The 72,089-nt window shown below is 37.1% G+C and overlaps 2 protein-coding genes across 2 annotated transcripts in view; one reads left to right on the plus strand and one right to left on the minus strand.

The window, feature by feature from the left end:
- The first annotated feature begins 17,741 nt into the window (after window positions 1-17,741).
- Window positions 17,742-39,560, plus strand: LOC117343447 (ADP-ribosylation factor-like protein 5B). Its single transcript, XM_033905799.1, has 6 exons — window positions 17,742-17,959; window positions 19,796-19,856; window positions 26,389-26,536; window positions 27,539-27,622; window positions 31,760-31,911; window positions 35,115-39,560. The coding sequence occupies exons 1-6, from the start codon at window positions 17,914-17,916 to the stop codon at window positions 35,161-35,163; spliced, it is 540 nt and encodes a 179-aa protein (XP_033761690.1). The 5' UTR covers window positions 17,742-17,913; the 3' UTR covers window positions 35,164-39,560.
- An 11,336-nt stretch (window positions 39,561-50,896) lies between these two features.
- Window positions 50,897-72,089, minus strand: part of LOC117343427 — a 24,891-nt gene continuing 3,698 nt past the window's right edge. The window contains exon 3 of the mRNA XM_033905769.1: window positions 50,897-52,413. Coding sequence (XP_033761660.1) covers window positions 51,591-52,413 — 823 coding nt within the window. The 3' untranslated portion in view covers window positions 50,897-51,590. The remainder of the gene's footprint in view (window positions 52,414-72,089) is intronic.

Below are 72,089 nucleotides of genomic sequence, written 5' to 3' on the forward strand. Positions count from 1 at the left end.
ACACAAAAAAATCGTTCCATCCGAAACATTCCTTTAAGGGCATCATTAAATCGCAGATAATTCGTTTCCATAGAATCTGTACTCGAGAGTCGGACTTAAACAATGCCGTAAACATCTTATTCAGGGCTCTCAGAAACCGAAACTATTCATATAGATTTCTACGTAAAATCAAAGGGGAAACTTTAAAAGAAATAGCCCCTAAAAATGGTTATATAGCGGAAGCCTGTAACAGTAAACGTTGTGAAACATGCCCCTTTCTCCAAGTCACCGTCTGCTTCTATAGTTCAAAAACAACAGAAGTATTTAACATGAAACAAGACCTAAACTGTAACTCTAAAAACGTAATTTATCTTATCACTTGTAGGAAATGTGATTCGCAATACGTAGGGCAAACGTCTTTGTCGTTAAGAGATAGATTCACAAGACACCGTTTTGATATAAGACACGAAAAAGATAAACCAGTTGCGAGACACTTTAACCAAAACGGACATAGTTTAGAGCACGTAAACATAACACCGATATAACAGGTACCAGATTCTAGTTTTCTAAATGAGAGAGAAGGTTTTTGGATTGATAAACTCCAGACTTTAACCCCACACGGCATAAACGAACAATCTGTTCCAAACCAGATCCTACCTTTTGTAATAACGTATAACACAACAGCCACAGTAGTAGGGAGAAAGGTAAGAGAACATTACAATAAACTACAGTCAGAATTTCCTGAAATCTATAAAAACAGACTAGTTACAGCGTACCGCAAAAACAAAAACCTACAAGATCTATTAGTTCGCAGCAGACTTAAGACTAACATGTAAACTCTTCGGCCAGTGCACAGGGATTAAACCCTAATCCCGAACCATAACCTTAAACCTAACCCTAACCCTTACCCTAACCCTAACCCTATTTAAATATGCTGCAGTCTCAGAACAAGACGACTTTCAAATTATATGATGTGTATTGATAATTCATGATGGATCAACGTCTCAATAACTATTTTGTATTATCATTTGTTGTTTGACATGTACTAATCATTAATTTCCTTTTCAGCTTTTTAGTGCTTTTTTGTGTGTTTTTTTAGTGCTTTTTTAAAATTTTTAGTGCTTTTTAGGGGTAAAACATATTTTTCAGTTCCATTTTTTATGTGAATATCATTTTTGTCCTGATTTTCGGTCATTTTTCTCAAAAAACAATTTTTTGACCCCCAATTTTTTGCTCTCCAATTATCACTATCTTTTCCAATTTCCCACAGTAGTCTGAACCTCCAATTTTTATCAAGATGGCGTACGGAAGTAAGCGATGGCAAAAGCCAAAAAACAGAAATTCTAATCCGAACGGCAAATACATTCGGCTTTTTTTCCAACTGATTCAGGCCATTCACCACATTTCGGTTATAGAGGTTCAGGCTAAGGGTGGTCCCCCAACCAGAGGGTTTCAGAGACAGGTAGCAAATCTTTCCAAATTCCTTAAACCCGCTCAAGCTAACCGCTCCATTTTAGAGCGCCTCCAAAACGTCCACATGTCTTGGGCTAAATTCACAGCCCAAGCCTTGCTGGAGCATTACCGTGCCAGAATTTCGGAACTTTTAGGTACAATTAGGGCCCACAACTTTAGTAGGAATATGGTCAATTCTTTTTCGGACTCTTCTTTGGATTGGGCAAGAAAAAACTTTAAAAATAAACTTCGAGAAGACACGGTCTCGACATTCAAAAACATGCTGCCAAGCCTTTGTGCTATACCTGTCACTGACTCTCGACTCACCCGCATCTCGGCCCCTGCTAACTCATCCCCCACTTCTCCCTCATCCTTTTCTTCTCCTCCTCCTCCCCCTTCTTCCCACTCTAACCCTAACCAGACTAACACCTTCCAAACTCCTAACCGCCGCCGCACCCGGGCTTCCTCTCGCCTAACTAACAACCCTAACATCACCACTGGTAACCGCTTTTCCTCCCTTTCACCTCCCCCACCCCGAGTACGCCTAAGCGTAAACGGGACTCTTCTTCTCCTTCACCTGCTAACACGCCCCGCAAGTCTCGCAGGGCTCTCAACGTAAAACCTCTTCAAACCCCTAACAAAACCCGCACTCCTAACCCTCCTAGGTCACCTCCCAGCTATGCGGAGGCGGCCACTAAACCACCCTCCATTAATCGCCATCCTAACACCCCTAACAAATCGGAATGGCAACTCCCGCCAATTAACAAACCGATTCTGGTGATAGGAGCCTCTAACCGCTCCCGGGTAACGTCTCTCCCTGATCCTACCGTCCAAATTGAATCCTACCCAGGTGCGAAGATTAGGCACATTGTAAACATAGTAAAGAATTATGCGCACTCTGGTCTTCCAACCCATGTAATTGTAAACATTGGAATTAATGATAGGTCGGCCCAAAACATGATTGATGTGTTTCGGGACCTATCCGTCCTTCGTGACGTATTGAAAAAGTCGATTCCCTTAGCACGATACTATTTCACAATCGTGCCCATTTCGGAAAAACTGGCCAAAACAAAACCTAGGGAATCTGACAATCTTTCGGCATTTAATAGGCACCTTTTGGACATTCAAAACAAGGCCACGGTTACTTTGGACAGTAGGATCGCTGGGGGGCACCGATTCAACTCAGACGGCATTCATTGGACCGAGGCCACGGCCAATGAACTTGTCCGCTCTTGGGTATCTCAGGTAAAAAATGCCAAGGTTTTTTTTGCCTAGATCCTAAAGGGTTGAACCAGGATCGCCCCTCAGATAACCCAACTAACACCATAAACCTAAGCTCTAGGACTTTAAACCCAGATGAAATCCAGCTTCTCGATAGAGGTCTGAAATTTATACCGACGCCTAGAAATATTTCGAGCAATGATTTTATTGATTCGGCCAAAGACCTCGGCAGAAAACTCAAAATTACACATTTTTTCAATGGCAAATCCAAATCAGCTGAAAGTAAGAAATTTGTCGACAAAAGCCAATGGAATCCCCCAGAAAGTGCGATTCCTTCAAACATTCAAAATTCGGTAAAAGACATCTTTAAAGATCTTTCCAAAATTACAGTCAGTAAAGAACAGCCCAATTTGAATTTGGCAGAAAAGAAAGCAATAACATCTTTGAAAAATGACCAGTCGATAGTTATTAAGAAAGCCGACAAAGGCTCAGCAACAGTAATTTTGGATAGGGCAGACTACATCTGGGAAGTAGAAAGACAACTCAATAACCCTAAACACTATAGACAACTGGACTCGCCGATCTATCCTAAAACTAGTGCAGAACTTAGCAACATCATTCATAGGCTAGGTAGAAGTAAGCACCTGACACCTAAACAAGTAACCTATCTTAACCCTAAAGAAAACCCTAAACCTAGACATGTGTATATACTACCGAAAATACACAAAGCACCAGGACAATGGTCAGATCCATATAAAATACCACCAGGGAGACCAATAATATCAGATGTTGAGAGTGAGTCGTACAGAATAGCAGAATACATTGATCATTTTTTAGCCCCTTTGTCAATGAAACATCCAGCCTATCTGAAAGATACCAATGATTTCATTAACAAGATCACGAACTTGACCATACCTAAGGACAGTCTACTCGTTAGTTTAGATGTTGATAGCATGTATACCAATATAGACAACCGTGATGGACTGAGAGCGGTAGGAAAGATTTTTCAAAACAACCCGGACCCAGAAAGACCCGATTTAGAAATACTAGAAATGTTAAAATCAGGTTTAGAAAGGAAGTTTATGTTAGATTTCTGGACGATATCTTCATGATTTGGACACATTCAAGGAGCGATTTTGATGACTTTTTCGATACTCTCAACAACCATCATCCATGCATAAAACTTAAGGCAACCATTAGCAATGATTCGATAGATTTCTTAGATACGACTGTGTTTAAAGGCCCAAAATTCGATCAAACAGGAAAACTAGACATTAAAGTGTTCTTCAAACCAACAGATTCTCACCAACTTCTTCACAAAAAGTCGTTCCATCCGAAACATTCCTTTAAGGGCATCATTAAATCGCAGATAATTCGTTTCCATAGAATCTGTACTCGAAAGTCGGACTTTAACAATGCCGTAAACATCTTATTCAGGGCTCTCAGAAACCGAAACTATTCATATAGATTTCTACGTAAAATCAAAGGGGAAACTTTAAAAGAAATAGCGCCTAAAAATGGTTATATAGCGGAAGCCTGTAACAGTAAACGTTGTGAAACATGCCCCTTTCTCCAAGTCACCGTCTGCTTCTATAGTTCAAAAACAACAGAAGTATTTAACATGAAACAAGACCTAAACTGTAACTCTAAAAACGTAATTTATCTTATCACTTGTAGGAAATGTGATTCGCAATACGTAGGGCAAACGTCTTTGTCGTTAAGAGATAGATTCACAAGACACCGTTTTGATATAAGACACGAAAAAGATAAACCAGTTGCGAGACACTTTAACCAAAACGGACATAGTTTAGAGCACGTAAACATAACACCGATATAACAGGTACCAGATTCTAGTTTTCTAAATGAGAGAGAAGGTTTTTGGATTGATAAACTCCAGACTTTAACCCCACACGGCATAAACGAACAATCTGTTCCAAACCAGATCCTACCTTTTGTAATAACGTATAACACAACAGCCACAGTAGTAGGGAGAAAGGTAAGAGAACATTACAATAAACTACAGTCAGAATTTCCTGAAATCTATAAAAACAGACTAGTTACAGCGTACCGCAAAAACAAAAACCTACAAGATCTATTAGTTCGCAGCAGACTTAAGACTAACATGTAAACTCTTCGGCCAGTGCACAGGGATTAAACCCTAATCCCGAACCCTAACCCTAAACCTAACCCTAACCCTTACCCTAACCCTAACCCTATTTAAATATGCTGCAGTCTCAGAACAAGACGACTTTCAAATTATATGATGTGTATTGATAATTCCTGATGGATCAACGTCTCAATAACTATTTTGTATTCAATACTGAAGTTGGGTAGCTCGTAAATAGAACAATGAAGGGGTTCCGTTATACCAAGTCACGTGACTATTGTGTAATTTGGGATACAAAAAATAACATGTGAAACATAGTATATATGATTTTTGATGATATTTCATGATAGCAATTCGCATTATTACTGAAATCTGAATCCATGAGATATTTGGGTTGGCCAATGTATAATGATTCAATACACACTGATCACGTGACAATATTTGAATATGCCGCAGTCACAGAATAAGATGACTTTCAGATTATATGATTCATAATGGATCAACGTCTCAATAACTATTTCGTGTTCAATACTGAAGTAGGGTAGCTCGTAAATAGATCAATGAAGGAGGGGTCGTTATGCCAAGTCACGTAACTTGTGTAATTGGAGATTCAAAAATAGCATATCAATACTTTATAAGCCAATAATGGATGTACAGACCATTACATGAAGATTACATAACGATATATAAATACATGGGTAAAACAACAGGCTGAGCCTAAAAAAAACAATAGTTCAGCTAGTTAAAAAAAACCCCAAATAGTTCAGCTAGTTACTGTTCCCTGATCAATATGAATAGTTATATTTTGTAATAATGGTTCATTAAGATAATTATATTGATATTTGAAAGGAATCAAATGAAAACTTTCAAGAATAGAAGGATTTGTACTATACAGCATTACAAAACAGATGACATTACAGAACAGAACAGAACAGAAAAGATTACAGAACAGACCAGATTACAGAACAGAACAGATTACAGAACAGAAGAGAACAGATTACAGAACAGAACAGAACAGAACAGATAACAGAACAGAACAGAACAGATTACAGAACAGAACAGAACAGAACAGAATCTCAGTTGATCAATACACAATAATCACATGACAAGATTTGAGTAGTTTACCCATACAGGTAATAAGTGTGACTGATCTATATAGTTTAATCAGATAGGTAATTAGTTTGACTGGTCTATAGTTTACCCAGACAGGTAATAAGTGTGACTTGTCTATATAGTTTACTCAGACAGGTAATACGTGTGACTTGTCTATATAGTTTACTCAGACAGGTAATAAGTGTGACTGGTCTATAGTTTACCCAGACAGGTAATAAGTGTTACTGATATATATAGTTTACCGGGCAAGGTAATAAGTGTGACTGGTCTATATAGTTTACCCAGACAGGTAATAAGTGTGACTGGTCTATGTAGATTACCCATACACGTAATAAATGTGACTGGTCTTTAGTTTACTCAGATAGGTAAAAAATGTGACTGATCTATATAGTTTAATCAGATAGGTAATTAGTTTGACTGGTTTATAGTTTACCCAGACAGGTAATAAGTGTTACTGATCTATATAGTTTAAAGGGCCAGGGAAATAAGTGTGACTGGTCTATATAGTTTACCTAGACAGGTAATAAATGCGACTGGTCTATAGTTTACCCAGACAGGTACTACATGTGACTGGTCTATGTAGTTTACCCAGACAGGTAATAAGTGTGACTGATCTTTAGTTTACTCAGACATGTAAAAACATGTGACTGGTCTATATAGTTTAACCGGACAGGTAATAAGTGTGACTGGTCTATATAGTTTACCCAGTCAGGTAATAAGTGTGACTGGTCTATAGTTTTCCCAGACAGGTAATAAATGTGACTGATCTATATAGTTTAATCAGATAGGTAATTAGTTTGACTGGTTTATAGTTTACCCAGACAGGTAATAAGTGTGACTGGTCTATATAGTTTACCCAGACAGGTAATAATATAAGTGTGACTGGTCTATATAGTTTACCCAGACAGGTAATAATATAAGTGTGACTGGTCTATAGTTTACCCAGACAGGTACTACATGTGACTGGTCTATGTAGTTTACCCAGACAGGTAATAAGTGTGACTGATCTTTAGTTTACTCAGACATGTAAAAACATGTGACTGGTCTATATAGTTTACCCAGACAGGTAATAAGTGTGACCGGTCTCTAGTTTACCCAGACAGGTAGTAAGTGTGACTGGTCTATAGTTTACCTAAACAGGTAATAAATGTGACTGATCTATATAGTTTAATCAGATAGGTAATTAGTTTGACTGGTCTATAGTTTACCCGGATAGGTAATAAGTGTGACTGGTCTATATAGTTTAGCCAGACAGGTAATAAGTGTGACTGGTTTATATAGTTTACCCAGACAGGTAATAAGTGTGACTGGTCTATAGTTTACCCAGACAGGTAATAAATGTGACTGGTCTATATAGTTAACCCAGACAGGTAATAAATATGACTGGTCGATATCGTTTACCCAGAAAGGTAATAAGTGTGACTGGTGTATAGTTTACACAGACAGGTAATAAGTGTGACTGGTCTATATAGTTTACCCAGAAGGTAATACATTTGACTGGTCTATAGTTTACCCAGACAGGTAATAAGTGTGACTGGTCTATATAGTTTACCCAGACAGGTAATAAATGTGACTGGTCTATATAGTTTACCCAGACAGGTAATAAGTGAGACTGATCTATATAGTTTACTCAGACAGGTAATACGTGTGACTTGTCTATATAGTTTACTCAGACAGGTAATAAGTGTGACTGGTCGATACTTTACCCAGACAGGTAATAAGTGTTACTGATATATATAGTTTACCGGGATAGGTAATAAGTGTGACTGGTCTATATAGTTTACCAAGACAGGTAATAAGTGTGACTGGTCTATAGTTTACCCAGACAGGTAATAAGTGTGACTGGTCTTTGGTTTACTCAGATAGGTAAAAAAATGTGACTTGTCTGTATAGTTTACACAGACAGGTAATAAGTGTGACTGATCTATATAGTTTAATCAGATAGTTAATTAGTTTGACTGGTTTATAGTTTACCCAGACAGGTAATAAATGCGACTGGTCTATAGTTTACCCAGACAGGTACTACATGTGACTGGTCTATGTAGTTTACCCAGACAGGTAATAATGATAGTTTACTCAGACAGGTAATAAGTGTGACTGATCTTTAGTTTACTCAGACATGTAAAAACATGTGACTGGTCTATATAGTTTACCCAGACAGGTAATAAGTGTGACCGGTCTCTAGTTTACCCAGACAGGTAGTAAGTGTGACTGGTCTATAGTTTACCTAAACAGGTAATAAATGTGACTGATCTATATAGTTTAATCAGATAGGTAATTAGTTTGACTGGTCTATAGTTTACCCAGATAGGTAATAAGTGTGACTGGTCTATATAGTTTAGCCAGACAGGTTATAAGTGTGACTGGTCTATATAGTTTGCCCAGACAGGTAATAAGTGTGACTGGTCTATAGTTTACCCAGACAGGTAATAAATGTGACTGGTCTATATAGTTAACCCAGACAGGTAATAAATATGACTGGTCTATATCGTTTACTCAGAAAGGTAATAAGTGTGACTTGTGTATAGTTTACACAGACAGGTAATAAGTGTGACTGGTCTATATAGTTTACCCAGACAGGTAATAAATGTGACTGGTCTATATAGTTTACCCAGACAGGTAATAAGTGAGACTGATCTATATAGTTTACTCAGACAGGTAATACGTGTGACTTGTCTATATAGTTTACTCAGACAGGTAATAAGTGTGACTGGTCGATAGTTTACCCAGACAGGTAATAAGTGTTACTGATATATATAGTTTACCGGGATAGGTAATAAGTATGACTGGTCTATATAGTTTAGCAAGACAGGTAATAAGTGTGACTGGTCTATAGTTTACCCAGACAGGTAATAAGTGTGACTGGTCTTTAGTTTACTCAGATAGGTAAAAAAATGTGACTTGTCTGTATAGTTTACACAGACAGGTAATAAGTGTGACTGATCTATATAGTTTAATCAGATAGGTAATTAGTTTGACTGGTTTATAGTTTACCCAGACAGGTAATAAGTGTTACTGATCTATATAGTTTAAAGGGCCAGGGAAATAAGTGTGACTGGTCTATATAGTTTACCTAGACAGGTAATAAATGCGACTGGTCTATAGTTTACCCAGACAGGTACTACATGTGACTGGTCTATGTACTTTACCCAGACAGGTAATAAGTGTGACTGATCTTTAGTTTACTCAGACATGTAAAAACATGTGACTGGTCTATATAGTTTAACCGAACAGGTAATAAGTGTGACTGGTCTATATAGTTTACCCAGTCAGGTAATAAGTGTGACTGGTCTATAGTTTACCCAGACAGGTAATAAATGTGACTGATCTATATAGTTTAATCAGATAGGTAATTAGTTTGACTGGTTTATAGTTTACCCAGACAGGTAATAAGTGTGACTGGTCTATATAGTTTACCCAGACAGGTAATAAGTGTGACTGGTCTATGTAGTTTACCCAGACAGGTAATAAGTGTGACTGATCTTTAGTTTATTCATACATGTAAAAACATGTGACTGGTCTATATAGTTTACCCAGACATGTAATAAGTGTGACTGGTCTAGTTTACCCAGACGTGTATTAAGTGTGACTGATCTTTAGTTTACTCAGACATGTAAAAACATGTGTCTGGTCTATATAGTTTAACCGGACAGGTAATAAGTGTGACTGGTCTATATAGTTTACCCAGACAGGTAATAAGTGTGACTGGTCTGTAGTTTACCCAGACAGGTAATAAGTGTGACTGGTCTGTATAGTTTACCCAGACAGGTAATAAGTGTGACTGGTCTATATAGGTAACCCAGACAGGTAATAAGTGTGACTGGTCCATGTAGTTTACCCAGACAGGTAATAAATGTGACTGATCTGTATAGTTTACCCAGACAGGTAATAAATATGACTGGTCTATATAGTTTACTCAGACAGGTAATACGTGTGACTTGTCTATATAGTTTACTCAGACAGGTAATAAGTGTGACTGGTCGATAGTTTACCCAGACAGGTAATAAGTGTTACTGATATATATAGTTTACCGGGATAGGTAATAAGTATGACTGGTCTATATAGTTTACCAAGACAGGTAATAAGTGTGACTGGTCTATAGTTTACCCAGACAGGTAATAAGTGTGACTGGTCTTTAGTTTACTCAGATAGGTAAAAAAATGTGACTTGTCTGTATAGTTTACACAGACAGGTAATAAGTGTGACTGATCTATATAGTTTAATCAGATAGGTAATTAGTTTGACTGGTTTATAGTTTACCCAGACAGGTAATAAGTGTTACTGATCTATATAGTTTAAAGGGCCAGGGAAATAAGTGTGACTGGTCTATATAGTTTACCTAGACAGGTAATAAATGCGACTGGTCTATAGTTTACCCAGACAGGTACTACATGTGACTGGTCTATGTAGTTTACCCAGACAGGTAATAAGTGTGACTGATCTTTAGTTTACTCAGACATGTAAAAACATGTGACTGGTCTATATAGTTTAACCTAACAGGTAATAAGTGTGACTGGTCTATATAGTTTACCCAGTCAGGTAATAAGTGTGACTGGTCTATAGTTTACCCAGACAGGTAATAAATGTGACTGATCTATATAGTTTAATCAGATAGGTAATTAGTTTGACTGGTTTATAGTTTACCCAGACAGGTAATAAGTGTGACTGGTCTATATAGTTTACCCAGACAGGTAATAAGTGTGACTGGTCTATGTAGTTTACCCAGACAGGTAATAAGTGTGACTGATCTTTAGTTTATTCATACATGTAAAAACATGTGACTGGTCTATATAGTTTACCCAGACAGGTAATAAGTGTGACTGGTCTAGTTTACCCAGACAGGTATTAAGTGTGACTGATCTTTAGTTTACTCAGACATGTAAAAACATGTGTCTGGTCTATATAGTTTAACCGGACAGGTAATAAGTGTGACTGGTCTATATAGTTTACCCAGACAGGTAATAAGTGTGACTGGTCTGTAGTTTACCCAGACAGGTAATAAGTGTGACTGGTCTGTATAGTTTACCCAGACAGGTAATAAGTGTGACTGGTCTATATAGGTAACCCAGACAGGTAATAAGTGTGACTGGTCCATGTAGTTTACCCAGACAGGTAATAAATGTGACTGATCTGTATAGTTTACCCAGACAGGTAATAAATATGACTGGTCTATATAGTTTACCCAGACAGGTAATAAGTGTGACTGGTCTATATAGTTTACCCAGACAGGTAATAAGTGTGACTGGTCTATATCGGTAACCCAGACAGGTAATAAGTGTGACTGGTCTATATAGTTTACCCAGACAGGTAATAAGTGTGACTGGTCTAGTTTACCCAGACAGGTATTAAGTGGGACTGGTCTATAGTTTACCCAGACAGGTAATAAATATGGCTGGTCTATATAGTTTACCCAGACAGGTAATAAGTGTGACTGATCTATATAGTTTAATCAGATAGGTAATTAGTTTGACTGGTCTATAGTTTACCCAGACAGGTAATAAGTGTGACTTGTCTATATAGTTTTCTCAGACAGGTAATACGTGTGACTTGTCTATATAGTTTACTCAGACAGGTAATAAGTGTTACTGATATATATAGTTTACCGGGCTAGGTAATTAGTGTGACTGGTCTATATAGTTTACCAAGACAGGTAATAAGTGTGACTGGTCTATAGTTTACCCAGACAGGTAATAAGTGTGACTGGTCTTTAGTTTACTCAGATAGGTCAAAAATGTGACTTGTCTGTATAGTTTACACAGACAGGTAATAAGTGTGACTGATCTATATAGTTTAATCAGATAGGTAATTAGTTTGTCTGGTCTATAGTTTACCCAGACAGGTAATAAGTGTTACTGATCTATATAGTTTAAAGGGCAAGGGAAATAAGTGTGACTGGTCTATATAGTTTACCCAGACAGGTAATAAATGTGACTGGTCTATACAGTTTACCCATACAGGTAATAAGTGTGACTGGTCTTTAGTTTACTCAGATAGGTAAAAAATATGACTTGTCTATATAGTTTACACAGACAGGTAATAAGTGTGACTGTTCTATATAGTTTAATCAGATAGGTAATTAGTTTGACTGGTTTATAGTTTACCTAGACAGGTAATAAATGCGACTGGTTTATATTTTACCCAGACAGGTACTACATGTGACTGGTCTATGTAGTTTACCCAGACAGGTAATAAGTGTGACTGATCTTTAGTTTACTCAGACATGTAAAAACATGTGACTGGTCTATATAGTTTAACCGGACAGGTAATAAGTGTGACTGGTCTATATAGTTTAGCCAGACAGGTAATAAGTGTGACTGGTCTATATAGTTTACCCAGACAGGTAATAAGTGTGACTGGTCTATATAGTTTAGCCAGACAGGTAATAAGTGTGACTGGTCTATATAGTTTACCCAGACAGGTAATAAGTGTGACTGGTCTGTAGTTTACCCAGACAGGTAATAAGTGTGACTGGTCTATAGTTTACCCAGACAGGTTATAAGTGTGACTGGTCTATAGTTTACCCAGACAGGTAATAAGTATGACTGGTCTGTATAGTTTACCCAGACAGGTAATAAATATGACTGGTCTATATAGTTTACCCAGACAGGTAATTAGTGTGACTGGTCTATATAGTTTACCAAGACAGGTAATAAGTGTGACTGGTCTATAGTTTACCCAGACAGGTAATAAGTGTGACTGGTCTTTAGTTTACTCAGATAGGTAAAAAATGTGACTTGTCTGTATAGTTTACACAGACAGGTAATAAGTGTGACTGATCTATATAGTTTAATCAGATAGGTAATTAGTTTGTCTGGTCTATAGTTTACCCAGACAGGTAATAAGTGTTACTGATCTATATAGTTTAAAGGGCCAGGGAAATAAGTGTGACTGGTCTATATAATTTACCCAGACAGGTAATAAGTGTGACTGGTCTATACAGTTTACCCATACAGGTAATAAGTGTGACTGGTCTTTAGTTTACTCAGATAGGTAAAAAATATGACTTGTCTATATAGTTTACACAGACAGGTAATAAGTGTGACTGTTCTATATAGTTTAATCAGATAGGTAATTAGTTTGACTGGTTTATAGTTTACCTAGACAGGTAATAAATGCGACTGGTTTATATTTTACCCAGACAGGTACTACATGTGACTGGTCTATGTAGTTTACCCAGACAGGTAATAAGTGTGACTGATCTTTAGTTTACTCAGACATGTAAAAACATGTGACTGGTCTATATAGTTTAACCGGACAGGTAATAAGTGTGACTGGTCTATATAGTTTACCCAGACAGGTAATAAGTGTGACTGGTCTGTAGTTTACCCAGACAGGTAATAAGTGTGACTGGTCTATAGTTTACCCAGACAGGTTATAAGTGTGACTGGTCTATAGTTTACCCAGACAGGTTATAAGTATGACTGGTCTGTATAGTTTACCCAGACAGGTAATAAATATGACTGGTGTATAGTTTACCCAGACAGGTAATAAGTGTGACTGGTCTATATAGTTTACCCAGACAGGTTATAAGTGTGACTGGTCTATATAGTTTACCCAGACAGGTAATAAGTGTGACTGGTCTATATAGGTAACCCAGACAGGTAATAAGTGTGACTGGTCTATGTAGTTTACCCAGACAGGTAATAAGTGTGACTGATCTTTAGTTTACTCAGACATGTAAAAACATGTGACTGGTCTGTATAGTTTACCCAGACAGGTAATAAGTGTGACTGGTCTGTAGTTTACCCAGACAGGTAATAAGTAGGACTGGTCTATAGTTTACCCAGACAGGTAATAAATATGGCTGGTCTATATAGTTTACCCTGACAGGTAATAAGTGTGACTGATCTATATAGTTTAATCAGATAGGTAATTAGTTTGACTGGTCTATAGTTTACCCAGACAGGTAATAAGTGTGACTGGTCTATATTTTACACAGACAGGTAATAAGTGAGACTGATCTATATAGTTTAATCAGATAAGTAATTAGTTTGACTGGTCTATAGTTTACCCAGACAGGTAATAAGTGTGACTGGTCTATATAGTTTACTCAGACAGGTAATAAGTGTGACTTGTCTTTATAGTTTAGTTAGACAGGTAATAAGTGTGACTGGTCTATAGTTTACCCAGACAGGTAATAATTGTGACTGGTCTATGTAGTTTACCAACACAGGTAATAATTGTGACTGGTCTATGTAGTTTACCCATACAGGTAATAAGTGTGACTGGTCTATATAGTTTACCCAGACAGGTAATAAGTGTGACTGGTCTTTAGTTTACTCAGATAGGTCAAAAATGTGACTTGTCTATATAGATTACACAGACAGGTAATAAGTGTGACTGATCTATATAGTTTAATCAGATATGTAATTAGTTTGACTGGTTTATAGTTTACCCAGACAGGTAATAAGTGTTACTGATCTATATAGTTTACCGGGCCAGGTAATAAATGTGACTGGTCTATATAGTTTACCCAGACAGGTAATAAGTGTGACTGGTCTATAGTTTACCTAGACAGGCAATAAATGTGACTGGTCTATATAGTTTAATCAGATAGGTAATTAGTTTGACAGGTCTATAGTTTACCCAGACAGGTAATAAGTGTTACTGATCTATATAGTTTACCGGGCCAGGTAATAAGTGTGACTGGTGTATAGTTTACCCAGACAGGTAATAAATATGACTGGTCTATATAGTTTACCCAGACAGGTAATAAGTGTGACTGGTGTATAGTTTACCCAGACAGGTAATAGGTGTGACTGGTCTATAGTTTACCCAGACAGGCAATAAATGTGACTGGTCTATATAGTTTAATCAGATAGGTAATAAGTGAGACTGGTCTATAGTTTACCCAAACAGGTAATAAGTGGGACTGGTCTATAGTTTACCCAGACAGGTAATAAATATGGCTGGTCTATATAGTTTACACAGACAGGTAATAAGTGTGACTGATCTATATAGTTTAATCAGATAGGTAACTAGTTTGACTGGTCTATAGTTTACCCAGACAGGTTATAAGTGTGACTGGTCTATATTTTACACAGACAGGTAATAAGAGAGACTGATCTATATAGTTTAATCAGATAAGTAATTAGTTTGACTGGTCTATAGTTTACCCAGACAGGTAATAAGTGTGACTGGTCTGTAGTTTACCCAGACAGGTAATAAGTGGGACTGGTCTATAGTTTACCCAGACAGGTAATAAATATGGCTGGTCTATATAGTTTACCCAGACAGGTGATAAATGTGACTGGTGTATAGTTTACCCAGATAGGTAATAAATGTGACTGGTCTATAGTTTGCCCAGACAGGTAATTAATATGACTGGCGTATAGTTTACCCAGACAGTTAATAATTGTGACTTGTCTATATTTTACCGAGACAGGTAATAAGTGTGACTGGTGTATAGTTTACCCAGACTGGTAATAAGTGTGACTGGTCTATAGTTTACCCAGACAGGTAATAAGTGTGACTGGTCTATATAGTTTACCCAGACAGGTAATAAGTGTGACTGGTCTTTAGTTTACCCAGACAGGTAATAAATGTGACTGGTGTATATTTTACCCAGACAGGTAATAAGTGTGACTGATCTATATAGTTTACCCAGACAGGTAAAAACATGTGACTGGTCTAAATAGTTTACCCAGACAGGTAATAAGTGTGACTGGTCTATATAGTTTACCCAGACAGGTAAAAACATGTGACTGGTCTAAATAGTTTACCCAGACAGGTAATAAATGTGACTGGTCTATAGTTTACCCAGACAGGTGATAAATGTGACTGGTCTATAGTTTGCCCAGACAGGTAATAAGTGTGACTGGTCTATATTTTACCCAGATAGGTAATAAGTGTGACTGGTCTATATTTTACCGAGACAGGTAATAAGTGTGACTGGTCTATATAGTTTACCCAGACAGGTGATAAATGTGACTGGTATATAGTTTACCCAGACAGGTGATAAATGTGACTGGTATATAGTTTACCCAGATAGGTAATAAATGTGACTGGTTTATAGTTTACCCAGACAGGTAAAAACATGTGACTGGTCTAAATAGTTTACCCAGACAGGTAATAAATGTGACTGGTCTATAGTTTACCCAGACAGGTGATAAATGTGACTGGTCTATAGTTTGCCCAGACAGGTAATAAGTGTGACTGGTCTATATTTTACCCAGATAGGTAATAAGTGTGACTGGTCTATATTTTACCGAGACAGGTAATAAGTGTGACTGGTCTATATAGTTTACCCAGACAGGTGATAAATGTGACTGGTATATAGTTTACCCAGACAGGTGATAAATGTGACTGGTATATAGTTTACCCAGATAGGTAATAAATGTGACTGGTTTATAGTTTGCCCAGACAGGTAATAAATGTGACTGGTCTATAGTTTACCCAGACAGGTGATAAATGTGACTGGTCTATAGTTTGCCCAGACAGGTAATAAGTGTGACTGGTCTATAGTTTGCCCAGACAGGTAATAAGTGTGACTGGTCTATATAGTTTGCCCAGACAGGTAATAAGTGTGACTGGTCTATAGTTTGCCCAGACAGGTAATAAGTGTGACTGGTGTATAGACCAATCACACTTACTAGCTGTCTGAGTAAACTAAAGACCAGTCACACTTCGGTCTGGTCGCTACATTTTCTCCTCTCCTGTTACAATGGAAAACTGTAATGTAATAATTTAAACAGCTCAAAATTACCTTTACAACTGTCTACAACACTTGTGTCTTTGCAAGTTAGATTACCGACATCTCGATCTCCACCCATTCTCCAATTTAAAATAAAAAGATAACAAGCATTCTGTAAGTAATGCTTAACCAATACATGTCCCCTACCGGTGCCTTCAAGTTAAAACTTTAGCCAAATTTCAATAAAAAAGATTAGCCAAAACTGAAACATTTTCATTTGATGAAAATAAGTTCATTCCAAACAATGTGTAAATTCAACTCCATTGTGTTGATATAACACTGTTTCCTGCCCCTAAAAGTTATTCGTGTATTCTGTTGGTATGTCTACTGTACAGAGTAAAAGAATCTAAAGTGAATTTAAAGTGAAATGTGTAATAACAGCCTTGGATTGAAATATAAACATAATTCTGCATAGCACAGCATAGTAGTACACTGATTTTGATTCCAAAAGAATCCGATATCTGTGAAACCGCATCGAATATCCTAATACCATTATTAAATGAAAGGAGAGCCATTACAAAATTTTAACCTCAAGAATACAGAGAAAACATTTAAGTCCATAATATGGGGAAATTTAAAAAAAAAAATGAAATTTTTTTTTCAGGTTTAACCGTACAAAATTAATGCCACACATCCAATGCCATGCATCAGCGTTCTAATACCATTATTTAGTAAATGGTGTGCCATTATAAAACTTTAACCAAAACTTTAACCGGACGGCCGGATGGACGCAGGCGAAACCTATAGTTCCCCCGGTTAAATCAGTTTCAACCTCCTCAAAACAATCTACCGTAGAATAATTTGAATTGACGGGCGGTATATGAATTATACTAAACAATACATTATCATCATTGTTGCGAATGGAGCTATTCATTTAAATCCATAGAGTATGGTTAGAGTCTTTTTTTTTTAGATGAGATACATTATGTGCATATTTTACATATTCATTTTTAAAATATACAACAATGCCACCATATCTAGTAACCGATAGTGACATTCTATGTTAACATAATGCAGTGTAGACTTCGATGTCTACCGAATCTCCATTTTCAGTCTTGGACTCTCTGGTACAAATTATATCACTGTGTCCAAATCTGGTACGGGTCTGGGTGCAACGTACGCTTTCACCGGTACCGGATATGAAGATTGTCTTCCTATGTACATGCGCAAGACAGCATATCCGGTGTCTCGTGTCAACAGATTGCTTGAGTCACCAGAGACAGTTATCTATGAAATTGTAGTGATTTTTGTGTTTCTTTGTCAATATTTTGACATGATGTTATGTAGATATCATACCTAAGGCTTCATATCTTACACTGTATACATTTATCGCATTTTATTTTGAAATATGGGCCTACTGTTCTCAAGACTCTGGAATCTTTTCACAAACGAAGGTAAGCAGAAACTTTCAATGAAAGGGTAAAATGTCGGTATGTACCTCGGTGTTATATATCACCTGACAATGGCTTGAGGGGATTAGATTTATGAAAGAAATAACTTACTGTTAACATGTGGCAGATTTTATCAATATTCAGAGAAGTTAATGAATGCCAGCGGTGTTAAATCTGTTACCGAATTTAGACGGTAGCTCACTAGCTGTCATTTTCATTAGTAACGCTAATAAAACAGCGGAACCCATAAACAGTTAACCGGTAGACATTAAAGCAATAAATACCTGTCCATTTCAAAGTGAAACATTAAGACAGGACGCCTCCTCCAACAAACACATAATAATTACTTCGGTACCAAAGACTTTGTTTATACTGAGATCAGTTTTGAGTCTATCATATTCTGACATGTATTACTTATCAAATCTGACCATACGGATCAATGTTTACACAACGATTTTACCTGAAGAAATCTTTAAGTTTTTATAATATAATTTAACTAGAATTTTTGGCACAATCACTTGGTTGAATGTACTCCAATTACAATGTTAGAGGTTTTACACGCATCATAGATACTCCCCTCCCCGACACTCTCTAGAGTCAGACCTAATTTTAGGGAGTCATAAAACATACTCTCAATTGACTACTGGATGCTCTGGTAAGTGCAGTCATGCAAACAAGTAGAACGAATAGTCATACCCTGCCTACACTGCTCTCCGCCAGGGTATGAATTAAAGTCTCTCCCATTCACATCAGGCAGCATATTCCTCCGACATCCAAAACACCATTTGGTTCTCCAGCAATGGTGTAAAATAGAATATAGAAAAGACACTTGCTAAAGCTTGTGTCTATTCCTGATTTGAAGATGAGCTAACTCAAGTTAGATAAACATTTAAGACAATTAATAATCACTTGTTGGAAACCTCTATATATCACTCCCATATGTAGACTGCCCCAATTTCACTGGTTGATATATGTATACATTTGTTGTGTTGATTCTGTTTTTTCAATTCAAAGTTAATGATGCAGGCCTGTTGGTATTAATTTCAGATAACTTTCGCATTATAGCAAAAAATATTTCATAAACTTTTTTTTTGTTTTACGACAATTTTAGAACAAGTTATGTCAACTTATATCAATCACTCTTCTTTTGGCCCAGACAGAAGTAGGGGCTGCGGTGGCCGATTGGTTAAGGTGTACCAACACTTTATCACTAGCCCTCCACCACTTGGTTACGAGTTGCCAGGTACTGACCGTAGGCCGGTGGTTTTTCTCTGGGTACTCAGGCTTTCCTCCACCTCCAAAACCTGGCACATCCTTAAATGACCCTGGCTGTTAATAGGACATTAAACAAAAACAAACCAAACCAGACAGAAGTGTGAGTCTTTACAGGGCTCAAAGTGGCGCCTACTTAGTGGCCATATCCATGGCGCCTTAAATTCACCATTGGCGACCAGTTATTGACCTATACAGCACCTGCATGGCCACTGAAAATAAACTGTAAATTTGCAATTTGGTTTATCTTTCAAAGGTTAGAGTCAATGCTCAAATGACATTCACAATTGAAAAAGTTGCAGAAAAATGTTATACTAATCTAAAGAATTCAAAGATTTTTTTTAGATTTAAGACAACTAGTCCATGCGACTAACTTTTCCAATTGGCACCTAGATTTTATGACTTGGTAGCCAAATAGGGTGCCTGGTAAAAATATCCACTTTGAGCCCTACTTTAAACAATGTCGGGAAACCAGCTCAGAGTACCATGGGGAAAACCCACTTGTATTGAATTTATTGTTCAAGTAAATGTTGCATGTAATTAGATTTTTCATCTGTTGGTTTTCAGAACACAAAGTGATTATTGTGGGCCTAGATAATGCAGGAAAGACGACTATCTTATATCAATTGTGAGTATCCTTAATAACAAAGTATTCTATAATCTGTATGATAAACATATTTATCATACATCATTATGCATTTATTCACCTGAGTATCCCACATATTTGTATAAAAATTTTTTTCAAAAATTGAAATCCAACACATATCCTTGTGGAGGCTCAACAGATCCATGCCATACATGCAGATGCTACTGAGGCAAACACAACGCAACTCACTCTCATTTTATATCCTTGCCATTTTGGATGTCATTTTCTACAGCTGTGGATTGGGATTAAATTTCACCAGCAGGAATCATTCAGGTCTGAAAAAAATGTCCCAATTCAAGAAGTCGTTAGTTGATGTCACATACTATAAATTAAATGTGTTATATACTTACAGACCTCAGATATTTTAATTATAACAGCATATATATAGGTGATGAAATTTCACCCTTTAAATTTGGTAAACATTTGATTTCACATCGGACATGAAAATTAAGGACTTTTGGTTCAGTCAAGGTATAATCTAATCCAATGTATATATTATTGTTACAAATGGAAAAGTGTAACTTTTCTTGAAATTGTGTATAGCATGCTATTTTAATACTTTGCCCCATTTGGAAATTAAGAATTCAAAGATGGACCTTGCCATATGTTCAAATTAGGAAAACAGCTGTGGACTATAGTTGAATTGGTCAATCCCTGATTTGCAGACCTGGTCTAACAAATATACACTTAGCTAGGCCATCTTAATCAGTGTATACATAATCTATATGGTATTGCATGTGTCTATAATCTATATATATATGGTTTATTATAATCTATATATTATCTTTGTGTTATGTATAATCTATATATCCACAATGTATATGCAGGGCATGATTTGACCTTTGACTTTTAGCAATTTCAAAAGTCATATCACTATTTCCAATAAATCTGGAGGGTCAAAATATATGTCAAATAGACAGCAGGTCCCTTCAAATCAAAGAGTCAAGTCTTAATTTGGGGAGTCAAAAACACTCATAAGAGTCAACTACTGGATGCCCTCTATATATGGTATATATATATTTATACATTGTCGGGGCCTAAATTTGCAATCAGCTGTCTCGTGCATGGTGTATTTTGCAATGTAAAAAACTGAATTAACGCTAAAATATGTGGCATATATTAAATCACAGACGCATTCAAATGATCACGCATACAATCTAATAACCAACACGTGCTTGTTGATCAAATTTAAGTCTTGACATTTTTTTCTGGACCGGTCGTCGCAAGCTTTCAATATAGTTTACCGGGAAAAAATCTTACATTACGTTTTTAATTTGACATGTTCGAACTATCTGAAATAGTGTCAGTTATAAACAACCAGAGTTCGAACTATTGGTAGCTAAAGAAATATTGTTTTTCTTGAAAATAATGTGTGTTCGAACTATCCGCATGTTCGAACTAGCCGGAGTTTTACCGTATATAGTTTCCATTGTATGATACATGTATACACCATATTCTATTAAATTTATAATTGATATGAAATATAATCTATATAATGTTTATATATAATCTATAATCCATATTGTATACATAATCTATATGAAATATATAATTTATATCTAATGTATGTATATCGATATAGGGTTTATAATAAGAATTAAGTGTTAAATTTGTATTTGGTGGTTATAAATAATTTATTATATTACTAGACTATTGTTTTTATGGAGGCGTTTACGCCTGCCATATTGCGATCACCTACGAGTTGTGACGTCACAATCTCTTCACTTTTTGTTTTCGTTATATTTCCTTTCACCGTTCATTTTGCAGTTTCTTTCGGTTCATATATGATGTAGTTGAACTATATATGCATTTATGAAAACTATCAAGACTACAAATAAAGTGCTATTACATGAAAAAAGGTATATTCAGTATAAATTTCTCTTCGGCGGAAGTACGGAATTTGAGACTTCAGGTGGTAATTTCTGTAACTAGGGGTAATAATTCGCTTAGTTCCAAGTATGAGGCACGTCATTGTAGTCCGTCATTCAAAGTAGATGTCACAGAAATGTATTAACTATGCTGATAATATTGTGAACATTTCAGGAACTATTTTGAATAAACAATAAGAATAATGTCTTGTAAATATCTACACATGATCGATTTTTGCATATTTATATTGGAAATACTGTTGGAAGGGAGATAACTGCGAGATTCTAAAGATGGCATAACAACCAAGCGCAAACAAATTCCCGTTTTTCATAATCCTCTCCGGGGTTTTGACTAACAACATTTCCTTTGTTTACAACTTGGTAGTTTTTCACGAGATTTTATGAGATTTGGTCCGATATTTAGCGATCACCTGCTCCGTCTGTTTTCGTGAACGTGCTATGGACCGAAGTGTTATCCACTCCAAACCTGCATTTATCGACTATAGTTGCCTGATTTTTATGAAGTGAGCGAGCACTCTGTCAAAATGGCACCTGTTGGAGTGCTATGGACCGAAGTGTTATCCACTCCAAACCTGCATTTATCGACTATAGTTGCCTGATTTCTATGTAGTGAGCGAGCACACGGTCGAAATCGGCACCTGTTGGATACGGGCTTCACATGAAGCATCAAAGTGTGATGTTTGTTGCTAGAAATTAATATCTATATATCAACATGAATTAAAGGCAAGTTACTTACAAAGTTTAAATCTGTTTGTTGACCCACTGAAATAAGTGTTTGCCCTGATATACAAGTCGCTGTTTAGGACGAAACTGTTTAGGCCTACGATAAGTTATTCAAGCCTGGCCAGACCACAGAATCACAATATCTACTGTGATAACTGATCGAAGTTCATGTGTTTCAAATCCATGAATCAGTACGTGATGGCGTGATGGAATTTGATCGTTTAATTTTTAAAACTAAGAAAACTGGCACACCTGTCGTGGTGGTCATTTGTACTGTACCTTAACTCCCCAAAAGAGACTATATAGAATCAGAGACCTATTTATATATAAGTCTCTGATAGAATCAGATTCGCACTCGGAATATATATGAAAATACAAAATGATTATTGAACCAGCTTGTTTTATTTATATAATATTCAGCTATTCAACCTTTTCAAATGTTTTCATGTAATATGCACAAAGCTGTGAAATGCTTGTATTACATAGGCTATTAAAACAATACAAAGTAATTGTAGATTTACCATAGTAATACAACTTTTTGTTGTTTTCATGTTATATGATTAATATATCTGTTGGCAATCAATATCAAATCCATATAATATAAGACTTTCTCAAATATCAATAGTCATGTTGGATTTTTATGTCGCGAACATTACAAATCCCTTAAAATAATCACCAATCTCCTTCTTGGTCTCCAGAAAGTGTGAAAAAAAATGAAATTCTTTTTGTCAATAATTTTATTTGTTATGAATTAATTTATAACCATTTGGGTATTTTCAAATATTGACCTTCAAATCTGTTAAAACTATATATACAAGCAACAATCTGCGGGATGTCAAATATGGAAGTCTGTTTCAGGATAAATTACCAAAAATGCTTAAGTGCTGTTTCTTATCACTGATCACATATCATAGGATTTTTGACTATTATGTGTTATTGCTACTTAATTAAGTGTGTATTTCTTTGCACTTATGTGCAACAGACATCGCGAGAGTTTAATTCACATACATATATTATTGACTCCTGCGAAAAGAAGCTAAGCGAGTTGTTAACCGACGAGAGGCATCCTATTAAATCTCATATTGATTATTCATATTGTTCATTATCATATTTCATTGTTTCGGCCTGGTGATGAAAAAAAGATCATGACGGTTCGTATGAACATTGTGTTTCATTGTCTTGGAGATATCAACTGATATTAACAATGTCAGCGGCGCCTAGACTGAAAAGATATAGCATTGTTAACAATTGACAAATATATTTTAGTCAACTCTACAAAAAACATCTGAATTTATGAAAGAAACTAACTCCTTTAAATGTTTGTTTCAAAATTAAGTACACCATTATATATATATATCGTACAAAAACGTCAAACTTCTAATATTATCGATATGAAACATACATTTATGCTGACTGCCTGATAATATAATTATGATACAGTATGTACAGAATTTACAATCCTTTGACATTCAGCTCATAATATACACCATCATAATTATAATTTGATCTGTCGTCGTGCGTCAGTCTTCTTCTCAAGACCCAGATATCGCAGAATGGTGTACAAAAGGTTCTAAGCTGTTTTATCAAAATTGTTAATTTCATATGGCACCTGTGTGTCACATTGCCCTTGGGAAGGGGATAAATTTTACTAGTTTATAATTGAAACTCACCCCACATATTTTACCTTTTCTCAATGACATATTATCAGAGAATGTCAAGGTCAGCGACTTGTTATGGGATCTTAAGAAGGTCAAAAATATAAATATCAAAGTGAGCATTTTTTTTCATTTCATATGAAAGAACATAGTCCACTGAAACAGAATGTGCATATTTTATTGTCATCATATGAAAAATGACAGAGATATATGGCACTTGGAAAAGAAAAATGTAAAGCTATTTTTTCCAGCCAAAATTAAAAAATAATCCAAAATTGCAGATAAAAGGTTTATGCTCTTTTATCTATATACACATGAAGGCTTGATGTTTGGCACATAGTAACATGTATAGTTATGCTTATCTTTGACCTTGACCTTCATCGAGGTCACAGGGGTCAAATGATGAATTCTTTCAAAATTATTAATTTGGGTCACATTTTAAAGAACCTGCTTTTTTTAAAGGTATGTGCAATGTATCAAGGTCAAATAATCAAAATGACGCAGATATGGCACTTTGAAAAAGAGATTCCTGCCAAAATTCAGAAATCACCCAAAACTACACATACACATGAAAGCTGGATTTTTGGCATACAGATACATGAAGCATGTGTGACTGGCTACAAATAGTTTGTTTATCTTTGACCTTGACCTTCATTCATATTTTAAAGAACCTGCTCTTATGAAGGTGTGTGCAAAGTTTCAAGGGCAAATTATCAAAATTGATGCAGATATGGCCCTTTGAAGAATGTTTTCCTGCCAAAATTCAAAATTAGCCATAAATTGCAATTCAATTGTTAGCTCACCTGGTCCAAAGGAACTGCTGATGGGAATTGAACACAATTTGACTGGTAGGATCATTATGGGGTGGGGACTAGAAATTATACAAATGGTTGGTCTGACCCCCCGGGGGCTGAGGGGCGGGTCAAAAAGGGTCAATTTGGCTTAATTGATATAAACGACTTCTTCTCTGGAACTAAGCGTTGGATATCGCTCATATTTATCTGGTAGCATCCCTGTGGGGTAGGGATTCAAAATTGTACAAATTGATTGGGTTGATCTCTCGGGGGCCAGATAATGGGGCCAAAAGGGATCAATTTGGCTTAATTGATATAAACGACTCCTTCTCTGAAACTAAGCAATGTATAACACTCATATTTGACTGGTAGCAGCCTTATGGGGTAGGGATACAAATTTGTACAAATGGTGGGGCTTACGTATACCCCCTAGGGGCCTGAGGGGGCAGGGCCAAAAGGGGTCAGTTTTGCTATCTGGAACTAAGCAATGGATATCTCTCATAGATTTCTGGTAGCATCGTTATGGGGTAGGGATTCAAAATTGTACAAATGGTACCGGTGGGGCTGACGGGCGGGGCCAAAAGGGGTCAATTTGGCTAAATTGATATAAACAATTAATTGTCTGGAAGAAGGCGATGGATTTCTATCATGTTTGATTATTGGCATCCTTTTGGGTTAGGCATTCAAAATTGTAAAAATGGTAAAGCTTTTCCCACCATTGAAGACTGATTCCTTTTGTGTTATAGGCCCCGGGGTTCTTTCTCCGCCCCAAGGGACTTATAGTTTCTTTAAACACAATCATATTGAATTGGTATGAAATATGAAAGTTTTCTTCAATATTTAGATGGAATTAATACCTAATTTTGAAATAATTGTCCTTAAAAAAATGATGTCTTTGTTGAATAAAAAAGTAATAATTTTTAAAAGTAATCAATCTATATTTTGATATTATTCTAAGATCAAAATAGAAAGGAATAAGCAGTTTTTTTACAAGATATTGAAAGACATTGCACACTTTCAACAAAAAAGTAGCAGACACTCCTGTATTTTCAATACATCTCGTGTATTGTTATAGCGTATTTAAATGTGTATCATATCATTTCGACCTTTCTAATACCCAGGCCTATTAGGTATAAGTCCGTTTTAAACACACAAATGCAAATTTTGAACTACTTAAGTATAAAAGTTGGTTTAAAGTATGAATGTTAACGACATGTACCTAAGTTTAACTACTTAAGTAGAAGTTGTTTTGAAACTTGAAGAGAGTTAAAACCATGTACATCAGAACAGTCTAAACCATTACATTCATCAGGACTGTGAAAACCATTTTGTCCAGTTGGTTTGACACACTTAAGTGGAAATGTTTCATCATGTTGATATAAGTTTAATTTCTTTTCTTGCTTTATTTCAAATATCACCTTTTACATTCAGTACTTTGATTTTTTATGTACAGTTTAATGAACGAGGTTGTACACACATCTCCTACCATTGGCAGCAATGTGGAGGAAGTGGTATGGAAGAATATCCACTTCCTCATGTGGGACATTGGTGGGCAGGAAACCCTCCGATCTTCGTGGAACACATACTATACTAATGCCCAGGTCTGTATTAATTAATATTTGCATTGGATGTATTTTTAATGCAACTTAATGCCAAGGAGGGAAAATGATTCTGGTGACTCAAGTTTCAATGTTTACAAATTTAATGTAATTAATTATTAAAAAAAATAATAATGAAATATTGTACTAATTTATAGCCTTAATTCTCATGATCATAATCAGTAAAATATTGTACAAACTTTTAGCCTAATCTTTAAAATCAGTACAGCTTTCTTCCTCTATGTACACAGAATACATATTCTTAAGGATTAATAATAATTGTAGAAGTATTTTCATCACATCAGGCATGATAATGGAAGTATGCAGCAGTAACGATACATTTGTATATATAGTATATTGTATCAATATTCTGTCAAACTGGTAAATATAATTAATGGATTCAAGAACTGCTAATATTGAGGTTTGTCAATTGATCGTGAATGGTGTCTTATTTTGTCATACAGTAATTTATTGTGTTGTATCTGACTAAATAAATTTTGAAATAATAAAACATTTATTGTCATTTTGCTAAATTGAATCAACACATCTTAGTAGTGGTTACTCATTACATAATCGAGGACCCGTGGATGCTTTATTAGCAGCCTATAATATATAGCATTCAAGCATATCACTAACTCAGACTGTACAAGCGGTAACATGGACTCGTTGTAATATCATCTCAGTACAAGTTCTTTGAAAGTTTGGCATTACTTTGGTCTCAAAAAATTAAAGACGGTCTTTTCCTGATGTAACAGACAGATGTAAAAGTCCATAGATTTTGTATAAAACTTTCTTGTGTAACTTAAGAAAAGTTTTCACAAAATGTACCATCAAGTAACAAAATTCAGTTATAATCGATAATTGATCGAAAGAGGTCATCAGTTGTTCCAATGAGTTTACATGTATTTTTTATCAAAACATATTTTGGTACCGGTGAAAACATTGTTTGAGAATCAATGCATTTGCTGTCATTTTTAATGATTTGAATCTTTCTTTGTTATACAGTTTGTAATACTGGTGATTGACAGTACAGATAGAGAAAGGTTGTCAATTACCAAGGAAGAACTCTACAAAATGCTCAATCATGATGTAAGTTACCTTAATTATTTCACAACACCTAATGATGATGTTATATTTTATAAATATACCACACTTCATCATGATATACAGTACACATTATAATTACAAAACACTTTATCATGATGTATTAAGGTACATATTGTAATGACAAAACACTTAGTCATGATGTATTAGTTACATATTATAATTACACAACACTTAGTCATGATGTCAGTTACATATTATAATTACAAAACACTTAGTCATGATGTAAGTTACATATTATAATTACAAAACACTTAGTTATGATGTAAGTTACATATTATAATTACAAAACACTTTAGTCATAATGTAAGTTACATATTATAATTATAAAACACTTAGTCATGATGTAGTTACATATTATAATTACAAAACACTTAGTCATGATGTAGTTACATATTATAATTACAAAACACTTAGTCATGATGTAAGTTACATATTATAATTACAAAACACTTAGTCATGATGTAAGATACATATTATAATTACAAAACACTTAGTTATGATGTAAGTTACATATTATAATTACAAAACACTTTATCATAATGTAAGTTACATATTATAATTATAAAACACTTAGTCATGATGTAGTTACATATTATAATTACAAAACACTTAGTCATGATGTAGTTACATATTATAATTATAATACACTTAGTCATGATGTAAGTTACATATTATAATTACAAAACACTTAGTCATGATATAAGTTACATATTATGATTATAAAACACTAAGTCATGATGTAAGTTACATATTATAATTACACAACACTTTATCATGATGTAAGTTACATATTATAATTACAAAACACTTAGTCATGATGTAAGTTACATATTATAATTACAAAACACTTAGTCATGATGTAAGTTACATATTATAATTACAAAACACTTAGTTATGATGTAAGTTACATATTATAATTACAAAACACTTTATCATGATGTAAGTTACATATTATAATTAAAAAATACCTAGTTATGATGTAAATTACATATTATAATGACAAAACACTTTATCATAATATATTAAGTTACATATTATAATTACAAAACACTTAGTCATGATGTAAGTTACATATTATCATTATAAAACACTTAGTCATGATGTAAGTTACATATTATAATTACAAAACACTTAGTCATGATGTAAGTTACATATTATAATTACAAAACACTTAGTTATGATGTAAGTTACATATTATAATTACAAAACACTTTATCATGATGTAAGTTACATATTATAATTAAAAAATACCTAGTTATGATGTAAATTACATATTATAATGACAAAACACTTTATCATAATATATTAAGTTACATATTATAATTACAAAACACTTAGTCATGATGTAGTTACATATTATAATTATAATACACTTGGTCATGATGTAAGTTACATATTATAATTACAAAACACTTAGTCATGATGTAGTTACATATTATAATTACAAAACACTTAGTTATGATGTAAGTTACATATTATAATTACAAAACACTTTATCATAATATATTAAGTTACATATTATAATTACAAAACACTTAGTCATGATGTAGTTACATATTATAATTATAATACACTTGGTCATGATGTAAGTTACATATTATAATTACAAAACACTTAGTCATGATGTAGTTACATATTATAATTACAAAACACTTAGTCATGATGTAGTTACATATTATAATTACAAAACACTTAGTCATGATGTAGTTACATATTATAATTACAAAACACTTAGTTATGATGTAAGTTACATATTATAATTACAAAACACTTTATCATAATATATTAAGTTACATATTATAATTACAAAACACTTAGTCATGATGTAGTTACATATTATAATTACAAAACACTTAGTCATGATGTAAGTTACATATTATAATTATAAAACACTTAGTCATGATGTAAGTTACATATTATAACGACAAAACACTTAGTCATGATGTAAGTTACATATTATAATTACAAAACACTTAGTCATGATGTAGTTACATATTATAATTATAATACACTTAGTCATGATGTAAGTTTGTATGTTGCATATTGTAATTACACAACACTTTATCATGAAGTAATGTACATATTATAGTTCTGCGAACTGACAGAATGCAGAAATATCAGGTCACTAGGTATTTTTATGACCTCATTATTGTAATCTTGGAAATCTTGGAATCTAATGAACCACAATGGAGCAAAACTCTTCTCTGCTTTTGCATTTAAAAAATTCTAATACCAAGTGTAATTACACATATATAAGATCTTGATATTTGAGCAACATATATGCATTATAAAAGAAATGTTTGTTATATCTGAATCATGAAATATTTTCATGAACGATTATATTTATTTTTTTCTGTCACACAACACTCTGTAATCATGTAAAATGTCAAGTAAGAATTTTATGAAAACATTTTGTTATTTGCTTCACACTATCCTACAAACTGAAGAATTCAAGAAAAAAATAGGTATATAGATTTAAACTATAGACTGTATAAACCCAGTTGTCAACACCAGTCCTTTGTGATATCTTCAAATACATGCTTAACAGCAGAGAGCCTCAGGCTGCAGAATAAACTAGTGATAAAATACAAGGGACTTCAATCGGTAACCATATTAATCTAACAGGATCTATAGGATTTGCATGTCTATAAAATCAGTGCCCTGAGGGATATACTAGACAGGTACATATCTGGATCTACAGGCATTAGGTCTACACACTTCATCATACTGATTAGTTCTCACACTTCATCATCATACTGATTAGTTCTAAGTCCTGGTCTTTTATAGACCTGTCAGACAATAGCTAATATGTTAAATAGGCTTTTTTATGTTTAATATACCTGATGTAATGTTTAGCTCACCTGGTCTGTCTTCAACCAATACTTAAAGATCATGACTATAGTTATGAAAAACTGAACGTATTTTGACCAAATTAGATTAGAAGGGAGGGGGGCAAATTTTGCATCAATGGTGAATCTGGCCCCTCTGGGGCATGAACAAGGGATATACATTATGTAGGAGATGAATCCTTTACATCACCACCAGTCATGAATGTCTGAATGTATTTTGACCAAACATTTTTACAGAATTCAAAGCACCGTGGAGGGCATGTTTTGCATATCAAATGATAACTTGAACTGGTTCCCCAGGGGCAGCAGAGGCCCAATAGATAAAATCATAGAAGAATAATTCCTTTAAATCACTACTAGCTAGTTTGAAAGGACTAAATGGATTTTAATTAAATTATGTTTTTCTGTATACATGCTCTCAATTTAACAAAAATATTGAAAAGATCAACATATATGATATTTTGGTGATTTTTAGATCATCAGTTATCAAATTGACTATTGACTGTTGATAAACTATATATATAGCTATGAAAGCATTATCATAAGAAGTTAACATTGATAAAAATGCAATACACAATATTTCACTGATATTTACTGAATTTCAAAAACATTTTTTGCAAATTGAAAAACATATCAATGACAGTGAATATATATTACATGTATATATATATCAATTTTCCATAGGACCTGATCATGAGAACTGGGCCTTAAAAGGGAAATATAACCAAATACTTTAAAATCCTTCTTGTATGAATGAAAGGATTCTAAATTGGTCGAATTGGTTCAAATTTGGCATGAATTGGTCATCTTTAGGTGAACAGGAACCAATTTTGTATAAACAAGGTTGTTCTGAAGAGCAGATGCCCTATATATTAGCATAATTTAACTAATTATTTAAAATTCTTCTTCTTTTGTAATAATGACAATAGGGTATATTGTCCAAATTTAGTCTGATAGCATCCTTATAGGTGAAGGGTTAGGGTGACTTTGTATTAACACTATTGGATCTGGCCCTCCCAGAGGTCTGAGGGAGACTGTTGACTGCATTGCATGTTACTGAGTGTAGTAATTGGAAGATCCCAAACTCGGAAAATTCTGTAATATAACATCAATGAGAATATTTACCATAATCACTGAAATATTCAGGTGAGCTATGCAGCCTCCATATGTGGACCTTTTGTTTTACTGAACAATTTATGTTTGTGTAGTTGTTTTATTTTCAAACACTGAATAACTTCATTTATGTTATTGTATTTGTGCTTTTTTTAAGGATCTGAGAAAGGCAGCTGTGCTAGTATTTGCTAACAAACAAGACATCAAGGGCTCAATGTCTGCAGCTGAGATATCCCAACACTTGAACCTGACCTCTGTCAAGGACCATGCCTGGCATATACAGGCTTGCTGTGCTCTAACTGGAGAGGGGTGAGTATTTATCTACTTGTCTTTACTGGGAAGGGAAACAATGATAATTGCTATCTGGGACGAGCAATAAATCCTGTACCTGATTTGTTTTTTGCAAAAATAGGTCTCAGTGACTTACTTTTCTCAATATTGCAATAGGGCAATGAAAATTGACATCAAACTAGGATGAGTAATAGATGCTGAACTTGAATTTCACGAAATTAAGTCATTATTACCTACTTTTCTAAATATTGCCACAGAACAATGAAAAATTACATCTGAGATGGGCAATAGCTGCTGGACTTTGCAAAACTAGGTCACTGTGACGCTTTCTCAAAACTGCCACAGAACAATGAACATTTATATCCAATATTCATTTATGTTGGAGCCTAGTTTTGTTTTTGAAGTAAGGTCACCGTGACCTACTTTTCTAAATATGTCAAAATTAGGTCACTGTGACCAATTAAAAAAATGTCATAGGACATTCAAAATTGACTTGCTAGATACTGAAATTGAATTTTTCAAAATCAGGTCAATGTGTGTCTTAAAATGGTCATAGGGAAATTTTTTTCCACAAAACTGTCATTTAAGAATGGCATCTTTAACATGTATGCAAGTGTTTATGAGCTATAAGGCTGCAGTATCATTTGGTATGTTGTTGTAAACCTTACCATGACTATTTTGTTGACAAATTGATCAATCAAAAAACAAGTCTTTACCATTCATTCTTCATTAATTAACTGGACCATCATACTACGAGACAATTGGCCTCTGTTTACCATATTTTATATTCAAAGTTAAACTGCAAAATTTAATGATGGTCAGATGACCGTCGCTTACAAAGCCCACAATAGTTACTGGAAAGGGGCGACTATAATACCTAATTATATTTTTACTAGGGAGGGGCAAATACAACGTTTATACCTAATTATATTTTTACTAGGGAGGGGCAAATTCAACGTTTATACCTAATTATATTTTTACTAGGGAGGGGCAAATACAACGTTTATACCTAATTATATTTTACTAGGGAGGGGCAAATACAACGTTTATACCTAATTATATTTTTACTAGGGAGGGGCAAATACAACGTTTATACCTAATTATATTTTTACTAGGGAGGGGCAAATTCAACGTTTATACCTAATTATATTTTTACTAGGGAGGGGCAAATACAACGTTTATACCTAATTATATTTTTACTAGGGAGGGGCAAATACAACGTTTATACCTAATTATATTTTTACTAGGGAGGGGCAAATACAACGTTTATACCTAATTATATTTTTTCTAGGGAGGGGCAAATTCAACGTTGATACCTAATTATCTTTTACTAGGGAGAGGCGAGTATCTACTGTTGTTAACTTTTACTGGGAAGGTTGAATATTATTTGTCCCCTATAGCTGAAACCAGTCGGGCTGTAGGGAACATTTCTTGATATTTTCTTAACACTATTACAAAGGTCCAGGCTTGTTGCATCAAGGTCAAGGTCACAGATATTTTTCTCACAAAATCTCCACGGCACTCTGAAGCAACTTCATTGATTAATTGAGGAAGATTGCTTAAACATCAGATATTTGTAAAGGACCATAATACCCCTGGTACATTGAACAATTTTGAGTTGTTTGAACAATTTTATGTTGTATGGTAAAGGTCACCATCACTAATTTCATAAAATCACATAAATCATATAATTCCTCTGTCATGATAATTTAATATTACAAATTCTTGAATCATTACATCAAAATCAGCTACAAATTGTATACATATCATTTCCCCAAATCAACACCAATGCAAAGGGTACCATTACATAAATCATAACAGTGCAATGGCTTAAGGGGGGGGGGGGGGGGGGGGGGGGGTGACAGTAGGGGACATGTATTGGTGTGATTGTTACTGTTACTATTTGGGGTGGATTGGTGGTATAGGGGAACAGGGGTATTATTAGTCAGGTAGGGGACATGTATTGGTGTGATTGTTACTATTCGGGGTGGATTGGTGGTATTGGGGATCAGGGGTATTATTAGTCAGGTAGGGGACATGTATTGGTGTGATTGTTACTATTCGGGGTGGATTGGTGGTATTGGGGATCAGGGGTATTATTAGTCAGGTAGGGGACATGTATTGGTGTGATTGTTACTATTCGTGGTGGATTGGTGGTATTGGGGATCAGGGATATTATTAGACAGGTAGGGGACATGTATTGGTGTGATTGTTACTATTCGGGGTGGATTGGTGGTATTGGGGAGGGGGGGGGGGGGGTGACAGTAGGGGACATGTGACATGTATTGACTATTTGGGGTAGATTGGTGGTATTGGGGAGGGGGGGTGACAGTAGGGGACATGCTACTATTCGGGGTAGATTGGTGGTATTGGGGAGGGGGGGGGGGGGGTGACAGTAGGGGACATGTGACGTATTGACTATTCGGGGTAGATTGGCGGTATTGGGGATCAGGGGTATTATTAGTCAGGTAGGGGACATGTTACTATTCGGGGTGGATTGGTGGTATTGGGGGGGAGGGTGACAGTAGGGGACATGTATTGACTATTCGGGGTAGATTGGTGGTATTGGGGATCAGGGGTATTATTAGTCAGGTATCCTGGCAGCAGTTCTAGTCCAACCTGATGTATTGTTGACTATGATAATTACTTACAAAGTTACCATATCTAAATTATTGATTTCCAAACCTACAGATTTTGATTGTTAACAATTTGTATTTATATAAGGAGGAAGGGATATGTGTTTTCTGCATTGTCTTGTTGAAAAATAAAATATGCATTAAAGTTGTGTTTCAATGCCTGACCTTTACAATGCATTGTGGTTTACTGTGTTGGTATACTTTTAAAAGGGTATACAACTGTACTTATAAGTATCATAGGTTTCAAGAGTTGTGTCCCTTTCATTGAAGAATGTTTGTCTGTGGTGTTAATGTTATTTCATTGACTAAATATATATTTGTGCTAATCTGCTTTGTATTGAATATCTTGTCACTTGATAAACTCCTCAAAAACCAACAGTGAGTCTGATCTTTACTGATACTTATCCTGTCATTATATAATGTATCAAGCCTACCAATACTTCAGCAAATCACCACCAAATCACCACCAAATGTCGCGTCCCTATGTCTTCCCTCTAACTACTTAGTGGCTATGTGTTAAACCTCTATGAGTTTAAGGATAAACGTTTATGTATAAATAAATATGCAAATATTGTTTCCTTCCAGACTCTACCAAGGCTTAGAATGGTTATCAAGCAATCTAAAAAGAAGATGATGAAGACTGCTTAGGAAATTGATTTAGTGACAACAGTATTTCATATGGTGCACTGTAGGATTTAATGGTGCAGGAATGGAATGGCTATCATTACAACTCCTGAGCTGACAGTAGTGCCCATTGGTTTATACCAATCCAGGTTGACCAGCCATGTTCCACCATTGCCAGGAATGTTTACACATTACCATGACTTCTGAAATGCTGATCAAAATGTAAAGGACAGGGAACTTGTTAATCACAGTATTAGCCAGTCTGGCCCAGATGCCAAAAGCCATGGCACATCATCTTTCTGTCAACCTTTTCTGAGTTCTTCACATTGTCTGTCCGTCCGTATAGATTTTTATCCCCACACAACAAAATCGGGAAGGGGATATATTATGAGTATACCTCAAACGAGTTCATGTTTTGGGTACCAAGGTCAAGAGCAAGGTCATCCATGCTATTTCAAGAAAATCTTTGTCAGAGCTCAGGCAATTTCATTTCATGCCAAATTTCAGATTTCGATAAAACTTCACACAATGGTCAATTAGGAGAATACCTTGTTCAAGTTCATATTTCAAGATGCCAATGTCAAGGTCAACATTAACGTTGCAGTTTATATACGGCTTACATCATAGCAGAATATTTAAGTGGGTATACTGGGCACATGAGTGATTGGACAAATTGTGTAAACGTGTAACATACAAAAAGTGCTAAAGGATTGTATGTGGTAGAGACATATGTGCTACAAAGGATGTTTTCACATATAATTGAAGTATTAAACTAAGAGTGAAAGAGTTTCTGTCCAGATGATTTTGTTAATTATGACACATTGGGTACAGAGGCTAGATTTCATTTTAAGTTTTGGAAAAATTATTTGTTAAAACTTCAGATTCATTGTTTGTATGAAATAAGTAGGCCTTGGCCATTTAACTGAAGTTACATAAATAAAAAAATAAAAAAATTCCCCCTGTGATTGAGACTAAGGCATAATCAGCATCAGGGTATATAATACTAATGTTAAGATGTTGAGCCTACAAAGTATATCACTTAAAATTTTGTAATAGATAGATCATATTGTGGACAAATTGATCAGGCCAGTTTGAATTACTCTGGTGGATTACATTTTTTTTTTAAATTTTACATATGAACAGGGAGAGAACTGTGACAGGACAACAAGACACACTAACTCTAAGGACATTGTTTCCTGTTGTTTATTGAGGGGGTGAGATAGAATGGATTCCTGTTGTTTATTGAGGGGGTGAGATAGAATGGATTCCTGTTGTTTATTGAGGGGGTGAGATAGAATGGATTCCTGTTGTTTATTGAGGGGGTGAGATAGAATGGATTCCTGTTGTTTATTGAGGGGGTGAGATAGAATGGAATCCTGTTGTTTATTGAGGGGGTGAGATAGAATGGATTCCTGTTGTTTATTGAGGGGGTGAGATGGAATGGACCTAAGTGATAAATCAGGATGTAAGGTCTACTAAGCAGGAGATATCACTCAATGTGAAATTTTGAAGAAAAAACCCCCAAAAAACAGGAGTGATTTAGGCCCCATCGGCCATTTTCCTTATGAGAACAATATCAAACATGTATATGTCTGTGTCATGGACTGTGAGCTTATTTTGAACAGAAAATATGATATTTGATAAATGTGTTCTGTTATTTTTCTTGTAAACTATTTGACTGAATATTGCCAAAACTTTTGAATGTTATCATCCATATCTTGTATATTTTATATTATTGTAAATGCATGAGAGAATGACACTGAATCCATATCTATATTAAGCTTAGATAGCACCAGGGTATTTGGAATGAATGAGTTGGTTATATACTGCGTGTGTGCGTGAATGAGTTGATGTGTATGCTTAAATGCTGCCTGAGGGGAGTTGATCAAATACAACGCTAAATTTTACAGTTCGTAATCAGGGATGACTTTTTTTTGAGAGTGTAAATGTTGTATGATTAATGTAAGAATTAAAGGGGCATTCCGTTGTTTGAACGGCAGATTTGAGTTAAACAATAATTTATAAGCTTACACTCATTTTTGTAACTAACTGTGATAAAATAAATCTATTTGTACAGAATATTCCTACAAACTCTGCTGATGTGAATCTGCACTGGAGTATTCAGTCACGCGACCTCCGCTTCATTTAGATATCATGTGACATCACAGACAACAGCAGACAGATCACAGCATGGAGAGTGATGTAAATATGAAGGAAATGGCAACAGATTTATTACCTACATAAGACATTATGCTTGTTAAATCATTGATTGTGGTTCGATCAAAATAGATAGTTTTATTAGTTTAATTGTCCCATATATGTCAACATGGTAGAAAACTTTGAGCATAACTTTATTGAACCAGCTAGCTAGCTGTCAGGCTGTCGAGTCAAGTATCCCGCCGAGGTAATAGACTCGTGTGACGCAGCCTCCTTTGCTCTCTACAATCTTTAAATGTAGTTTCCGATATTTATACAACTTATTGAAATGTTGCTATCTTGTCGTGTCCTCATTTTTTTGCTGGTTCTGTTTTCAGTGACTCATTAGCCGATCATGATCACTACCTCGGGTAGCATTGTCCTTCATCTTCTTTTTTCTTGATAGCCTTTGGCGGCGAATAATTTTCACACTCTTGGTTGAAATTACATTCTCAAAAAAAAACTGAAATTTAAGAACTTTGAGTTATCTTCGAATTTTGATTATTGTATATTAGTTCAGTTAATAACTTTTACTGGTTAAGAAATATACAAGATTCTGGTTTACTTTTATTTTCATACCATACACTTTTTTATTTCAACAACGGAATGACCCTTTATGTATTTTTTTGTCATTTTTGAATTATTTAGGACTGATTTGTAAAAATAGAAAGTGAAACTTTGTACACGTCACTTGTACATGAAATACTACTTATGAAACTACGTTACAGAATAGTAACTCCACCCAGGAAAAATGAGGTTATTTATAGGGTACCCACCTTAGAACTAATTCAACAAGTTCTGGACTGAAAACCCACATACTAGAGTAATTCTGGGTTTGTGTTGAGATTTTACTGAAATAAGTGTGAAATATTTATTTTGCAGTTTTTATTGCAAGTGTCTTTAAACAGCAGAAAATGGTTTATCAGAATTATTCATTAAATGTTGTGTTGTTAGAATGTATAGACTGGAAGTAAGTATTAATAGTTGTCACCTGAATTCTGTCACGGACTTAACAACTGCACAATAAATATCTTTATAATAAATGATAATGTTAAAATTATCATACTCAGTTACATGTATGTATAACAATAGTTTTACCTTGTTTGCTGCTGTTGACAGGGAAGAATGAGAATGTTCTTTGGAAATCATGATTGAATGTGCAAACTGAGCCTCTTTTTTCATGTTAGGAAAATAGGCACCCAGTTTGAAAAATACATTGGACATTTAAGAAATTTATCTGCCTTTTTTATTTAATATTCAAAGTTGGACTTGCCAATGGTGGTCTGTTTTCTTCAGCCATACTGCTAGGTTAATATGATTTGCTTTTGCTGGAAAATATTATGTTAATTTGACCTGAAGGATCACCATGGCCTATAGTGATCATGTTTCTTCTGTCGTCGTCAGCCGTGCGTAAATATTTCACATTTCAAGCTTCTAAAGATCCACCACTGGTATTCAACTAGAACTTGTCTTAAATGATTTTCAGATTGCCCTGACAAAGTGGAATTTTTTGGGATCGGTCCGAAATCAAAGTTGGCCGTCGTAGCTGCCATCTTGGAAAAAAGATCTTAAACTAATAAAATTCTATTGGTGCCATTGAGCTGAAAATTGAAAGGGGTGTTAAGGGAGGAGAGCCAACAAAGTATTGTAATTTTTTTGATCTGGTGGAAACCTGGACAAGACAGTCACGGCGGCATTTTTGTAACATGTTTAAACACTTCAACATGGCACTCACGGTGGCCATTTTATAGCATGACTGCGCGATCATGGTTTTCCTGAAAACATGCATATATTTCGAACTTTTCAAATTTCACAATTGGAATTTAGCTCTGACGTTCCTGAAATGCTACTGAGATTGCTCTGACCAAGTGCTGTTATTTTTCAGGTCGGTCCAAATAAGATAAAGTGAAATAAAATAGGTTAGTTAAAAAAGATTGGGAATTACTGCAAAATCATCAATATTTATACATTCTGAGAATAGGCCAGAACATTCAGACAATAAAGATACATTCTTCAAACTGTGATCTTTCTGCGTCAAGGGTTAGGGTTAACCCTCAAAGTAGCGATAGGGGATACATATTCATGTTCTACAGAATTCTTGAGACTTGACATCTATGTATTTGTCACACGAATCAATTTATTTCAAATTATTGGAGTCCCTTCTTGCTTATTAAGACAATCCAATAATAGCAACTATTTACTAAAAAAAAACATTGTTCTTCTGCGTGGTTTAGATAAGAAACACAAAATAAGCTGCGGAATTTTAAAAATTGTAGCCAGAAATGATGTGTTGATTTTGTAGTTTCAACAAAATAAACAAACATACATTGATAGAAATATTCTTTATTTGTATACGATAAGAATTTTTAACTATGAGTATTCTGTAAAATAAAATAGATATTTTAATGTGTTAATTGGCTATATTATTTTGTTTTCCTAAAATCTTTCTGGTCATATAGCGATCTTCTAATAAACAATATGTGCTGGTAAATCCCACCGCTACAATGAATTGAAACAAGAAATTTCCTCACGAAGCTGCATCACATTTCTGGAGTCGCTCGGTAATTATGAGTGTCCTTCTAGGTAGTGCACAAGATCAATTTTGTTTCTATATATAAAAATATCGGCATAGGGTAGCAACAGTTTGCAACAGCCGCCATCATGCCGATATAGGGTAAAATCCTTCATGATAAACGACCTTTTTGAATTTTGACAGCTTAAGTTTGTTGCATAATAGACGTTTATTTTCATTTTGACGGTTAAAGTTTGTTGCATAATAGACGTCTGTTTTCATTTTGACGGTTAAAGTTTGTTGCATAATAGACGTCTGTTTTCATTTTGACGGTTAAAGTTTGTTGCATGATAGACGTCTTTTCATTTTGACGGTTAAAGTTTGTTGCATGATAGACGTCTGTTTTCATTTTGACAGTTTAAAATTGTTATTTCTAATTCTCAAAAAGAGTAAGTCCATTATGAATGAGCAGACAAATAATAATTATTGTACACAAGACTCAACAACGAAATATATGAGTATCATATTATTTTACTACTGTTTCGTTTGTGGAGTGGATTGGTCACGGCTGAATAGCACTTGGGTTGGGCTGCCAACAAACAATGTATATTGTTAGCCTCAACAACAACACAAAACGTTTTACTGTCCACCATGTTTAGAATCACCTGATCATTCGTGACACGGGAATCTGTGGCTTAGTTGGCGATTCTCTATCAAAATTATAATAACATTGTTGAAGTTTTGTGATGCGCGAACTCAAAATGGACAGGATATTTTAGTCTAGATTGATTTTCTGATTCAGGATATTCGCTACACTGGACTCGGACATGATTTCATAAAGTATATATACACGTATATAAATATATGTACAGCAAATAAGTAATTCCAACAGTGTAAACAATGTAAAATGTCAAATTTCCGAGGCAATCCTCCATGATATATAAACAGTACTACAATGTAGAAATACAATAAGATACAGTAAGAGTAATCGGTATAGTAAGAAAACAACCATGCACCCTTCGGCTAGTCTGGCCCGAAGGCGGTGGCTAGCATGTAGAGAATCATGTTCTATGATGGAACACTATGCGACCAACGGCAAAGGCATTATATAAATATTACATTCTTAAGCATGTGACAGTGGGTATTGTCAACCCTCGGAAACCCATTGTCAGCCTCGGCTTTCGAAAAGAAAAGGAAAGAAAAGAAGTGCCGCTCGAGGGAAAGATACTGGATAACCAACCTACATCCTCATCAGCATTACTCATAGTTCTTACATTACATTGCTGTTTTTCGTGACTCTGATATTTGGTTGACTCCTGTCGTCGACAAAATTTTGACATTGCATTGCTGTTCTCCGAGACTCAAATTTGGTCGCCTCCCGTCGTCGACAATATCGCAGTAGTCCCCAACAGTCTTTATCCTTTTCTACAGTTCTAATAAATGTTCCAGACACAATATACATGTATAAATTATATTCATTACACTTCATGGACGATAGTGCATCATAGAGTTCTGTAATGAAGCTTCAAATCAACATTTCTTATATATTAGGTTGACATTTTGCATGTTGCTGTATTCATTTCATTCCAACGAAATTCACTTTGGAATTTGAAATAGATTTGAATAACAGTTCATTCCACATTGGGTCAAAATCGAGTGCACAATGTCAATATCGAATGTAACCACCGTTTGATTCATTGCAAACTTGGCATCGACGTCTCATAGAGCAAACTAACGTGACAAAGAAGTGTTAAGGGGCATCTAAACAGCAAATCCAGTCAAAACTTTGATATTTTACAGGCCTATAAATTCCTACTATGGTGCAATTTCACAGAAGTAACATGATGAACTTTTAGTATGTACCATGGCAACTGTTGGACTTGCTGTTGACATGTAATTTGTTAAGCTGTTTGTAAATTTCAACAAAACGTAAGAAAAATGCATGTTTCAGAGGGACATAATTAACTCATTTGTATCCCATATATTACACAAACTTGCCATGTCGCTTTGCTCACAAGTGTCCAAAGCACAAAATAGGAGCATTCATTGGTTTGACCAGCTTTGACGTTATTATATGTATAAACGCTGTTTTTATTTTGACTTTGAATCGAAATGGCGTTCGTGAATATCACACAAATGTGGCATATTAAGAGGTATTTAAAATATCATAAATGCTCTTATTAGACAATATAAAGAATTCTAGAAATGGCGAGAAGACTGCTTTTAGGAAAAAATTTCCAACCGTTGAGTTTTGGGGTAAAATATGCCTATTTCTGAAAAAAGCCACAAACTCACCAGTTTAACAATTTGACTTTTAAAGGTCCTTCTTAATATGATGAGATGTCATAAAAGTACGATATAGGAGTATTTTTATTAACCGAAATGCCTCCCTTTAAGCCATATTTGTGTAATATCATTCAAAGCCGCCATTTGCATTTCAAGGTCAAAACAAAATAAGAGTTTATACCTACATCAAGTCCAATCCGGTCAAACAAATGCCCCTACCCTGTGCTACAGACACTTGTGAACATAACAGGTTGGCTGTTTTTCAGGTTTGGTCATTTTCTAGACTTGGAATCATTCCATGCTACATCTTACCACAAAGTTACTCTATAGAAGAAACTGGTAGCATCTACATCAAATTATTGGTGATTGTAAGAAGCAACATGTCCAAACAAACATTTTGGTATATAACATGACTATTTTTGTGCAAATCTTTAGATATTTATTCGTGTTTGAAATTCAACATAATTCTGCTATATAGATGACCCTTAAGGAATACTGTCTCACCGAGTTTTAGCCGAGCACACATGTTCGATTGGTGCCAAATCTGGCAAAATGGCCGGCGATCTAAGTAGTCGGTAACAACACGTGCAACATACAGACGGGCGTTGTCTTGCTGTAAAGTCACTTGACGTTGTTGGGTACGAATGAAGGACACATATTGTGCAGTGATTACATCTCTGTGTTGACTATTCCAGTCAAATTACGACAAACAAAAGAGGGGTTTTGCAATTGGTAGTGATTCCTCTCCAAAACATGACACTGCCACCACCAAACGAACGCCGTTTTACGTCGCAGGCATCTCGGAATCTTTCTCCCACACGGCCATACTCTGCTGCTGCGGTAACTGCTATCCAAATGAAATCCTGACTCATCCGTGAATACAGTACCCGTCCATTGGCGTTTGGTGTATCGGATATGCCTACGAAACCACGCTAATCGTACTTTGCGATGACGTTGAAGAAATACAAGACGTATGGCGGGGTATCGCAGCCGTTTGGAAACGATTTCTTAGATACGTTAACTGTATTTGATTGTCTTATTGACATGACGTTACACGATCATTTTCCGTCAACCGCGGCATTACCAGAGACTGCGATTCTTCAAACGATTGGGCATTTTTTTTTTTTTTTTCTCATATAGTACCCATAGAAAGATACTGCCACAAAAATAACGATAGGTATTCATTTACACGTGTACTGCCTTCCACTAACGTCAAATCATATTGCCTGGGTAGGTCTCAAAACACACGTGCGGCAGGTGACCTAACCACGTGATAGCAGTTGGTATGACACGATAAATATGTCCATGACATTTTATTGAGAAACGTTCGGTGGTTTCTTGGAAGATTAAATTTAGTGATGCACGGTTTCCTTTTTCTGTTAGTATAGACTCATTTTGGGACGAAACGTCTTTTAAAATATTCAGCATCTCTGATCGCATAGTGTTACATCATAGGATATGGTTCTGTACAAGTCACGCTAGCCACCGCCTTCGGCCCAGACTAGCCAAAGGATTCATGTTTTTTTTTTCTTCTATTACTATATCTATTAGTCTAACTGCATCTGATTGTATTTCTAGTACTGTTTACTTTGTGTCATGATAAAGGGGCGGATTGCTTCGAAAATTTGACATTTTTTAATGTCGACACTGTTGGAATTCTATATATATTTCAAGTTTTTTTTTTAGCTTTTTCGAAATACATATACACAATGTATATAGATATTTCCAGTCTTTTATTTTTTATTTGATATATACGGTATGTATGGTAAAATTTGGGAATAACATCATGCTTAATGTATATATGTGTGTAGTTTGTTAGCTCTGTAACTATAAATCGTTTACTGATCAATCCAGTGTTTGTGGAGTCTGTTTTAATGAATTAAGAAATGCTGCTGATTCCACTTATATAGTTTTTATAAAGACCTCAGGTGTCATGTCTTTCAGAATTACCCTGTCATATTTTTAGCTCACCATCCCCATCAGACGGTGGGCTATTCAAATCGCCCTGCGTTTTTGGGCCGTGGACCGTCCTTCGTCCGTCCGTAAACAATCCTTGTTATCGCTATTGAAACAAACTTGAGGGATACTTCTTTAACATGACGAGGCTGTTCCCCTTGGTCCCTAGATATGTCAATTCAATTTAGGTTTTTGATTAGAAAACAATACCCGGCAGGCGGTCATCTGGGATTTTGAGAATTGATATTTGTTATCTCTTGATTCTTCACAAAACTGAAAGGAACTGAAAGAAGGGAAGAGCAGAAAGGTCAGTCCTACATAGAATTTAATAACGGTTATTCAACGGTGGAAATCAAGATCCCTCTTGGATCTCTTGCTTAGAAGTCTTGATCCTAACTGTTGAATACTTTATAGCAGACCCCTTGACCCTGGTTAGAGTTTATATGAATTGCATTAATATATTGAAAGGTTCATCGTTACAGCGAACATGGAGCTTGCGTTTTTAAACTTTGCGCTTAGACAAAGACATTGTCTATATTACTCGAAGATCTTTCTCATGGCGAACCTCTTTTAATTCTACATTATATCAGTAATAGGCACGTTCTCCTAGCTTACGGCCTATGTCATTAATAAATCATAACTCCACTCAAGAATTCTTTGCCTTTCTAATTGGAATTACATCTTCAAACTAGCATATAACTATATGCATTTCAGTAACATCAGCAAACATAGCCATTGTAAATAGGTAGATTCGACGTTACTTCGGATCAATACGAATGTTCTTCTTTTAGGCATACCAATTCTCTGTTTGGAAACAAAATCTGACTTATAATCTCCTCATTGAATCCGTATTCCGACATTGTATCTATTATCATATCTAAGGAAGTGTCGACATTTTTAATCTGCTTGGAAACCAGTTCACTCATCCGAACCTATAACAGCCCAAAGGACGTTATGCCACTTGTCACTCTTTCTTTACATTACATAAAGTGCAGAACATTCAAGTGAAAATCGAAGAGGTAACTACTGTAATTGAAAAATGGTTGCAAGATTTTCAAAATTGAAAAAGAAAACAGCTAATATAATAATATGTCCATAATTAGTAATGCACGTGTAATAATGCTATTTTCAGTTACATAAACGAGAACAGCACTCCCTGTCAAATATCATAAATTATCACACGTAGCCTACAACGGTCACTGTGCACGTGTTTTTCCGATTAAGTACTCGCATGCTATACTTTGCATGGCGATATGAAAGTTTTTTTCACTCAAATGTATAATATTTCCGAGATTTTCATAACACCCGATGGTAAAAAAAACCACCTTCATATCGCCTAGCAACCAGGACCATTAATTCTGTTTAGTATAAATGTTAGTATTAACAAGAGGCCCAAGGGCCTTAACGGTCATCTGACTCTAAATTAAAGACCATTATACTATTGTAGTATTCATTCTCTGTGGCAGGTATAGTAGCACTGTTGGCCATGGTGGCCATCTTGGAATTTGGATAAACCCGAAAAATAACAACACTTGATCAAGACTACCTCAGGATCATTTCTGGTAAGTAAGAGCTGAATCCCACTGGTGAAATTTCGAGAAGAAGTTTGAAATTGGTGTTGTTCAGGAAAACCATGATTGCGCAATAATGTTACAAAATGGCCGCCTTGGCTACAATTTCAAAGTTTTTACGATGCCGAAAAATAACAACACTTTGTTGACTCTCTTTCCTTAACATCCTCACCAATTTCCAGCTCAATTGCACCAGTGGAACTGGAGAAGAAGTTTAAAATGTGTTTTCAAGTTGGCTGCCATGAGGGCCATCTTGGATTTCTGACTGACCCGATAAATAATGACACTTTTTTATATATATTTTTTTATTTTTTGAAGATTTTTCACATATTAAACAATAGACATGAATGGCAAAGGTAAAAAAAAACAAAAACAAAAACAAAAAAAAACATACACACCCATACTCTCACACGTACATCATCATCATCATCATGCATCATAATCATTATAGTCAACATTCATTTGATCAAAACATATCATCATCATCATCATCATCATCACGTATCATCATCATCATCATCATCATCAACATATATCATCATCATCATCAACATATATCATCATCATCATCATCATCATCATCACGTATCATCATCATTATAGTAAACATGCATCATCAACATATATCATCATCATCATCATCATCATCATGCATCATATGTTATCATCATCATCATCATCATCATCATCATCATCATCATTATAATCAAACACTCATCATCATCATAGGCTTAATCATCATCATGCATCGTCATCATCACCATCTTACATCACCATCATCATGTATCATCATCTTTATCATCCTTATCAGCATCATCATAATCATAAGCATCATGCATAGTCATTAATGTTCATCTTCATCATAATCATCATCATGCATCATCATTGTCATCTTCGTCATACATCATTACATATCACCATCATCATCATCATTACCATATCGCAGATAACATGCAAATTTATCATTATCATCCTCAACATCATTATCATCATAATCATCCTTCTCATGAACATGCTTCTTTTACTTTCTGCACACAGCACACCCATGTACATTCACACCCATTCTCACACACATATAGCAGACTGACTTCACAACAAATACACACATACACACAGATACAAAAACAAAAGCATATCCTCACACACAAGGGCAAACACATGAACAAATTACACATATAACCATTACACATCCCATCAAGGAGAGAGAGAGAGAAAGCGAGAGAGAGATGGGGGGGGGGGGGGGGGGGATTACATTCCTTGTTTATTGATATAAGTAGAATTTTGAAATGAAATAAAAAAAAAAAAAAAAAAAAATAACAACACTTGGCCAGGACCATCTCAAGATCATTTCTGCTATGTTAGAGTTGAATCCCACAGGTGGAATTTGAGAAAGTTGAAATAGTTCAGGAAAACCATGATTGCGTAATCATGTTACAATATGGCTGCCTTGGCTACAATTTCAAAGTTTTAACTATGCCGAAAAATAACAACACTTTTTTGACTCTCTTTCCTTAACATCCTCACCAATTTCGATTGCACCAGTGGAACTGGAGAAGAAGTTTATAATGTGTTTTTCAAGTTGGCTGCCACGGCGGCCATCTTGGATTTCTGACCGAACTGAAAGATAACAACACTTGGTCAGGACCATCTCAGAATCATTTCTGGTAAGATAGAGCTGAATCCCGCTGGTGGAATTTGAGAAGTTTGAAATAGGTGTTGTTCAGAAGAACCATGATTGCGCAATCATGTTACAAAATGGCCGACGTGGCTGCCATGTCAAAATTTGTACGTGGCCGAAAAATAACAACACTTTGTTGGCTCTCCTTCCTTAACATCCTCACCAATTTCCAGCTCAATGGTACCAATGGAACTGGAGAAGAAGTTTAAAATGTGTTTTTCAAGATGTTGAAACAAATGTTGTCATCCGTCTAAAATCCTCTTCCTTCTATGCAAACCATAAATGACAGTAAATGTATTTTATTTTTAAACTATGATTAAAATCTAGATATAACACGACCGTGATCTATACGTCAAAGATTATTACAAATTCATGTACAGTCCATTGTAGATTTTCGTAGTCAATAAATAAAAAATAACATATCTAATATATTAAATTATATTTTCTTTTTTCTTTATTTACCTGTATTTACATTAAAACAAATATTGCTCAATGGTTCTGAAGGCATTCCAACATTTGTTTTGATAGAATCATTATTTCTAGCAGGAAATAACTTACTCTTTTTCCTCTCCTCCATTAGTTTTCGACCACCTTGGCGATCGGCTGCATATTTCAGCTTATCGCGGATTGCCAATTCCGCGTCTGCTTCACGCACGTTTGGCGATTTTGCAGCATCTGTAATTAGGCGTTAATAACTTGTTTTCATTCCTATTGCCAGGATGAGAACATTATGTACTAATCACAAGTCTATACGTTGGTTTTTGGAAGGGGTAAATACATAATATCCAAATTATGGAATTACATTGAAATAATTGTTGGGGTTTTTTTTGACTTCATTCCCTTTCTTTACAAATAATTTTTAAGACGATTTATTGCTATTAATTTACAAATCTAACCAGAACTGCTTAATTATTGTATGGGTCACTTTTTTTTAAGAACGCCGATGTTGCGCAGCGGTATAAGCTACGGGTATTTCTGCCAAGGCGATTGGGTGCCGTAGATCGTGAGTTCGAGGCCCGGTCAGGGCACGAGTCAAAAAGTTGTCTTCCTTCGTAATTTGTGTTACTATGTCATATATATGTATGGTATAGTCTGATTATAGACCTAGGGCAGACCTGGTCTCGTATAGGACTTGAGATGCTTTTTTATATGGCTCCTCCATCTTTGGTCATTTCTACTTTCACTTTCAAGTCGCCATTGTGCCTAATAAGTCAGTGACTCTTGCCATGTTTGAGAACTGATTTTCATGAAAAAACAATTGAAAATAATTAAGAGGGGTGGATGTACTAACATTGAAATCGTTACCTGATTGTAATGGTGAAAGTTCCAGAGCCCTGGTTTCTTCGTCTTCCGATTCATTTTCAGACGACAGGTCCACCAAGACTTCATTTAGATTTATATATCTCATTCAATATCATGTGCTCCAAAACCCCCAAATTCATATCAAATTATCGTCAACTTAAAAAATCAATATCACGTTTGACATCGCCTATTGTTCCTATATAGCTGCTGCCATTACTAGAGTAGGTGATAAAAAGCCCCCACCCCAAAGTATTATACTTAGATCTACTTACAACACTAGAGTAACCTCACCTTAACCGACCTACAAACATTTACGTTAGATGCCCGACACATTTGAGAGGCGTGGTAATATCAACAGATGAAGATGAATGTGAATTTTCTGTGGAGCCTTTTTTCATATGTAGGGTCCTCCTATACTTTATTCTTTTATGGAAAGTAATTGATAATTATGAATATTTTAAAAGCATTTGAACTCTGCAACTAGCCTAGCTAAACCGATGGTCCAAACAATTAGAATTCAAATTGAAGTGTCAAGTATTCATTGAAAGACAATTGAAACAGACGATGTATCTCATGCATTTGTCTTTAACATTTACACGTGCGTTTTCTTTTTTGTAGATTATATAGAACTATAATGACATAGCTTTCTTTAGTGAGCGTCTACTACACAGCCTTCATTCCTCGCTGTTAGGTGCAGGCAAAATGAGGCTTTTTCCGACGGTGGGCTGACGTTGGGCCAACGGCAAGATGCGACCGTTGGACACACAGCTTAATTTTACCATTGGGCTAACGTCGGCATACGACCGTCGCGTTTGGCCCAACAATGTAGTGCTATCTGGGAAGTAGTTATGTCTCCCCTCTTCCGTCAGTGTAGTAAATATTTACGACCTCGAGACTTCACTAAGATTTCAGTTTTTTCCTCCAATGTACCTAAATTCAAGATAATATTCTGTAAATGAAGATGGCGTTAAAATGTTTTCTATGTGATCTAATTGTATACCATGGTTGGACATTTGATTATATAAACATTCCATTGTACTTTGGAGCAACATATATATACACGTTAAAACTTTAGTTAAAATATCGAGGACGCCGCCGGAAAAGTAACATCATAATCTCGCTTCGTCATAAGCGAGACAAAAGACAAACACAGGTAGGAAGTTGACACTTAGTAAACAATAATTTAAGTGATCAGACAGATACACGTGCATTAACACATGACATATGTCATTTAAGTGATCAGACAGATACACGTGCATTAACACATGACTTATGTCATTTAAGTGATCAGACATATACACGTGCATTAACACATGACATATGTCATTTAAGTGATGAGACAGATACACGTGCATTAACACGTGACTTATGTCATTTAAGTGATCAGACAGATACACGTGCATTAACACGTGACTTATGTCATTTAAGTGATCAGACAGATACAAGTGCATTAACAGGTGATGTCATTTAAGTGATCAGACAGATACACGTGCATTAACACGTGACATGTCATTTAAGTGATCAGACAGATACACGTGCATTAACAAGTTACTTATGTCATTTAAGTGATCAGACAGATACACGTGCATTAACAGGTGACTTGTGTCATTTAAGTGATCAGACAGATACACGTGCATTAACAGGTGACTTATGTCATTTAAGTGATAAGACAGATACACGTGCATTAACACGTGACTTATGTCATTTAAGTGATAAGGCAACTACAGGTGCATTAACACGTGACTTATGTCATTTAAGTGATCAGACAGATACAAGTGCATTAACAGGTGATGTCATTTAAGTGATCAGACAGATACACGTGCATTAACACGTGATTTATGTCATTTAAGTGATCAGACAGATACACGTGCATTAACACGTGACTTATGTCATTTAAGTGATCAGACAGATACAAGTGCATTAACAGGTGACATGTCATTTAAGTGATCAGACAGATACACGTGCATTAACACGTGACATGTCATTTAAGTGATCAGACAGATACACGTGCATTAACAAGTTACTTATGTCATTTAAGTGATCAGACAGATACACGTGCATTAACACGTGACATGTCATTTAAGTGATCAGACAGATACACGTGCATTAACAAGTTACTTATGTCATTTAAGTGATCAGACAGATACACGTGCATTAACAGGTGACTTGTGTCATTTAAGTGATCAGACAGATACACGTGCATTAACACGTGACTTATGTCATTTAAGTGATCAGACAGATACACGTGCATTAACAGGTGACTTATGTCATTTAAGTGATCAGACAGATACACGTGCATTAACACGTGACTTGTGTCATTTAAGTGATAAGGCAACTACAGGTGCATTAACAAGTGACATGTCATCTAAATGATCGGACAGATACACGTGCATTTACACGTGACTTATGTCATTAAAGTGATAAGGCAACTACACGTGCATTAACACGTGACATGTCATTTAAGTGATCAGACAGATACACGTGCATTGACACGTGGCTTATGTCATTTAAGTGATCAGACAGATAAGCATGCAACGTAAACAAACAAACAGATGGTATGCGTGAAAATCTCGACCTGTATACAGGAAACCTATCTATAGTAATCGTTTTTCTGCCTCCCCCAGGGCCCTTTAGTGGTCTACGCAAACAGGTGTTGGCCTGCATACCTGAAATGAAGCTACAAGAGACAGCAATATGACATGTGTATGGCATGATTGAATTTAAGTGTAAATTTTACTATGTAGCTAGACTGTTTTGATGTTTTTATTTATTTCATTATAAAGCTACACTGCTTTGATGTTTTTTATATTTATTTATCCACATCAGTTGCTTAGTTTTTATGTTCATGTTCACTCTTTCCATTTTTGAAAATTTATTTGTACTTATATCTACTTCCAATGCCTATGCTGATTCTTTCCTAAATTGTCTGTTTCTCTTTATTTCCATCTTGAAAGTGTAGTTCCTTTTGATAACTGAAGCTGAATCTTCCTGACCATCTTATCTGTTCTAATGCCCTCCTTGATACTCATAAATATTGCGTCCTTCACGCGCTTTCTGATGGCTTGGCACACAGCGGAATCCGTGCGACACTTCGTTCGAATTTCCTCTCTCATTTTGGCGCGTTTTTGCATCAAATCCTTGTAATAGATAGCGCCTTCTGTAACTGGCTTAAGAAGAGGAGCTTTGTTCTTTTTATACCATTCTACCATTATTCCTTCACTTCTCTTGTTTCCAAGCGCATGACCCTTGTTGCTTGTTTTTTGACTACCTCTTTTTTCCTGTGAACTCTCGTGGAGAGAAATATTAGCCTCTCTTCCAACCTCGTTTGTCTCGTCGGCTAGATCGATATGAATTTGTCGGACAAACCGTAGACGATCCAACAGTAAAGGGAGCAATTCGATTTTATTCCCGGGAATGGTTGATTTCCTTCCTAAGAGTTTAGTTTCGACCAGCATCTTCATCAGGTTTATTGTGTTTGGATTTTTCTTGATGATGTGTTTTTCGTAACATTTCAGGTTCAACGTATATAGTTCGCATGATGTCGAAGCTGTTACGGTGAAAATATTGGTGTCTAAGCCCAGAAGTATTTCCGTGTCACAACAGATCTCACCCTCTTCCACGAAACATAACTCGATGTTTCGGTCAAAAACCAACTTCTCCGCAGCGGCGTACCCATCTGTACGCCGTACATATGTATGATGTGCCATGGTAGTTTGTCCTCGATCGGTAACAGGGGGTAGGCGTACGATCAAATCGTCTCTGAAACAAGGCAATCATTGTGTTAATGCAAATAATGTTTACCAGGGATTGAGTTAGTGTATAGAAGGAAATCTTGGGTGAGCGTACGAAACAAGTCAATGATCGCGTTTGTGTATAAAAAAAAACCTTACCATGGTAGACGTACGATCTAACCGTCAATGGTTATGTTAGTGTATAGAACGTTACCGTGGTAGACGTACGATATAACCGTCAATGGTTATGTTAGTGTATAGAACGTTACCCTGGTAGACGTACGATATAACCGTCAATGGTTATGTTAGTGTATAGAACGTTACCGTGGTAGACGTACGATCTAACCGTCAATGGTTATGTTAGTGTATAGAACGTTACCCTGGTAGACGTACGATCTAACCGTCAATGGTTATGTTAGTGTATAGAACGTTACCGTGGTAGACGTACGATCTAACCGTCAATGGTTATGTTAGTGTATAGAACGTTACCGTGGTAGACGTACGATCTAACCGTCAATGGTTATGTTAGTGTATAGAACGTACCGTGGTAGACGTACGATCTAACCGTCAATGGTTATGTTAGTGTATAGAACGTTACCGTGGTAGACGTACGATCTAACCGTCAATGGTTATGTTAGTGTATAGAACGTTACCTTGGTAGACGTACGATCTAACCGTCAATGGTTATGTTAGTGTATAGAACGTTACCTGTGGTAGACGTACGATCTAACCGTCAATGGTTATGTTAGTGTATAGAACGTTACCTTGGTAGACGTACGATATAACCGTCAATGGTTATGTTAGTGTATAGAACGTTACCTTGGTAGACGTACGATCTAACCGTCAATGGTTATGTTACCGTGGTAGACGTACGATCTAACCGTCAATGGTTATGTTAGTGTATAGAACGTTACCGTGGTAGACGTACGATCTAACCGTCAATGGTTATGTTAGTGTATAGAACGTTACCTTGGTAGACGTACGATCTAACCGTCAATGGTTATGTTAGTGTATAGAACGTTACCGTGGTAGACGTACGATCTAACCGTCAATGGTTATGTTAGTGTATAGAACGTTACCTGTGGTAGACGTACGATCTAACCGTCAATGGTTATGTTAGTGTATAGAACGTTACCGTGGTAGACGTACGATCTAACCGTCAATGGTTATGTTAGTGTATAGAACGTTACCTGTGGTAGACGTACGATCTAACCGTCAATGGTTATGTTAGTGTATAGAACGTTACCGTGGTAGACGTACGATCTAACCGTCAATGGTTATGTTAGTGTATAGAACGTTACCGTGGTAGACGTACGATCTAACCGTCAATGGTTATGTTAGTGTATAGAACGTTACCGTGGTAGACGTACGATCTAACCGTCAATGGTTATGTTAGTGTATAGAACGTTACCGTGGTAGACGTACGATCTAACCGTCAATGGTTATGTTAGTGTATAGAACGTTACCTTGGTAGACGTACGATCTAACCGTCAATGGTTATGTTAGTGTATAGAACGTTACCGTGGTAGACGTACGATCTAACCGTCAATGGTTATGTTAGTGTATAGAACGTTACCGTGGTAGACGTACGATCTAACCGTCAATGGTTATGTTAGTGTATAGAACGTTACTCTGTGGTAGACGTACGATCTAACCGTCAATGGTTATGTTAGTGTATAGAACGTTACCTTGGTAGACGTACGATCTAACCGTCAATGGTTATGTTAGTGTATAGAACGTTACCGTGGTAGACGTACGATCTAACCGTCAATGGTTATGTTAGTGTATAGAACGTTACCTTGGTAGACGTACGATCTAACCGTCAATGGTTATGTTAGTGTATAGAACGTTACCGTGGTAGACGTACGATCTAACCGTCAATGGTTATGTTAGTGTATAGAACGTTACCGTGGTAGACGTACGATCTAACCGTCAATGGTTATGTTAGTGTATAGAACGTTACCGTGGTAGACGTACGATATAACCGTCAATGGTTATGTTAGTGTATAGAACGTTACCGTGGTAGACGTACGATCTAACCGTCAATGGTTATGTTAGTGTATAGAACGTTACCGTGGTAGACGTACGATCTAACCGTCAATGGTTATGTTAGTGTATAGAACGTTACCGTGGTAGACGTACGATCTAACCGTCAATGGTTATGTTAGTGTATAGAACGTTACCGTGGTAGACGTACGATCTAACCGTCAATGGTTATGTTAGTGTATAGAACGTTACCGTGGTAGACGTACGATCTAACCGTCAATGGTTATGTTAGTGTATAGAACGTTACCGTGGTAGACGTACGATCTAACCGTCAATGGTTATGTTAGTGTATAGAACGTTACCGTGGTAGACGTACGATCTAACCGTCAATGGTTATGTTAGTGTATAGAACGGTACCGTGGTAGACGTACGATCTAACCGTCAATGGTTATGTTAGTGTATAGAACGTTACCGTGGTAGACGTACGATCTAACCGTCAATGGTTATGTTAGTGTATAGAACGTTACCGTGGTAGACGTACGATCTAACCGTCAATGGTTATGTTAGTGTATAGAACGTTACCGTGGTAGACGTACGATCTAACCGTCAATGGTTATGTTAGTGTATATAACGTTACCGTGGTAGACGTACGATCTAACCGTCAATGGTTATGTTAGTGTATAGAACGTTACCGTGGTAGACGTACGATCTAACCGTCAATGGTTATGTTAGTGTATAGAACGTTACCGTGGTAGACGTACGATCTAACCGTCAATGGTTATGTTAGTGTATAGAACGTTACCGTGGTAGACGTACGATCTAACCGTCAATGGTTATGTTAGTGTATAGAACGTTACCGTGGTAGACGTACGATCTAACCGTCAATGGTTATGTTAGTGTATAGAACGTTACCGTGGTAGACGTACGATCTAACCGTCAATGGTTATGTTAGTGTATAGAACGTTACCGTGGTAGACGTACGATCTAACCGTCAATGGTTATGTTACCGTGGTAGACGTACGATCTAACCGTCAATGGTTATGTTAGTGTATAGAACGTTACCGTGGTAGACGTACGATCTAACCGTCAATGGTTATGTTAGTGTATAGAACGTTACCGTGGTAGACGTACGATCTAACCGTCAATGGTTATGTTAGTGTATAGAACGTTACCGTGGTAGACGTACGATCTAACCGTCAATGGTTATGTTAGTGTATAGAACGTTACCGTGGTAGACGTACGATCTAACCGTCAATGGTTATGTTAGTGTATAGAACGTTACCGTGGTAGACGTACGATCTAACCGTCAATGGTTATGTTAGTGTATAGAACGTTACCGTGGTAGACGTACGATCTAACCGTCAATGGTTATGTTAGTGTATAGAACGTTACCGTGGTAGACGTACGATCTAACCGTCAATGGTTATGTTAGTGTATAGAACGTTACCGTGGTAGACGTACGATCTAACCGTCAATGGTTATGTTAGTGTATAGAACGTTACCGTGGTAGACGTACGATCTAACCGTCAATGGTTATGTTAGTGTATAGAACGTTACCGTGGTAGACGTACGATCTAACCGTCAATGGTTATGTTAGTGTATAGAACGTTACCGTGGTAGACGTACGATCTAACCGTCAATGGTTATGTTAGTGTATAGAACGTTACCGTGGTAGACGTACGATCTAACCGTCAATGGTTATGTTAGTGTATAGAACGTTACCGTGGTAGACGTACGATCTAACCGTCAATGGTTATGTTAGTGTATAGAACGTTACCGTGGTAGACGTACGATCTAACCGTCAATGGTTATGTTAGTGTATAGAACGTTACCGTGGTAGACGTACGATCTAACCGTCAATGGTTATGTTAGTGTATAGAACGTTACCGTGGTAGACGTACGATCTAACCGTCAATGGTTATGTTAGTGTATAGAACGTTACCGTGGTAGACGTACGATCTAACCGTCAATGGTTATGTTAGTGTATATAACGTTATCGTGCTAGACGTACGATCTAACCGTCAATGGTTATGTTAGTGTATAGAACGTTACCGTGGTAGACGTACGATCTAACCGTCAATGGTTATGTTAGTGTATAGAACGTTACCGTGGTAGACGTACGATCTAACCGTCAATGGTTATGTTAGTGTATAGAACGTTACCTTGGTAGACGTACGATCTAACCGTCAATGGTTATGTTAGTGTATAGAACGTTACCGTGGTAGACGTACGATCTAACCGTCAATGGTTATGTTAGTGTATAGAACGTTACCGTGGTAGACGTACGATCTAACCGTCAATGGTTATGTTAGTGTATAGAACGTTACCTTGGTAGACGTACGATCTAACCGTCAATGGTTATGTTAGTGTATAGAACGTTACCGTGGTAGACGTACGATCTAACCGTCAATGGTTATGTTAGTGTATAGAACGTTACCGTGGTAGACGTACGATCTAACCGTCAATGGTTATGTTAGTGTATAGAACGTTACCGTGGTAGACGTACGATCTAACCGTCAATGGTTATGTTAGTGTATAGAACGTTACCTTGGTAGACGTACGATCTAACCGTCAATGGTTATGTTAGTGTATAGAACGTTACCGTGGTAGACGTACGATCTAACCGTCAATGGTTATGTTAGTGTATAGAACGTTACGTGGTAGACGTACGATCTAACCGTCAATGGTTATGTTAGTGTATAGAACGTTACCGTGGTAGACGTACGATCTAACCGTCAATGGTTATGTTAGTGTATAGAACGTTACCGTGGTAGACGTACGATCTAACCGTCAATGGTTATGTTAGTGTATAGAACGTTACCGTGGTAGACGTACGATCTAACCGTCAATGGTTATGTTAGTGTATAGAACGGTACCGTGGTAGACGTACGATCTAACCGTCAATGGTTATGTTAGTGTATAGAACGTTACCGTGGTAGACGTACGATCTAACCGTCAATGGTTATGTTAGTGTATAGAACGTTACCGTGGTAGACGTACGATCTAACCGTCAATGGTTATGTTAGTGTATAGAACGTTACCGTGGTAGACGTACGATCTAACCGTCAATGGTTATGTTAGTGTATAGAACGTTACCGTGGTAGACGTACGATCTAACCGTCAATGGTTATGTTAGTGTATAGAACGTTACCGTGGTAGACGTACGATCTAACCGTCAATGGTTATGTTAGTGTATAGAACGTTACCGTGGTAGACGTACGATCTAACCGTCAATGGTTATGTTAGTGTATAGAACGTTACCGTGGTAGACGTACGATCTAACCGTCAATGGTTATGTTAGTGTATAGAACGTTACCTTGGTAGACGTACGATCTAACCGTCAATGGTTATGTTAGTGTATAGAACGTTACCGTGGTAGACGTACGATCTAACCGTCAATGGTTATGTTAGTGTATAGAACGTTACCGTGGTAGACGTACGATCTAACCGTCAATGGTTATGTTAGTGTATAGACACGTTACCGTGGTAGACGTACGATCTAACCGTCAATGGTTATGTTAGTGTATAGAACGTTACCGTGGTAGACGTACGATCTAACCGTCAATGGTTATGTTAGTGTATAGAACGTTACCTTGGTAGACGTACGATCTAACCGTCAATGGTTATGTTAGTGTATAGAACGTTACCTTGGTAGACGTACGATCTAACCGTCAATGGTTATGTTAGTGTATAGAACGGTACTGTGGTAGACGTACGATCTAACCGTCAATGGTTATGTTAGTGTATAGAACGTTACCGTGGTAGACGTACGATCTAACCGTCAATGGTTATGTTAGTGTATAGAACGTTACCGTGGTAGACGTACGATCTAACCGTCAATGGTTATGTTAGTGTATAGAACGTTACCTTGGTAGACGTACGATCTAACCGTCAATGGTTATGTTAGTGTATAGAACGTTACCGTGGTAGACGTACGATCTAACCGTCAATGGTTATGTTAGTGTATAGAACGTTACCGTGGTAGACGTACGATCTAACCGTCAATGGTTATGTTAGTGTATAGAACGTTACCTTGGTAGACGTACGATCTAACCGTCAATGGTTATGTTAGTGTATAGAACGTTACCGTGGTAGACGTACGATCTAACCGTCAATGGTTATGTTAGTGTATAGAACGTTACCGTGGTAGACGTACGATCTAACCGTCAATGGTTATGTTAGTGTATAGAACGTTACCGTGGTAGACGTACGATCTAACCGTCAATGGTTATGTTAGTGTATAGAACGTTACCGTGGTAGACGTACGATCTAACCGTCAATGGTTATGTTAGTGTATAGAACGTTACCGTGGTAGACGTACGATCTAACCGTCAATGGTTATGTTAGTGTATAGAACGTTACCGTGGTAGACGTACGATCTAACCGTCAATGGTTATGTTAGTGTATAGAACGTTACCTTGGTAGACGTACGATCTAACCGTCAATGGTTATGTTAGTGTATAGAACGTTACCGTGGTAGACGTACGATCTAACCGTCAATGGTTATGTTAGTGTATAGAACGTTACCGTGGTAGACGTACGATCTAACCGTCAATGGTTATGTTAGTGTATAGAACGTTACCTTGGTAGACGTACGATCTAACCGTCAATGGTTATGTTAGTGTATAGAACGTTACCGTGGTAGACGTACGATCTAACCGTCAATGGTTATGTTAGTGTATAGAACGTTACCGTGGTAGACGTACGATCTAACCGTCAATGGTTATGTTAGTGTATAGAACGTTACCGTGGTAGACGTACGATCTAACCGTCAATGGTTATGTTAGTGTATAGAACGTTACCGTGGTAGACGTACGATCTAACCGTCAATGGTTATGTTAGTGTATAGAACGTTACCGTGGTAGACGTACGATCTAACCGTCAATGGTTATGTTAGTGTATAGAACGTTACCGTGGTAGACGTACGATCTAACCGTCAATGGTTATGTTAGTGTATAGAACGTTACCGTGGTAGACGTACGATCTAACCGTCAATGGTTATGTTAGTGTATAGAACGTTACCGTGGTAGACGTACGATCTAACCGTCAATGGTTATGTTAGTGTATAGAACGTTACCGTGGTAGACGTACGATCTAACCGTCAATGGTTATGTTAGTGTATAGAACGTTACCTTTATAGACGTACGATCTAACCGTCAATGGTTATGTTAGTGTATAGAACGTTACCTTGGTAGACGTACGATCTAACCGTCAATGGTTATGTTAGTGTATAGAACGTTACCGTGGTAGACGTACGATCTAACCGTCAATGGTTATGTTAGTGTATAGAACGTTACCGTGGTAGACGTACGATCTAACCGTCAATGGTTATGTTAGTGTATAGAACGTTACCGTGGTAGACGTACGATCTAACCGTCAATGGTTATGTTAGTGTATAGAACGTTACCGTGGTAGACGTACGATCTAACCGTCAATGGTTATGTTAGTGTATAGAACGTTACCGTGGTAGACGTACGATCTAACCGTCAATGGTTATGTTAGTGTATAGAACGTTACCGTGGTAGACGTACGATCTAACCGTCAATGGTTATGTTAGTGTATAGAACGTTACCGTGGTAGACGTACGATCTAACCGTCAATGGTTATGTTAGTGTATAGAACGTTACCGTGGTAGACGTACGATCTAACCGTCAATGGTTATGTTAGTGTATAGAACGTTACCGTGGTAGACGTACGATCTAACCGTCAATGGTTATGTTAGTGTATAGAACGTTACCTTGGTAGACGTACGATCTAACCGTCAATGGTTATGTTAGTGTATAGAACGTTACCGTGGTAGACGTACGATCTAACCGTCAATGGTTATGTTAGTGTATAGAACGTTACCGTGGTAGACGTACGATCTAACCGTCAATGGTTATGTTAGTGTATAGAACGTTACCGTGGTAGACGTACGATCTAACCGTCAATGGTTATGTTAGTGTATAGAACGTTACCGTGGTAGACGTACGATCTAACCGTCAATGGTTATGTTAGTGTATAGAACGTTACCTTGGTAGACGTACGATCTAACCGTCAATGGTTATGTTAGTGTATAGAACGTTACCGTGGTAGACGTACGATCTAACCGTCAATGGTTATGTTAGTGTATAGAACGTTACCGTGGTAGACGTACGATCTAACCGTCAATGGTTATGTTAGTGTATAGAACGTTACCGTGGTAGACGTACGATCTAACCGTCAATGGTTATGTTAGTGTATAGAACGTTACCGTGGTAGACGTACGATCTAACCGTCAATGGTTATGTTAGTGTATAGAACGTTACCGTGGTAGACGTACGATCTAACCGTCAATGGTTATGTTAGTGTATAGAACGTTACCGTGGTAGACGTACGATCTAACCGTCAATGGTTATGTTAGTGTATAGAACGTTACCGTGGTAGACGTACGATCTAACCGTCAATGGTTATGTTAGTGTATAGAACGTTACCGTGGTAGACGTACGATCTAACCGTCAATGGTTATGTTAGTGTATAGAACGTTACCGTGGTAGACGTACGATCTAACCGTCAATGGTTATGTTAGTGTATAGAACGTTACCGTGGTAGACGTACGATCTAACCGTCAATGGTTATGTTAGTGTATAGAACGTTACCGTGGTAGACGTACGATCTAACCGTCAATGGTTATGTTAGTGTATAGAACGTTACCGTGGTAGACGTACGATCTAACCGTCAATGGTTATGTTAGTGTATAGAACGTTACCTTGGTAGACGTACGATCTAACCGTCAATGGTTATGTTAGTGTATAGAACGTTACCGTGGTAGACGTACGATCTAACCGTCAATGGTTATGTTAGTGTATAGAACGTTACCGTGGTAGACGTACGATCTAACCGTCAATGGTTATGTTAGTGTATAGAACGTTACCTTGGTAGACGTACGATCTAACCGTCAATGGTTATGTTAGTGTATAGAACGTTACCGTGGTAGACGTACGATCTAACCGTCAATGGTTATGTTAGTGTATAGAACGTTACCGTGGTAGACGTACGATCTAACCGTCAATGGTTATGTTAGTGTATAGAACGTTACCGTGGTAGACGTACGATCTAACCGTCAATGGTTATGTTAGTGTATAGAACGTTACCTTGGTAGACGTACGATCTAACCGTCAATGGTTATGTTAGTGTATAGAACGTTACCGTGGTAGACGTACGATCTAACCGTCAATGGTTATGTTAGTGTATAGAACGTTACCGTGGTAGACGTACGATCTAACCGTCAATGGTTATGTTAGTGTATAGAACGTTACCGTGGTAGACGTACGATCTAACCGTCAATGGTTATGTTAGTGTATAGAACGTTACCGTGGTAGACGTACGATCTAACCGTCAATGGTTATGTTAGTGTATAGAACGTTACCGTGGTAGACGTACGATCTAACCGTCAATGGTTATGTTAGTGTATAGAACGTTACCGTGGTAGACGTACGATCTAACCGTCAATGGTTATGTTAGTGTATAGAACGTTACCGTGGTAGACGTACGATCTAACCGTCAATGGTTATGTTAGTGTATAGAACGTTACCGTGGTAGACGTACGATCTAACCGTCAATGGTTATGTTAGTGTATAGAACGTTACCGTGGTAGACGTACGATCTAACCGTCAATGGTTATGTTAGTGTATAGAACGTTACCGTGGTAGACGTACGATCTAACCGTCAATGGTTATGTTAGTGTATAGAACGTTACCGTGGTAGACGTACGATCTAACCGTCAATGGTTATGTTAGTGTATAGAACGTTACCTTGGTAGACGTACGATCTAACCGTCATGGTTATGTTAGTGTATAGAACGTTACCGTGGTAGACGTACGATCTAACCGTCAATGGTTATGTTAGTGTATAGAACGTTACCGTGGTAGACGTACGATCTAACCGTCAATGGTTATGTTAGTGTATAGAACGTTACCGTGGTAGACGTACGATATAACCGTCAATGGTTATGTTAGTGTATAGAACGTTACGTGGTAGACGTACGATCTAACCGTCAATGGTTATGTTAGTGTATAGAACGTTACCTTGGTAGACGTACGATCTAACCGTCAATGGTTATGTTAGTGTATAGAACGTTACCGTGGTAGACGTACGATCTAACCGTCAATGGTTATGTTAGTGTATAGAACGTTACCGTGGTAGACGTACGATCTAACCGTTGACGGTTAGATCGTAGACGTACGATCTAACCGTCAATGGTTATGTTAGTGTATAGAACGTTACCTTGGTAGACGTACGATCTAACCGTCAATGGTTATGTTAGTGTATAGAACGTTACCGTGGTAGACGTACGATCTAACCGTCAATGGTTATGTTAGTGTATAGAACGTTACCGTGGTAGACGTACGATCTAACCGTCAATGGTTATGTTAGTGTATAGAACGTTACCGTGGTAGACGTACGATATAACCGTCAATGGTTATGTTAGTGTATAGAACGTTACCGTGGTAGACGTACGATCTAACCGTCAATGGTTATGTTAGTGTATAGAACGTTACCGTGGTAGACGTACGATCTAACCGTCAATGGTTATGTTAGTGTATAGAACGTTACCGTGGTAGACGTACGATCTAACCGTCAATGGTTATGTTAGTGTATAGAACGTTACCTTTATAGACGTACGATCTAACCGTCAATGGTTATGTTAGTGTATAGAACGTTACCGTGGTAGACGTACGATCTAACCGTCAATGGTTATGTTAGTGTATAGAACGTTACCGTGGTAGACGTACGATCTAACCGTCAATGGTTATGTTAGTGTATAGAACGGTACCGTGGTAGACGTACGATCTAACCGTCAATGGTTATGTTAGTGTATAGAACGTTACCGTGGTAGACGTACGATCTAACCGTCAATGGTTATGTTAGTGTATAGAACGTTACCGTGGTAGACGTACGATCTAACCGTCAATGGTTATGTTAGTGTATAGAACGTTACCGTGGTAGACGTACGATCTAACCGTCAATGGTTATGTTAGTGTATAGAACGTTACCGTGGTAGACGTACGATCTAACCGTCAATGGTTATGTTAGTGTATAGAACGTTACCGTGGTAGACGTACGATCTAACCGTCAATGGTTATGTTAGTGTATAGAACGTTACCGTGGTAGACGTACGATCTAACCGTCAATGGTTATGTTAGTGTATAGAACGTTACCTTGGTAGACGTACGATCTAACCGTCAATGGTTATGTTAGTGTATAGAACGTTACCGTGGTAGACGTACGATCTAACCGTCAATGGTTATGTTAGTGTATAGAACGTTACCGTGGTAGACGTACGATCTAACCGTCAATGGTTATGTTAGTGTATAGAACGTTACCGTGGTAGACGTACGATCTAACCGTCAATGGTTATGTTAGTGTATAGAACGTTACCGTGGTAGACGTACGATCTAACCGTCAATGGTTATGTTAGTGTATAGAACGCTACCGTGGTAGACGTACGATCTAACCGTCAATGGTTATGTTAGTGTATAGAACGTTACCGTGGTAGACGTACGATCTAACCGTCAATGGTTATGTTAGTGTATAGAACGTTACCGTGGTAGACGTACGATCTAACCGTCAATGGTTATGTTAGTGTATAGAACGTTACCGTGGTAGACGTACGATCTAACCGTCAATGGTTATGTTAGTGTATAGAACGTTACCGTGGTAGACGTACGATCTAACCGTCAATGGTTATGTTAGTGTATAGAACGTTACCGTGGTAGACGTACGATCTAACCGTCAATGGTTATGTTAGTGTATAGAACGTTACCGTGGTAGACGTACGATCTAACCGTCAATGGTTATGTTAGTGTATAGAACGTTACCGTGGTAGACGTACGATCTAACCGTCAATGGTTATGTTAGTGTATAGAACGTTACCGTGGTAGACGTACGATCTAACCGTCAATGGTTATGTTAGTGTATAGAACGTTACCTTGGTAGACGTACGATCTAACCGTCAATGGTTATGTTAGTGTATAGAACGTTACCTTGGTAGACGTACGATCTAACCGTCAATGGTTATGTTAGTGTATAGAACGTTACCGTGGTAGACGTACGATCTAACCGTCAATGGTTATGTTAGTGTATAGAACGTTACCGTGGTAGACGTACGATCTAACCGTCAATGGTTATGTTAGTGTATAGAACGTTACCGTGGTAGACGTACGATCTAACCGTCAATGGTTATGTTAGTGTATAGAACGTTACCTTGGTAGACGTACGATCTAACCGTCAATGGTTATGTTAGTGTATAGAACGTTACCGTGGTAGACGTACGATCTAACCGTCAATGGTTATGTTAGTGTATAGAACGTTACCGTGGTAGACGTACGATCTAACCGTCAATGGTTATGTTAGTGTATAGAACGTTACCGTGGTAGACGTACGATCTAACCGTCAATGGTTATGTTAGTGTATAGAACGTTACCGTGGTAGACGTACGATCTAACCGTCAATGGTTATGTTAGTGTATAGAACGTTACCGTGGTAGACGTACGATCTAACCGTCAATGGTTATGTTAGTGTATAGAACGTTACCTTGGTAGACGTACGATCTAACCGTCAATGGTTATGTTAGTGTATAGAACGTTACCGTGGTAGACGTACGATCTAACCGTCAATGGTTATGTTAGTGTATAGAACGTTACCGTGGTAGACGTACGATCTAACCGTCAATGGTTATGTTAGTGTATAGAACGTTACCGTGGTAGACGTACGATCTAACCGTCAATGGTTATGTTAGTGTATAGAACGTTACCTTGGTAGACGTACGATATAACCGTCAATGGTTATGTTAGTGTATAGAACGTTACCGTGGTAGACGTACGATCTAACCGTCAATGGTTATGTTAGTGTATAGAACGTTACCGTGGTAGACGTACGATCTAACCGTCAATGGTTATGTTAGTGTATAGAACGTTACCGTGGTAGACGTACGATCTAACCGTCAATGGTTATGTTAGTGTATAGAACGTTACCGTGGTAGACGTACGATCTAACCGTCAATGGTTATGTTAGTGTATAGAACGTTACCGTGGTAGACGTACGATCTAACCGTCAATGGTTATGTTAGTGTATAGAACGTTACCGTGGTAGACGTACGATCTAACCGTCAATGGTTATGTTAGTGTATAGAACGTTACCGTGGTAGACGTACGATCTAACCGTCAATGGTTATGTTAGTGTATAGAACGTTACCGTGGTAGACGTACGATCTAACCGTCAATGGTTATGTTAGTGTATAGAACGTTACCGTGGTAGACGTACGATCTAACCGTCAATGGTTATGTTAGTGTATAGAACGTTACCGTGGTAGACGTACGATCTAACCGTCAATGGTTATGTTAGTGTATAGAACGTTACCGTGGTAGACGTACGATCTAACCGTCAATGGTTATGTTAGTGTATAGAACGTTACCGTGGTAGACGTACGATCTAACCGTCAATGGTTATGTTAGTGTATAGAACGTTACCGTGGTAGACGTACGATCTAACCGTCAATGGTTATGTTAGTGTATAGAACGTTACCGTGGTAGACGTACGATCTAACCGTCAATGGTTATGTTAGTGTATAGAACGTTACCGTGGTAGACGTACGATCTAACCGTCAATGGTTATGTTAGTGTATAGAACGTTACCGTGGTAGACGTACGATCTAACCGTCAATGGTTATGTTAGTGTATAGAACGTTACCGTGGTAGACGTACGATCTAACCGTCAATGGTTATGTTAGTGTATAGAACGTTACCGTGGTAGACGTACGATCTAACCGTCAATGGTTATGTTAGTGTATAGAACGTTACCGTGGTAGACGTACGATCTAACCGTCAATGGTTATGTTAGTGTATAGAACGTTACCGTGGTAGACGTACGATCTAACCGTCAATGGTTATGTTAGTGTATAGAACGTTACCGTGGTAGACGTACGATCTAACCGTCAATGGTTATGTTAGTGTATAGAACGTTACCGTGGTAGACGTACGATCTAACCGTCAATGGTTATGTTAGTGTATAGAACGTTACCGTGGTAGACGTACGATCTAACCGTCAATGGTTATGTTAGTGTATAGAACGTTACCGTGGTAGACGTACGATCTAACCGTCAATGGTTATGTTAGTGTATAGAACGTTACCGTGGTAGACGTACGATCTAACCGTCAATGGTTATGTTAGTGTATAGAACGTTACCGTGGTAGACGTACGATCTAACCGTCAATGGTTATGTTAGTGTATAGAACGTTACCTTGGTAGACGTACGATCTAACCGTCAATGGTTATGTTAGTGTATAGAACGTTACCGTGGTAGACGTACGATCTAACCGTCAATGGTTATGTTAGTGTATAGAACGTTACCGTGGTAGACGTACGATCTAACCGTCAATGGTTATGTTAGTGTATAGAACGTTACCTTGGTAGACGTACGATCTAACCGTCAATGGTTATGTTAGTGTATAGAACGTTACCTTGGTAGACGTACGATCTAACCGTCAATGGTTATGTTAGTGTATAGAACGTTACCGTGGTAGACGTACGATCTAACCGTCAATGGTTATGTTAGTGTATAGAACGTTACCGTGGTAGACGTACGATCTAACCGTCAATGGTTATGTTAGTGTATAGAACGTTACCTTGGTAGACGTACGATCTAACCGTCAATGGTTATGTTAGTGTATAGAACGTTACCGTGGTAGACGTACGATCTAACCGTCAATGGTTATGTTAGTGTATAGAACGTTACCGTGGTAGACGTACGATCTAACCGTCAATGGTTATGTTAGTGTATAGAACGTTACCGTGGTAGACGTACGATCTAACCGTCAATGGTTATGTTAGTGTATAGAACGTTACCGTGGTAGACGTACGATCTAACCGTCAATGGTTATGTTAGTGTATAGAACGTTACCGTGGTAGACGTACGATCTAACCGTCAATGGTTATGTTAGTGTATAGAACGTTACCGTGGTAGACGTACGATCTAACCGTCAATGGTTATGTTAGTGTATAGAACGTTACCGTGGTAGACGTACGATCTAACCGTCAATGGTTATGTTAGTGTATAGAACGTTACCGTGGTAGACGTACGATCTAACCGTCAATGGTTATGTTAGTGTATAGAACGTTACCGTGGTAGACGTACGATCTAACCGTCAATGGTTATGTTAGTGTATAGAACGTTACCGTGGTAGACGTACGATCTAACCGTCAATGGTTATGTTAGTGTATAGAACGTTACCGTGGTAGACGTACGATCTAACCGTCAATGGTTATGTTAGTGTATATAACGTTACCGTGGTAGACGTACGATCTAACCGTCAATGGTTATGTTAGTGTATAGAACGTTACCGTGGTAGACGTACGATCTAACCGTCAATGGTTATGTTAGTGTATAGAACGTTACCGTGGTAGACGTACGATCTAACCGTCAATGGTTATGTTAGTGTATAGAACGTTACCGTGGTAGACGTACGATCTAACCGTCAATGGTTATGTTAGTGTATAGAACGTTACCGTGGTAGACGTACGATCTAACCGTCAATGGTTATGTTAGTGTATAGAACGTTACCTTGGTAGACGTACGATCTAACCGTCAATGGTTATGTTAGTGTATAGAACGTTACCGTGGTAGACGTACGATCTAACCGTCAATGGTTATGTTAGTGTATAGAACGTTACCGTGGTAGACGTACGATCTAACCGTCAATGGTTATGTTAGTGTATAGAACGTTACCGTGGTAGACGTACGATCTAACCGTCAATGGTTATGTTAGTGTATAGAACGTTACCGTGGTAGACGTACGATATAACCGTCAATGGTTATGTTAGTGTATAGAACGTTACCGTGGTAGACGTACGATCTAACCGTCAATGGTTATGTTAGTGTATAGAACGTTACCGTGGTAGACGTACGATCTAACCGTCAATGGTTATGTTAGTGTATAGAACGTTACCGTGGTAGACGTACGATCTAACCGTCAATGGTTATGTTAGTGTATAGAACGTTACCGTGGTAGACGTACGATCTAACCGTCAATGGTTATGTTAGTGTATAGAACGTTACCGTGGTAGACGTACGATCTAACCGTCAATGGTTATGTTAGTGTATAGAACGTTACCGTGGTAGACGTACGATCTAACCGTCAATGGTTATGTTAGTGTATAGAACGTTACCGTGGTAGACGTACGATCTAACCGTCAATGGTTATGTTAGTGTATATAACGTTACCGTGGTAGACGTACGATCTAACCGTCAATGGTTATGTTAGTGTATAGAACGTTACCGTGGTAGACGTACGATCTAACCGTCAATGGTTATGTTAGTGTATAGAACGTTACCGTGGTAGACGTACGATCTAACCGTCAATGGTTATGTTAGTGTATAGAACGTTACCTTGGTAGACGTACGATCTAACCGTCAATGGTTATGTTAGTGTATAGAACGTTACCGTGGTAGACGTACGATCTAACCGTCAATGGTTATGTTAGTGTATAGAACGTTACCGTGGTAGACGTACGATCTAACCGTCAATGGTTATGTTAGTGTATAGAACGTTACCGTGGTAGACGTACGATCTAACCGTCAATGGTTATGTTAGTGTATAGAACGTTACCGTGGTAGACGTACGATCTAACCGTCAATGGTTATGTTAGTGTATAGAACGTTACCGTGGTAGACGTACGATCTAACCGTCAATGGTTATGTTAGTGTATAGAACGTTACCTTGGTAGACGTACGATCTAACCGTCAATGGTTATGTTAGTGTATAGAACGTTACCGTGGTAGACGTACGATCTAACCGTCAATGGTTATGTTAGTGTATAGAACGTTACCGTGGTAGACGTACGATCTAACCGTCAATGGTTATGTTAGTGTATAGAACGTTACCGTGGTAGACGTACGATCTAACCGTCAATGGTTATGTTAGTGTATAGAACGTTACCTTGGTAGACGTACGATCTAACCGTCAATGGTTATGTTAGTGTATAGAACGTTACCGTGGTAGACGTACGATCTAACCGTCAATGGTTATGTTAGTGTATAGAACGTTACCGTGGTAGACGTACGATCTAACCGTCAATGGTTATGTTAGTGTATAGAACGTTACCGTGGTAGACGTACGATCTAACCGTCAATGGTTATGTTAGTGTATATAACGTTACCGTGGTAGACGTACGATCTAACCGTCAATGGTTATGTTAGTGTATAGAACGTTACCGTGGTAGACGTACGATCTAACCGTCAATGGTTATGTTAGTGTATAGAACGTTACCGTGGTAGACGTACGATCTAACCGTCAATGGTTATGTTAGTGTATAGAACGTTACCGTGGTAGACGTACGATCTAACCGTCAATGGTTATGTTAGTGTATAGAACGTTACCGTGGTAGACGTACGATCTAACCGTCAATGGTTATGTTAGTGTATAGAACGTTACCGTGGTAGACGTACGATCTAACCGTCAATGGTTATGTTAGTGTATAGAACGTTACCGTGGTAGACGTACGATCTAACCGTCAATGGTTATGTTAGTGTATAGAACGTTACCGTGGTAGACGTACGATCTAACCGTCAATGGTTATGTTAGTGTATAGAACGTTACCGTGGTAGACGTACGATCTAACCGTCAATGGTTATGTTAGTGTATAGAACGTTACCGTGGTAGACGTACGATCTAACCGTCAATGGTTATGTTAGTGTATAGAACGTTACCGTGGTAGACGTACGATCTAACCGTCAATGGTTATGTTAGTGTATAGAACGTTACCGTGGTAGACGTACGATCTAACCGTCAATGGTTATGTTAGTGTATAGAACGTTACCTTGGTAGACGTACGATCTAACCGTCAATGGTTATGTTAGTGTATAGAACGTTACCGTGGTAGACGTACGATCTAACCGTCAATGGTTATGTTAGTGTATAGAACGTTACCGTGGTAGACGTACGATCTAACCGTCAATGGTTATGTTAGTGTATAGAACGTTACCGTGGTAGACGTACGATCTAACCGTCAATGGTTATGTTAGTGTATAGAACGTTACCGTGGTAGACGTACGATCTAACCGTCAATGGTTATGTTAGTGTATAGAACGTTACCGTGGTAGACGTACGATCTAACCGTCAATGGTTATGTTAGTGTATAGAACGTTACCGTGGTAGACGTACGATCTAACCGTCAATGGTTATGTTAGTGTATAGAACGTTACCGTGGTAGACGTACGATCTAACCGTCAATGGTTATGTTAGTGTATAGAACGTTACCGTGGTAGACGTACGATCTAACCGTCAATGGTTATGTTAGTGTATAGAACGTTACCGTGGTAGACGTACGATCTAACCGTCAATGGTTATGTTAGTGTATAGAACGTTACCTTGGTAGACGTACGATCTAACCGTCAATGGTTATGTTAGTGTATAGAACGTTACCGTGGTAGACGTACGATCTAACCGTCAATGGTTATGTTAGTGTATAGAACGTTACCTTGGTAGACGTACGATCTAACCGTCAATGGTTATGTTAGTGTATAGAACGTTACCGTGGTAGACGTACGATCTAACCGTCAATGGTTATGTTAGTGTATAGAACGTTACCGTGGTAGACGTACGATCTAACCGTCAATGGTTATGTTAGTGTATAGAACGTTACCGTGGTAGACGTACGATCTAACCGTCAATGGTTATGTTAGTGTATAGAACGTTACCGTGGTAGACGTACGATCTAACCGTCAATGGTTATGTTAGTGTATAGAACGTTACCGTGGTAGACGTACGATCTAACCGTCAATGGTTATGTTAGTGTATAGAACGTTACCTTGGTAGACGTACGATCTAACCGTCAATGGTTATGTTAGTGTATAGAACGTTACCGTGGTAGACGTACGATCTAACCGTCAATGGTTATGTTAGTGTATAGAACGTTACCGTGGTAGACGTACGATCTAACCGTCAATGGTTATGTTAGTGTATAGAACGTTACCGTGGTAGACGTACGATCTAACCGTCAATGGTTATGTTAGTGTATAGAACGTTACCGTGGTAGACGTACGATCTAACCGTCAATGGTTATGTTAGTGTATAGAACGTTACCGTGGTAGACGTACGATCTAACCGTCAATGGTTATGTTAGTGTATAGAACGTTACCTTGGTAGACGTACGATCTAACCGTCAATGGTTATGTTAGTGTATAGAACGTTACCGTGGTAGACGTACGATCTAACCGTCAATGGTTATGTTAGTGTATAGAACGTTACCGTGGTAGACGTACGATCTAACCGTCAATGGTTATGTTAGTGTATAGAACGTTACCTTGGTAGACGTACGATCTAACCGTCAATGGTTATGTTAGTGTATAGAACGTTACCTTGGTAGACGTACGATCTAACCGTCAATGGTTATGTTAGTGTATAGAACGTTACCGTGGTAGACGTACGATCTAACCGTCAATGGTTATGTTAGTGTATAGAACGTTACCTTGGTAGACGTACGATCTAACCGTCAATGGTTATGTTAGTGTATAGAACGTTACCTTTGGTAGACGTACGATCTAACCGTCAATGGTTATGTTAGTGTATAGAACGTTACCTTGGTAGACGTACGATCTAACCGTCAATGGTTATGTTAGTGTATAGAACGTTACCGTGGTAGACGTACGATCTAACCGTCAATGGTTATGTTAGTGTATAGAACGTTACCTTGGTAGACGTA

Source organism: Pecten maximus, chromosome 15, assembly GCF_902652985.1.
Source record: "Pecten maximus chromosome 15, xPecMax1.1, whole genome shotgun sequence".
In the NCBI taxonomy this organism is placed as follows: Eukaryota; Metazoa; Mollusca; class Bivalvia; order Pectinida; family Pectinidae; genus Pecten; species Pecten maximus.

Bases quoted from the DNA above. Each gene is read 5' to 3' on its own strand.
- LOC117343447 (XM_033905799.1), top strand. From the start codon at position 17,914: ATGGGCCTACTGTTCTCAAGACTCTGGAATCTTTTCACAAACGAAG. The intron at 17,960-19,795 runs GTAAGCAGAAAC...GTTGGTTTTCAG, and splicing joins GAATCTTTTCACAAACGAAG to AACACAAAGTGATTATTGTG. The intron at 27,623-31,759 runs GTAAGTTACCTT...GCTTTTTTTAAG, and splicing joins ACAAAATGCTCAATCATGAT to GATCTGAGAAAGGCAGCTGT.